Source organism: Cornus florida, unplaced genomic scaffold (genome assembly GCF_030987335.1).
Source record: "Cornus florida cultivar Cherokee Brave unplaced genomic scaffold, ASM3098733v1 CherokeeBrave_3.0.0_Hap2_Chr01, whole genome shotgun sequence".
In the NCBI taxonomy this organism is placed as follows: Eukaryota; Viridiplantae; Streptophyta; class Magnoliopsida; order Cornales; family Cornaceae; genus Cornus; species Cornus florida.
Genome location: NW_026775571.1, coordinates 47,668,750 through 47,740,838, shown reverse-complemented (window position 1 = coordinate 47,740,838; position 72,089 = coordinate 47,668,750). Strand labels below are relative to the sequence as shown.

General features: G+C 36.6%; 1 protein-coding gene across 3 annotated transcripts; it reads right to left on the bottom strand.

Annotated features, from left to right (window-relative positions):
- Nucleotides 1–20,356: 20,356 nt before the first annotated feature.
- On the bottom strand, nt 20,357–31,377 carry LOC132296085 (F-box/kelch-repeat protein At3g06240-like). 3 transcript variants are annotated; one of them, XM_059794328.1, is made up of 2 exons: nt 30,093–31,377; nt 20,357–20,775 (listed from the first exon to the last, which is right to left on the bottom strand). In XM_059794328.1, exon 1 carries the CDS (start codon nt 31,338–31,340, stop codon nt 30,093–30,095), a length of 1,248 nt encoding a protein of 415 aa, XP_059650311.1. In that variant the 5' UTR covers nt 31,341–31,377; the 3' UTR covers nt 20,357–20,775. The 3 variants fall into 3 exon arrangements, with proteins under 3 accessions (XP_059650311.1, XP_059650324.1, XP_059650316.1); XM_059794341.1 differs by lacking the exon at nt 20,357–20,775 and adding an exon at nt 22,091–22,752; XM_059794333.1 differs by lacking the exon at nt 20,357–20,775 and adding an exon at nt 22,775–22,847.
- Between the last annotated feature and the right edge of the window lie 40,712 nt (nt 31,378–72,089).

The following is a 72,089-nucleotide window of genomic DNA, read 5'->3' as shown; positions in this document are numbered from 1 at the left end:
ACTTGCATCTTCATAGTGAGAATGGAAATGAAATTGTGAAATGGGTTTAAAGGCATGTTGTATAAGAAATTTGTTAATCCATAGCTTAAGACTTCCTTTTGATGGATTAATCTTGTATCTTGACTTCATGTACTATTACCATAGTGATTGAGGGGTTTGATGGTCCCTAGCTTAGTGAGCATGTTATGGCTACACCCTAATCTAGGTAGTTCTAGCATGTGGCTCTTTGAGGGATTATACTTAAATCTTGATCCTATGATTTTCTTGAGGATAATGTAGCAATCTAGTATTGCTACATATCATTGCCATGTAGTGAAATTGTTTCCCAAGTTAATAGAAATTTAGTATGTTTATAGGATTGGTGGTGAATTCACTTCCCTAGACTTCCTTTTCTAGACTTCTTCCTCTTAAATTCCTTGCATTTATTTCTTTAAGCACATTTCAATTCTAGTGACTAAGTGACAAACCAACAAAACTCTATATACCCCCTTATCATTCTAAGAACAATTCTAGACGCTTAGGTTGCCTTAGACTAGCGCAGTCCCAGTGGTTCGACTTACCCGACCAATAGCCCTATTTTACAATGATTCGTGCTATTGCGAAGGTTGATGTATAGTTGATCAACCGATCACCACCTAGTCGCGAGATCGATTTCGTGATAGACTTAGCTCCAGGCACTGCGCCTATTGCTAAGGCACCTTATAGGATGGCACCAGTGGAGATGCGCTAGCTGAGGGATCAGATTCAGCAGCTACTCAGCCAGGGTTTCATTCACAGGAGTACTTCACCCTGGGGAGCACCAGTGTTATTTGTGAAGAAGAAGGATGGTTCGCTCCACTTGTGTATAGATTACAGGGAGTTGAACAAGGTTATGATTCGTAACAAGTATCCTTTGCCCAGGATTGATGACTTGTTTGATCAATTAAGGGGAGCCACATACTTCTCCAAGATTGATCTGTGTTCTGGGTATCATCAGCTGAGGGTTAGGGAGCAGGATGTTCCTAAGACAGCGTTTCTCACGAGATATGGTTCTTATGAGTTTTGTGTTATGCCGTTTGGGACGACTAATGCACCTGCAGTGTTCATGGACTTAATGAACAGAGTCTTCCAGGCTTGTTTGGATCAGTTTGTTATTGTCTTTATTGATGACATCTTGATCTATTCTCGGTCGGAGGACGATCATGCTAGACATCTTCGCATGGTCTTGCAGACACTTCGTGAGCACCAGTTATATGCCAAGTTCAAGAAGTGTGAATTTTGGCAGCGGGAAGTGAAGTTTCTGGGTCATGTGGTGTCAGAAGGGGGGATAGCGGTTGATCCAGCCAAGGTTTCAGCTGTGGTAGAGTAGGGTCAGTCTACTTCCCCTACCGAGATTCGGAGTTTTCTCGGTTTGGCAGGATATTATCGTCGGTTCATCCAGAGGTTCTCCAAGATAGCAGGACCACTCACTCATCTAACCAAGAAGGGTGCACAATTTGTGTGGGATGAGCACTGTCAGCGAACTTTTGATGAGCTGAAAAGGAAGTTGACTTCTGCACCGGTTCTGGCTACTCCACAGAGCGAGATAGAGTATCTTGTCTACACGGATGCTTCGTTGCAGGGTCTTGGATGTGTTTTGATGCAAGAAGAGCGATCGATTTCTTATGAATCTCGGAAGCTTAAGTCTCATGAGCTTAATTATCCAACGCATGATTTGGAGTTGGCAGCTGTGGTCTTTGCTTTACGTATTTGGATGCATTATCTGTTGGGTGAGTCCTTCAGGTTATTTAGTGATCACAAGAGTCTGCAGTACTTGTTCACTCAACGGGAGCTGAATATGAGACAGCATAGGTGGGAAGAGTTTGCGAAAGACTATCATTTTTCTATACAGTACCATCCAAGGAAAGCGAATGTGGTGGCGGATGCACTCAATCGCCGACCTGTTGGTAGTCTTTCTGCTCTGTTCGCTACGGAGTGGAATGCTTTGAGGATAGTGGATGAGTTGTTGGATGCTTTCATGGCTTGTATAGTAGTTACATCTTCTATTATTCACAAGGTTTTGAAGGCACAACTCACGGATCAGCAGTGCATTGACAAGGTTGCAGAGATAGTTTCCGAAGAGGTTCTATTATACTATGTTGGGGCTGATGGAGGTTTGAGGTACAAGGAACGGTTGGTGGTACCTTTTGCGGATGATTTGAGGAAGGATGTGATGACTGAGACTCACCACTCTGAGTTTTCTGTTCATCCAGGAGGCGATAAGATGTATCAGGATATGAAGCGACAGTTTTGGTGGGCAGGTATGAAAAGGGACATTGCTCTTTTTATCTCGCAATGTAGTACTTGTCAAATGGTCAAAATTGATCATCAGAAGCCACCAGGAGCTTTACAGCCACTACCAATACCAGAGTGGAAATAGGAGAGTATATCTATGGATTTTGTAGAGGGATTGGCCACTTCTTTCAAGGGTCACAATTCCATTTGGGTCATCGTGGATAGGTTAACCAAGCTAGCCCATTTCTTACCTATTCGCACTAATTTTACTTCAGAGCAGCTGGCAAGGCTTTACATTGCAAAGATTGTAAAGCTACATTGTATTCCGTTGTCTATCATATCGGACAGGGATTTGAGCTTTGTGTCTGGATTTTGGAAGAGTTTTCAGGAGGCCTTGGGTACAGAGTTGCACCTTAGTACTGCTTATCATCCTCAGACTGATGGACAGACTGAGCGGGTGAATCAGATTATGGAGGATATGCTTCGGTCGTGTGTTCCTGATTTCAAGGGCCACTGGGAAGATTACTTACCGCTGGTGGAGTTTGCTCATAACAATAGTTTCCAGAAGACTATTAGGAAGGCACCGTTTGAGGCATTGTATGGCCGACCGCGTCGATCGCCTGTTTGTTGGATGGAGGTTGGAGAGAGCAGATTCTTAGGTCATGAGTTCATTAAGGATAATTTTGAAAAGATTGCTCTTATTCGAGATCGCATGCGTATTGCCCAGAGTAGGCAGAAGAGCTATGCTGATCATCGCACTCGTGCTTTGGAGTTTACAGTTGGAGATCAAGTTCTACTCAAAGTGTCGCCTATGAAAGGTATTATGCGCTTTGGGAAGAAAGGGAAGTTGTCTCCACGATTTGTCGGTCCATTCATGATTACGGATCGCATTGGAGCTGTTGCTTATCGGTTGGCACTTCTGGATACTTTGGATCACATCCACAACGTGTTTCATGTTTCCATGTTGCAGAAATTTCTGCGATATGAGGATCGGTATCAGCATATCGATGTTAGGGAGACTGAGTTGCAGCCGGATGTAACTTATTTGGAGCCACCGTGTCGTATTGTCGACTGTCGGGATCAAATCCTTCGTAATAAGGTTATCCCTTTGGTTTGTGTTCAGTGGAGTCATCACAATGAGGCTGAGTCTACTTGAGAACGGGAGGATGTCATTCGTTCGCAGTTTTTTGAATTATGGGAAGAAGGTAAGAGCGAATTCTGAGGTCAGAATTCCTTTTGTTAGGGGGGAAGAATGTAATACCCCTAATTTAAAAAAATAGACCAGGAATTTATTTAATTGTTTAAGTTGAGTTTTATTTATTAAATGGTGAATTTGTTTGGCTTTAATTGTGAATTCATTGTAAATTTGTTTAGTTTGTTTTTATTGTTTTTATTATTTATTTATTTATTTGCAATTTATGGTTTAACTGTTTTATTATTTATTTGCAATTTTAATGGTTAATTGTTTAGTTGTTGGAATTATTTGAATTAATTGTTATTATTTGCTTTATTTGAATTAATTGTTAAGTTAATTATTTAATCATTTTATTTGAATTTATTTAATTCAATTTTAGTATTCATTATGCTTTAATGAGACTGTATGATTAGTTGCATACATATAATATACACAGGTAATGGCCGACATAGTTTATAACCTAGATTTCTCTATGGGCCGAGTATTAAGTTAGGGTTTAAGAGAGCCTAGAATTAGGGTAACCTAAATCCTATAAATTCAAGAATTAAGTTTTGTTTAGGGTTTTTAGAAAACCCTATTCACGTCTGTGGAGGTAGAAGGTGAACAAAGGAGAAACTTTGCAATATTTGAGTTCGTCGGAGATCGTAGAAGACGGCGTAGAGATTTTGAAGAAAAGTCTCAAAGGCAAGTTCTATCCTTACTCTCTCCCTTAGGCTTCGTGTTCTTTGCATTCCTAAACTGTTCCAGGATTAATTGTAACTTAAAAAGTTTCTCTGTTCGTGTTAAAGTTTAAAATACACCAGTATGAGTTGCATGGTTGTTAAACTGTTAAAACTTGATAATTGTGTGCATAATTCTTGTTTTAAATTCAAGATTAGTAATGGTATAAGGACTTAAACACGGACTGAGAACACATTAGGGTTTGGTTACAGGGTTTGGAAGCCATAACAGTGAGGTGTAGAGGCTGCAGAGTTCATCGGAGGAAGAAACGACGAAGCAGAGAGGGAGGGAGCCGACTCCCCTTAGAGTGGAGGCGGCTCCAAGGTCTAAAGGAGGCCGCTCCAATTTTTTGGAGACATCTCCTTGCTCCAATTTTTATTTTTATTTTTCCGTTTTCTGCTAGGTTTTGCATGCAGTGATGTTTCCTGGAGTTTTCGGATGTGTTTAGGGCTGGATGTGGAAGGTCTAATTGAAGCATATGGTTGAATTAAGGCTCCAGATGTGGTGTTAATTAATCTAATTGCCTGGAATTGCTTGGACAGTAAAGGAATTAATCAGATAGTTACACTGTGTTTAGATTTGTAAAACTAATAAAGTTTAATTCTCTGCACTAGTAATCTTTTGAGACTGTTAGTATAATTGTAACATGTTTAACTGTGTACCATGATCATGTATTTGAATTCTACATGGGTAGGATGTGTTAGTGTTGAATGGAATTAAGTTTTAAATTTAACACTAATGGAATTTTGTGAACCAACCAAAACTAAGCATGTATATATACATACTGAAATTATGTCTTGATACTTGCGTTAATACTATTAGTATTAACTGTTGGAGGATGGACTTTATTGATGGTTATTTTAAATGTCTATAATATCAACATTTGAGTATTGAATGATAATTTAGAATAATCTTATCTTTATATCAGATTGAATGAAACAACCTAAACTGAGTAAGTTTGTGTATATATAGTGACTATTGGTTCTTGATGCTTACACTATGCCTGTTAGTATTAGTGTTGGATATAAAACTGAATCTTTGTATGTATATAGATGATTATGTTTATTGATGCTTACACTATGCCTATTAGTATCAACAATGGACATATGGATTTAGTTGATGTTTACTTTAATTGTTGATATTATCAACTGTTGGATGATTGGATAGTATACACCGGTATGGGACGGTGGTATACTAGGGACAGTTTGGTTTCAAAATACCAAAACCTACCTACTCTGGATTAAGAATTGGATTAACTAAAAGTTAAGTCCTATTAACTGTAGTGTCATAACAACGACTAGTTGAGCGGCACTACTAGGGATTCTGGACGGATTTTATATATATTGTTATGGTACCTCGATATGTGCTTAAGTCTCAGGATCGATGGTTAGGGAGCATATATGCATGGGGATGCATAGCTGGCTACGATGGTTGGAGGTGTAACCTGTCTAGGTTTAGGTACACATGCCCACTTCGTGTGCGTTTTAGTATGTTACCTCTATTCAGGTTGAGACCGGCCTGTAGGCCAGTGAGAGTCCTTTAGTGTGACTATATATATATACTTACGGACTATTAGCTATTGTTGGATTGTTTAGGATGTACATGCGTATCGGGCCTCTGTTTGGATTGTAGAAGGTTAGAACTTGTTCGTGGGCCTGACCCACTTCTATTTTTCAGGTATACGACAGTTCCAGACCTAGACGTGTTCGTGCTGAGCAGAGGTTTCTATTCACTCTACCGACGATGTAGGACTTCTCATCGTAGCTTACTTCTGGATGTTTTATCATTTATTTTAGTTCAGTTTGGATTTTTATTAGGGGTCCACTAGAGATGGATTACCGAGTTGTTAACTTATGGAGTTTTGGATTACCGGATTTAAGTACTTAATTATTCAAGAATTTTATATTTTAGTTTCTTCCAGCTTTTAAAACTTAATTTTTATTTCTTTTGTAATCTGTGTTCGTTATAAAATATTAATTGTCAGATATTCCCTCGGGTTTGGGCCTGGGCCTGATCAACCCGTGTTTCAGATCCGAGGGGTATCACAAGATGGATCTGAGCCATGATGACATTTTCAGAGATCTCAAAGTTCGATCGATCCAACATTATTCTTCAATCGATCGAACTACCTTGTCCTTATCCAAATGATTGATCTTATCCAGTTGTACCACCCTACCAACCACTTTTGTCCTTTTTCCTAAAAATATCTTCGAAATATCTCAGATTTGTTTTTATCCAAAAAGGCACCGCCATTGAGGATCGATCCAACTTCAGTTCGATAGATCTCAGCCATGTTCGATCGATCCAAGTCCAAGGTTCAATCGATCGAACTTCCTCTAGTGCGAAAAAGTTTAATTTCCAACTCACAAAAGTTATCCTTTATCCAATCATTAGGGAATATTTTGTGCACGACCCCAGCTCATTTTATGTGTCACTTGACCTACCTATATATAAAATATGATACACTTTTTGAGAAAAGATACTAAGGAGACTTAGGATCCATCTATCATAATATAGGTTATTCTTAGGGAGGAAGAAAGGAGGAGAAGGCTAGAGACACAAGCTTGGGAGCTTTTCATCAACCAAGGAGTAGGTTTCTTCTATGGAGTTTGCCCTTGAGGGTTGGAAAAGCATTACCATGAGTGGCTAGACATCCTCTTGGGGCTAAAGTTAGCCCCAAACATACTTTCTACATCTTGATTTTGTGTATTATTGAGGGATTAGTGTTGTAATACATGTTTTGGCACTTATATATATATAGATCTTGTTTATTCAATGATTTATGTGGTTTAATGCTTCTAATTGATCATTTTATTGTATCCATAAGTCTATGTATGCTAGAATAGATGTTCATGTGTTTGTCTCTATTTCTTATGTTATTGATGCATGTCTATGTGTATTAATGCCATAGATCTAGAGATTGTCAAAACATAGTGCTTAATGGAATGCTCTTGTAATTTTCTTGATGGTTCATGCTCATTTCTTGATGGATTGTGCCTCTCCCTTAGTTTAATTTTATGTCTTTAGTTTAATTGTAGTGTAGTGGTAGTATAGTTGTTAGATGGAAGGACAATCCATGCTTATTTTTTGATATTCCATACTTTTGAATGCAAGTAGCATATGTCTCTAACCTTATGGTGTATTTGGCTTGTGAGCTTAATGAAAGGATCAGTGACTTGCTAGATATATTGTGCTTTTCACATGCTACTTAGACAATATATGCTTAATTGTTAGATATATTGTGCTTTTCACATGTTGCTTAGACAATATATACTTAATTGGTCATCCTTGCTAATTGAATCAACCAAACACACACACACATCAATATTGAAACACACCTTTCCCTCATTAGTCACTTGTTAAGGGTGTAGAAAAGTATAGTTTCGTGGTGACCTCTAAACCCCAAGATCTCTCTCTCTTACTTACTCTTTATTGCATTCAATTATTTAGTTTAATTTGCTCTCTAGTTTAATCAACCAACCAACTATTTGTTTGATCACTCGACCTACTAGCCCTAATTGTGATTCCACAACCAAATTCGACTCCAATTCCTTGGGACGATCCCTACTTGCCCTAATTATATTTTTAGTGAAGGTAGTAGTGGCTTTTATAAATGTAAAACTTGGCCCTCACCTTAATGCACACTCTTAAGCTTATGGTAGGACGACGACCACAGTTTTTGGCACCGTTGCCGGGGATTAGGCAACGTCGTATTTGTGGAATCAATTAGGAATTAGTACTCTTTTGATCGTGTCTTTACTTTGTTTTCAATTTTTGTTACTTATTGTGTTTATTCTTGATTGACAAGGAGCATTGAGCTAGGAAGCAAGCAAAGGAAAAATGCTAAAAATTTTAAAAAAATGCTAAGCTAAGCTATAAATTTGGAGTTGAAGTGCTAAAGGACCTTTGTGAGACTTTCTTAACTCAATCCCTTTGTTAAATCGTCGGCCCACGTGGAGGCTTGTTTTTAAATTCTTAGATAAATCGTGGGCCCGTGTGGAGGCATTCTTAATTGTTCTTTGCATCATTGTTGTTAAAGCATAGGAGTATGGTTTAAGTGTTTGTGGAGGAAGTTTCATTGAATTGTTTGTAGTCGAAGTGCTTATTTATTCATTGTGTTTGTGTGTTTTACATTGTGCATGCATGGTCGTAGATCACTAAGACTAACTCTTGTCCCTCTTGATTTGCATCTTGAATCAGTAGTTAGAAATCCTAGGCAAAAAGGAAGTTCTAGTTCTACCCAATCCATTACATCAATGGAAGGCCATAATGAAGAGCATGTAGAGGACCTTGGTTACATAGACCAACAAGGTATCCTCCATCCAAATGTGCATCATGAGAACATTCAAGTACCATTAGGAATGCCTAGGCCATTCATTCACCAACCACAACAACAACAAGGCCAAGTTCCATTAGGAATGCCAAGGCCAATCTATGCTCCACCACCTCGCATCAATTAAGGAAATCAAAATCAAGATGTCCATGTTACACCTCAAATTGCTAATCCTCCACTTGCTTTAAGAGATCACTATGTGCCTAATGAATACAATGCACCCACATGCATTCAATTGCCACCATTTAGAGCACATCACTATGAAATTAAGCCACAAACCATTCAAATGCTTCCTAATTTTCATGGACTTCCAAGTGAAGAACCTTACAAGCATTTGGATGAGTTTTTACAAATATGTTCCACCGTAAAATATATGGACATATCGGAAGAAGTATTAAGACTTAAACTTTTTCCATTCACCTTTAAAGACAAGACAAAGTATTGATTTAACAATCTTAGGCCTTTTTCAATCACTTCTTGGGCAGAAATGCAACAAGAGTTTTTGAAGAAGTACTATCCAGTTTCTAAGACCAATGCCATGAGAACTTCCATTAGAGAATTCACACATGGGGATGGAGAAACATTTCATAAGGCATGGGAACACTTTAATGAATTGCTTAGGAAGTGTCCACATCATGACATACCCAAATGGCAATTAGTTCAATATTTATTTGAGAGCTTATCGGATAATTACAAAGGCATGGCTGATGCTTCCATGGGTAGCTCTTACATTGATAGGCATGAGGATGACGTGTGGCATCTTTATGAGAGCATGAGTGAAAATTCTTTGCATGGAACATTATCATCGAAGAATGGTAGAAATTCACAAGGCAGGAAGAGTGTTGGCTTACATCAAGTCGACCATTCAAATAAAATAGCCACCGAAATGAAGTCTTTATCTCAAAGGTTTGAGCAATTTTTGATTAACCAAAACTCAGCGAACCAAGTATCTTCCTTCCCTAACCATTCTCATCGTGCATCGAATGAATCATGTATGACTTGTTCTAGTGTTCTTCATTCTACTTCTCATTGTCCTCACGGACAAGTGCAAAATGAACCTAATGAACAAGTCAATGCAGCTTTTGTGAACCAAGGGAACAATCCTTATGGTACTCATTATAATCCAAGTTGTAGAAATCATCCGAACTTCTCTTGGAAAAACCAAGGAGAAGGCTCAAACCCTTCCCAAGGCGGTTTTCAAGAGAAGTACATTCCACCACCACTTCAAAGCCAAGGATCCCAAGATTATAGACCTTATCAATCACAAGGGAATCAATTTGCTAACTCTTATTTTCCTAACCAATCTCCCAAGGAAATGCTAGAAGTCCCGCCTTTGAAGAAAAAGTTTTGAATGCTTTGGGCACTCTTGAGACAAACACACAAATGCTTCATTCCCACTCTCAATCTATTGCGAAGCTAGAAACCCAAGTAGGGCAAATAACAAGCACTCTTAATGTAAGAGAGAAGGGAAAGATGCCTATGAATGCCCCACCTAAGCAATAATGTGTTGTGGAAACCCATTCCTCATCGGAAGGCCACACCATTGAGCATGTTAATGCGGTGACTACCTTGCGGAGTGGTAGGATTGTGGACAATTAAGTTGAAATGTTCAATGAAGATAGTGAATCGGTACAACCTCAAGTTGTCACCCGTCCCGTTTCACATCCCATTCCTCCTTCATTGCATATATATGATCTTGTGAATGAGAAAGCTTCAAAATGTGATTTGAAGAACGATTTTGAAAATGATTTGAAGAAAGATTTGCCGAAAAATGAATTTAAAAATGTTTTGTTGAAAAATGATTTGAAACAAAGTGATTTAAAAAATTCTTGTGTTGAAGAGTTTTCAAAAGAAAATGCTGAAAAAGTTTTTGAGCCAAAAGCTCCATTTCCGGATGCTTTAAAAGGATCTATTTCAAAAGACAAGCAAAAGGCAAAAACCAATGAAATCATGGAAATGTTTAGGCAAGTGAAAGTCAATCTTCCACTTTTGGATGCAATCAAGCAAATTCTAGCTTATGCCAAATTCTTGAAAGACTTGTGCACCCAAAAGCGGAAGAACAAGAGCCAAGCACCAAGAAAAGTGGTTTTAACCGAGCAAGTGAGCTCAATTTTGCAACATAACACTCTACCAAAGTTTAAGGACCCCAGTTCACCTACTATATCATACGTCATTGGTGATCATATCATTAATCGGGCACTTCTTGACTTAGGAGCAAGTGTTAACCTTCTTCCATACTCGGTTTATGTCAAATTGGGCCTAGGTGAATTGAAACCGACGTCAGTAGTTTTACAACTTGCCGACTGATCCATTAAGAAGCCTAGGGGTATCATTGAGGATGTTTTGATAAAGATTGACAAATTTTTCTTCCCCGTTGATTTCGTTGTCATTGACACGGAACCGGTCCCCAATCTTAAAAGCCAAATTCCCGTTATCCTTGGCCGTCCTTTCTTGGTAACTGCTAATGCCAACATCAATTGTAGGACGGGGATAATGAAGATCTCATTTGGCTACATGAAGGTGAAGTTGAATATCTTTAATCCCACACCCAACTCATTTGACAAATATGAGGGAGAGGTTAATGTTGTAGATAAATGCTATGATCTTCAATGTCAAGGAAGTGAGCTTTTGTGTAAGACCAAAACTTCAAAGGGATCATCTTTAATCTTGCATTCTCAAAGTGTTGTTTCAAATTCTTGCTTTGAAAGGGCATGGAAGCCCAAAGATTGTGATTGTATTGACAAGGGATCAAAAGTTTCTTTTGAGCTAAATTCAACAAGTTCTTCAAAGAACCATTTGTTGGATGGAGTTCAAATCATCTATCACCCCAACAAGGAGTGGGTGCATTACAAGATCTTTGATCCGGGCTAAAAGAGCCTAATGTCTTTCTAGAAACGTAAAAGACTAGCACGACATTTCGTAAGGTGTCAAAACCCTATTCTTTCCTCATTTCTATCTTTAATTTCATTTCTTGCGAAGTCTAGATACTTTTTTTGGTTCATATGCATTGCTAGGAACTGTGATTAGGATTGCATGCACTTTTATGTTGTGATTGAGCATTTTGCATAAGTTCAATCGATCTCAAATGAGAGTTTGATTGATCGAACTTCTACCTGCACCCAACACTTAGAAAAATTTTCGACCTGCATCTACCTGCATCCAAATCACCTCTATATCCCATCGTTCGAACTTGTTCTCAGATCAATCATAACTTTTTCGATCGATCCAAACTTCAAAGTTCGATCGATCTTGAGCTCCAACACTTAGAAAAATTTTGAGTCTGCATCAATTTGTATATTTCAGCTCTCTGTCTCATCGATCAAAAACATTTCAAGATCGATCTGAAGTTCTTCGATTGATCCAACTTCATCATTGGATCAATCTGCAAGTCCCAACACTTAGAAAAATTTCTGAACCAAAAACCTGCATATTTTTGCTCTCTGTTAGATCGATCGAACATTTTGTTCAGATCGATCTCTGTTCTTCATCTCACCATCTTTGACTTTGTTTAACTTTTTAATTTTGAAAACTCCAAAAATATTTTTATTTTATATTCAAAAAAAAAAAAAAATTTAAAAAATTAAAAAGATTCACTATGGTGCCCTTATGTGTAGTTATGCATACTTTATGCTTGAGTTAGGGCTTGTTCTCATGTCTCATTTTCTTATTGTGCTATATTGTCTTAGATTGCATGCTTGATTATTCTTATTCCATTTGATATTTGATGTGAGTTTGCTAGTATGGTTATTTAAATAGGTTTTTGATTCCAAGTTTGGGGTAGACGTCTTTCGAATTGGATCATTACCGGACTTCATGTTTTCGCCACTACGATATACTCTTTCCATCTCTTCCATTGTTCTCATTGCACATTGAGGACAATGTGCGGTTTAAGTTTGGGGGTAAGGTGTCTTTGTTGCATTCTACTTAAAGTTGAGTTTTAATTGCATGATTGAGATTTGACATTGATTAGCGATAATTTTGATCTTTTGAGGACTATATTGCTTAGAATTTAAAAATTGCTTGACTTGAGAGTCCAATACTCCTTGTATACTTTGTGGATGCCATTTAAGAGTAAATTTTTTGAAAGATTGATATCTTGCTTGCACTTGTGGTCCACATCATCTTGATTTTATGATTGTTTTGAGATTCATTCTAGGATTCTACACTAGCACAGGCGCATATTAGCATTTATTTGTGGGGTACATACTTTGTTGATTATTGAATTGGTTATATCCCAATTGGGCTAGTAGTGCATTGAAAGCTTTCATTCTTGATAAAGGTGGATAACAACCCCTTTTAACTAAATAGCCGGGATTCTAGCCTTATTAAGCACTGAATTTCTCGCGCCGAAAGGTGAAAGGCCTAAACTCTAGGTTAATAATTGAATTTAAAAATAAAAAATTAAATTAAAAAAAAATAAAAAAGTTGCAAAAACAATAAAAAAAAGTGAGGACTTCTCCCAAAAAGTGAGAAGTGGGAAATGATTAGATGGAGGTTGTTTTGATTTGTAACCTAGTTGATTTGAGCTTGTAAGTTCTTAGGGGTGTTTGAACGCCTAATGCCCTAAAGCTATCTGGTTTGGGAGTCATTGACCTAACGCTCGACCTCATGAATCACTAGAAAGCTTAATAGATCAACACATTGGACCATGCTTCCATTTTTTATCCTTAGAAAAAACAAAAAATTGAGTGAAAAGAGTAAGCGCACCTAGAACAATAAAGCTTTAATAAAAGGTCCACTTTTTGTCTTGATGATCGGTACTCGATTTGTGTGCTAGTTTGAGGGTAAGGATGTGATTAATTCTTTAGTTGGCTTAGATAGCAACACATTTGATGCCAGTCCACTCAAAAAGGATTCTAAAGTTGTTTTGATTTGCATGATCATTTTCTTGATGTGTGGAGAACCATATTTGTTTGCTTGATGTTGAGATTTTGGGAGATTGCTTAGAAATGGTTGAAAATTTGCATACTTGAGGTAGTTCTCTCCCAATACTTGTTTGCAATATTGGTGCCTCTTTTGTGAGAATGAGCTTAATGTTTGTGGGTATCATTTCTGGAAACCCTCACGAGACTTCACTCGTCCACTAGGGGTAACCTAGGGGTTTAAAAGGCTTGTTGCATATGCTAAATGTAATCGTGTTCCCTACGAAAGTGGTATTATTATTTTATTGCTTTCTAGTTTATACTTGTATAGTTGTTCATTTCATTCCTTTACCTTCTAGTTCATTGCTAGGGACTAGCAATATTTAAGTTTGGGGGTGTGATGAGCGCTGAAAAGTGCGTATTTAAACCCCTTAAGCTTAAGTATTCTAGTACCTTTATCTATCTTACTTTACCATTTTAGATTGATTTCGTGTTGTTTCCATTTTCAAGCACTTATCTCGAAAATAAGCTAACTCAGCTAAATAAGAGCTTAATTGAAGCAATTTTGAGATTAATCAAAGAAAGGAGCCAAGTGGAAGCAAAAGGAAGAAAAAGGTGGAATTCAGCATCTTCGATCGATCTCAGATAAAAGTTCGATCGATCCAACATGATCGATCTCAGCACTTCAAGATGGATCTGAGCCATGATGACATTTTCAGAGATCTCAAAGTTCAATCGATCCAACATCATTCTTCGATCGATCGAACTACCTTGTCCTTATCCAAATGATTGATCTTATCCAATTGTACCACCCTACCAACCACTTTTGTCCTTTTTCCCAAAAATATCTTCGAAATATCTCAGATTTGATTTTATCCAAAAAGGCACCGCCATTGAGGATCGATCCAACTTCAGTTCGATAGATCTCAGCCATGTTCAATCGATCCAAGTCCAAGGTTCGATCGATCGAACTTCCTCCAGTGCAAAAAAGTTTAATTTCCAGCTCACAAAAGTTGTCCTTTATCCAATCATTGAGGAATATTTTGTGCACGACCCCAGCTCATTTTATGTGTCACTTGACCTACCTATATATAGAACATGATACATTTTTTGAGAAAATATACTAAGGAGACTTAGGATCCATCTATCACAATAGAGGCTATTCTTAGGGAGGAAGAAAGGAGGAGAAGGCTAGAGACATAAGCTTGGGAGCTCTTCATCAACCAAGGAGTAGATTTCTTCTATGGAGTTAGCCCTTGAGGGTTGGAGAAGCATTACCATGAGTGGTTAGACATCCTCTTAGGGCTAGAGTTATCCCCAAGCATACTTTCTACATCTTGATTTTGTGTATTATTGAGGGATTAGTGTTGTAATACATGTTTTGACACTTTTATATGTATAGATCTTGTTTATTCAATGATTTATGTGATTTAATGCTTCTAATTGATCATTTCATTGTATCCATATGTCTATGTATGCTAGAATAGATGTTCATGTGTTTGTCACTATTTCTTGTGTTATTGATGCATATCTATGTGTATTAATGTCATAAATCTAGAGATTGTCAAAACATAGTACTTAATGGCATGCTTTTGTAATTTTCTTGATGGTTCATGCTCATTTTTTTGATGGATTGTGCCCCTCCCTTAGTTTAATTAGTTTAATTTTATGTCTTTAGTTTAATTGTAGTGTAGTGGTAGTATAGTTGTTAGATGGGAGGACAATCCATGCTTATTGTTTGATATTCCATACTTTTGAATGCAAGTAACATATGTCTCTAACCTTGTGGTGTATTTGGCTTATAAGCTTAATGAAAGGATCAATGACTTGCTAGATATATTGTGCTTTTCACATGCTACTTAGACAATATATGCTTAATTGTTAGATATATTGTGCTTTTCATATGTTGCTTAGACAATATATACTTAATTGGTCATCCTTGCTAATTGAATCAACCAAACGCACACACACATCAATATTGAAACACACCTTTCCCTCATTAGTCACTTGTTAAGGATGTAGAAAAGTATTGTTTGGTAGTGACCTCTATACCCCAAGATCTCTCTCTCTTACTTACTCTTTATTGCATTCAATTATTTAGTTTAATTTGCTCTCTAGTTTAATCAACCAACTAACTATTTGTTTGATCACTCGACGTACTAGCCCTAATTGTGATTCCACAACCAAATTCGACTCCAATCCCTTAGGACGATCCCTACTTGCCCTAACTATATTTTTAGTGAAGGTAGTAGTGGCTTTTATAAATGTAAAACTTGGCCCTCGCCTTAATGCACACTCTTAAGCTTATGGTAGGACGACGACCAACATGATTTTATAAAAAAACAATTTACAGAAGAAAGAAACTCTCATTTTCAAAGAAATCTATGTAATTAAGTAAAGAAGAAAAAAGACAACTAATATGGGTATAATAGGAAAATAATATATAAAATGCACAAGTTTTGCGAGAAAGTGAATTTTCTTGTGTTTTTTACACGAAAAATAAATTTTCAAATGCAGGAATCCTACTTTCCTCAAAACTTTCACTTTCTCTCTAACCAAACTTCTAAAAAATTTAAATATTTTCCTTTTCTTTTCTTTTCTTTTCTGGTCACTTGACGCTAACCAAACGGACCCTTAATGATCAATAATATATTAAGTAAGTTTGATCAATCCAATCCAATCCAACAATGTGGTCCTCGTGATGTTGGGACTTGCCCTCTTCCTTCATCCGTCCGCCTCCTCGACCTCCAAATCCACTAAGCCATGTGGCTATGAGCTGCGTGTTGCCATAAATGGTGGTTTTCTTGCCGAAGTAGTTTTCAAATGTTTGGTAAGGTCTAGTGGCCTATTGTTGTTGGATTGGATTGGATTGATTTGTCCGGTGTGGAGGCCTTGCTAGTTTGGGCCTGCTTCTTTGGGTTAAGTTGTATTTTTCTTTTAGCTTTAGGCTTTTGTACATATTCAAATCTTCAAATATGGGGTAAGTGCAAAAAACACCCCTATTCTTTCAAAAAATTGCAAATAACACTCCTGTTAGTCAAAAGCTACCCCTGTAGTTTCAAAGTAGTGCAAATAAGGGCTTCTGACCAAGAAATTTGGCATGTGCTGTGCATGTGACATAAAATTGGCCTTTAATACCAAAATTACACTTTTGCACTACCTAAAATACCCCTTTGAAAACACATGGGTTTTTTTGCACACTTTTGAAAATACAAGGGGGTTTATTGAAAATATGAAAATAATTTTTATGTTTTGTTATTCTCTCTTATTTTGTAGATATATATTACTCATTATATTCATATTTCTCTCTCCTATTTATATTTTATCCCTCATTTCTATATATAATACTCATATTTCTATATATATATTTTCTTTCTTTCTTTACGTTTTTTTTTTCTTCTTATTTGTATTAATTAATTTTATTTCTATAAATAATCTATATATAATGCACATATTATATATGTATATAATACTCATTATATTCATAGTTCTATTATTTCTCTCCTATTTATATTATATCCCTCATTTCTATATATAATACTCATATTTATGTATTTTATTTATTTTTTCTTTCTATCTAATGTTTTTCTTTTCATATTTGTATTCTTTATTTATTTTCTTCTCTCAATATAATATAATATAATATAATTTTTCTTTTCTTATTTTTATTCTTTATTTACGAAATAATTAAGGATTGTAGCTTTCAATTATTTTCAAGAGTTAGGCATTATTCTCAAAATGATTTTTGACTGATGCCGTGATAAAATGGAATGAAAAAATAAGATTCATATAACTCTTTAAATAGTTAAAAAATAATAATAATACTAAGACCGTTCAACCTCAAAATAATGTGAGGAAAAGAGATTCACAAGTGTGGACTATAGAGAGTGGGAAGTTTCAGTGTTCAGATTCAATGTTGGTCCAAGACCGTTTAACCTCAAAATCCGCAAAGACCCACAACAGAACACTCCCAACTCTACATCCAAATCGCTTCTTTGAGGCCAAAAGCCTCGATTTCTCAACATGGGTCTCTGAAAACCTCTACAAAATTGTCCTTGGAATTGTAGTTTGGCAAAATAATATATTAGTACTTGATTTAAGCCAAATGACTTTTATCTATGCTCACCAACAACAACGGAACTAGTTCCTCAACAAAAACCTTTAAATGTAAAATTGGCAGACATCAAAAGCAGAAATAATAATAATTCGCGACCCATACTTTTCAATTAAAGACATTTGATCAACATAAGTGAATACAAAATAAAGAAATTGTGAGAAGCAAGGAGTGAAATCAATAATCTGCAACATATAGACGTGTAGATGAACAACATTCAAAATCTTTACAAGGAAAGAGAAAAGATACCACCCTTGGGGTTCAAAAATTACAAGGGAAGAATTTTCTGAGGATACGAAGGATCTTGCAGCCATATTTGTCTCTACCTTTGATCTTGATGATTTGACCGTGTCTCACTCGGCACTTCTTAATGTGGGGGTCGGCAGCGATGGTTGATGATGTAGTGGTCAACGGCAAGGAGGACGATGAGGAGAACGGCGAGGCCGAGGGACAAAGGCGTCTTGAATGAAAACCCTCATTCACCATGAACACCGATGAGTTAAGAAAAGAGCGAGAAATTCACCAAAAAAAACAATTAAATCTAAGAGAAATAAGATTTCATTACCTAATACCCAAAACGACGCCGTTTAAATGAGTGTCTATTTGGGTAATTTCAACTTATAATAATTTTTTAATATTATTGTACAAAGAATATTAGAGGGCATTTTCATATATTTATCTATCCCTCTAACAAAAAGCCCTTGTTTGCACTATTTGAAATTACAAGGGTGACGTTTGAACAATAAGGGTATTATTTGCAATTTTTTTAAAAGAACAGGGGTATTTTTTGCACTTACCCCCTTCAAATATATAAAAATTGCTTGATTTTCCGAAAATAATAATAATAATAATAATAATAATAATAATAATAAGTGAACCCTAAAAGAAACATCATTAGTAAAAATTAATTGATGAAGCAAAGTACTATTTATTCCATTCACATGTATATTAAAATTAATCAAGGTGGGAAACAATTTAAACAACACAAACCACTATAACTTTTCAAAATAAAATAAAAAAAACACAAACCACTCTAGCAACACATTTTTATTTATTTATTTATTTATTCTTAATTGATACTTACACACACATGCCTGAGGTTCGAACTCTTGATCTCCCTTTAAAAAATAAGAGCTTGCTATAATTTCAAAATATTTAATTGTATTTGTACATAAATTTGTGTTAAAAGATATGTAATATCACCGAAATGATTTTCCAAATAAATAGTTGAGCCCAATAATTTAACCAAATCATTTATAACCTTCAGGCTTTTCTAATAGAATCCACCATAATGCATCTAAAGGTGGAATATAATTCGGTTAAGTAAATAGAATTGACCATTCGAATAGAATGGCATAACCCGTGAACATGTATAGTGCAATATTCCTATAATAAAAATAAAAAATTAGTCCAAGCAGTCCTTATTCTACCACCCAAATTTTCAGTACGGTAAAGGATATAGCAACTAAAATCTCCCATTATGCTCCATTGAGATGCTGAGGTGGCATCATCTGGAGTCGCATAAAACCTCAAAAAAATCTAGTTGCCCATTCTACTGTCCCCTTGAGCTTACATTAACATGTATTAGCTCATATTCGTTGCACTTTTTTTTGTTGTCACTGTTGAACCCAAAATAAATAAATTGTTTAAAAAATAAAAATAATTATAAGGCTACATTAACATGTATTAATGCACGTGTCGCAAAACGTAAATTTGAGGATGAACAAGTCAGAAAATGAGCACGTGTTACTATTCAGACAAAGAAAACAAAGAGAAAAAAATTTAAGAGAGATGCAGAAAATGAGCACTTGTTATATAAAAACGGTTTAGAAAATTCTCTCTTCTGAAAAAGAAACCAACATAAGAGACTCAGTATTCCCTTCAGGTGTGGGGTGACAATATTTGACACAATACGCTAACACAGCACGAGATAAGAGGATTTGAATTTAGACTAATCGTGTTTGTGTCGTAATCGTGTCGATACGAATTGACCCGTTAACTATATATATCAAATACGATTATAACACGATTAACTAAACGTGTCGTATTCATGTAAAAAATAACCTATTTAGTTAAACGTATAGAATAAATGTTTCGTAATTGTGTCAAAAATGACTTAAATATGTTTTTTCATGTCATATCGTGTCGTGTCAAGTCTTAACCAATTTATTAAACGGGTTACACGTGTCGTGTTCTGTTACACGTATAAAAATCGTATCGTGTTCGTGTCGTAATCGTGTTGACACGAACACAATCCGTCAACACGAATTGCCACCCTGAATCAGATGTTACTATGCTATAACATTAAAAATAATACAAATCTGTGCCATCATCAAACAAAACTGCTATATTCACTGGATGAACATGACAACTTCAAAAAAAAAAAAAAAAAAAAACATAACACAACTTCAATATGAAAAGCAATTAATAGAACTTCAATCAAAGGAATATCTTCGAGACTGCAACTTCAATATGGTAAAACCAAAGCTACACTTTAGGCTTCCACAACCAATACATTCGAAGAGGGCAGGGGTTCGAACCCCGCATAGGCAAAAGTGTGTGTGAGTACCTGATAAAAAAAAAAAAAAAAAATCTAAAACCTTTTCCTTTTGTAACCCTCGAACATGCCTTTTTGTAAATGGGCCTTTCTAAAAGCCCAATGGACTTGAGGCAATCCAAGCAATGTGATAGGTATATAGCTGGAAACCTCCTCAATGCTATTTGAGCTTGAACTTGAATCCAGTCTATATATCTATCCTAGCTCTAAAGGCTTCAACCATTTACTAGAATTCCAAAGGCAAAAAGATTGTTTGTTTGGTCAAAGACAACCAAAGAAACATTTTGCAAATTAAACAGAGTACAAAAGAGACCCATGTAGATCCACACATGCATGCTCCTAAAATATCATCGTATGGATATCATAGTTTAGTTGTGTATAAATCGAGAAATGAAAGAAAACAAGGAATATCAAATGGCTAACAAACATAGAAACGATATCTGGATAATCCGCGCACAAAATCCGAACCTTCGTACAAAGATTATATAGTTTTTGTGTTCTTTTGGCTAGTTCACCTAATTCAAACAAGGAAGAAACAAGGATTAAATAGCATTGTTCTAAGCTTTTAGTAACATCCCATGCATGATGCCTGGCCCCCAATTCTCTAACTTCAGTTTCAATGATTGAGTTGTACCTTGGATGCTGTGTAGAAACCCACTAGAGCAAGTCAATTTACAACAATACATCTGCAAATAAGTTGAATTTTGGGCCGTTGGTAACCACCACCTATTGCAGGCATTCCTATTTCGGAAGTACAAGACATCAACAAAATTATGACAGAAATCAGTCAATAATTTGAAAAGAAACAAAAAATTAATGAAAGAAAAAGTTACAAGATAAAATATATGTATCATCTTTAAATCATCATCTTCATCACAAAAAAAGATGCTTCAAAAATTGCGGCGTCCAATTATATCATATTTGTATCAAATGGTTTGTGTGTGTGTGTGTGTGTGTATTAACTAACACTCTTTTGCTCTTAATCCTCACATAATTCTCAACTACGCTACACAAGCAATTCAAAATCTTCTCATACATTATCAAATTCTACACGGTGAAAATAATCAACTCGATGAGGAATTTTAATATGTTGTATGCATCCAAAAGGTTGGCTAGAAGTTTGCATGTGTATTGTACTATTGTTCAACACACTCGTCATCATTTTCCACCTGTTCATAGTTATCATAATACAGACAGACGGTTCTGCCATTTCACCAGGAACCAAGATGGTATGAACAGTGACATTCTACTTTCTAAAGAAATATCGGATGCAGTAGTCAAACAACAGTGCAGCTCAATTATCAGAAAAACTAATGGGTTCGAGCATGTGTCGGATTTCCGAATGCTAAATCTTAGGACATATACAAATGTGTCCAAAGTTGGATATGGGTACAGAGACGTGCTATGCATTTAAATACATTATACGTTAGACTAGAAACTTGTTCCACAAAAAACAAAAAAATTAAATAAATAAATAAAATAAAATAAGGCTTCATAAACACGTATTGCACGTGGTACAAACGTTAAATGAGAAGAAGTTTCAGGAAGAACAAGCCAGAATACTTATGCCTCTATTTGCCTCATTCCAACTAGCATAACATATTAAATCAAAGAAGACAAGGAAAACAAACGAGAGAGAGAGAGAGAGAGAGAGAGAGAGAGAGAGAGAGAGAGATGCAGCACCTCAAACCACTTTCTATACTATAACACGAAAAGCAATAGAAATCCGCTACATCATCAAACAAAACTGCTATATTCACTACATGAACATGACAGAACTTCAAATTAAAAAAATAAATGATATAACTTCAATATGAAAAACAATAGAACTTCAGTTCAAGAAATATCTAAGTGGCATGATACCACCATTGTCGAAGAAAAACAAATGGTAAGTTCAATATGGTAGAACCAAAGCAATCACTTAAGGCTCCACAACCAAGACCTTTTCCTCAAAGAAGAGAAGAGGGGAGGGGAGGGGTTCGAGCCTAGTGTAGCCAAAAGTGTGTGTGACTACAAAAATAATATACATATATATATATATATATATATATATATATATAACCAATAACTTTTCCTTTTGTCAACCCTACCGATGAATGTTTTCTTTATTGTATGGATCCGCAAAAATATTCAAGGCCTTTCAAGAATCCCAATGGACTTGGGGTAATCCAAACAATCTGATATAGTATAATCAGTGATGAAACTGGAAACCTCAATGCTCTTTGACCTTGAACTTGAATCCAGTTTATATCTTTTTGCCTTTGGCACTAATTGTTCTGTCCTGGGTCAAGATGCTCCAACCATTAAGTAAAATTCCATAACCAAAAGATTGTTTGTTTGATCAAAGACAACCACAGAAACATTTTGCAAATGAAACAGAGTTTAAAAGAGACCTATGTAGATCCACACATGCATTCTCCTAAAATATCATCATATGGATATCTTAGTTTAGTTCTCTATAAATCGAGAAATGAAAGAAAACAAGGAATATCAAATGGATAACAAACATAGAAAAGATATCCAGATAATCCGCACACGAAATCCAAACCTTTGTACAGAGATTATATAGTTTTTGGGTTCTTTGGCTAGTTCATCTAATTCAAAAAAGGAAGAAACAAGGATTAAAGGGCGTTGTTCTAAGCTTTTAGTAACATCCCATGATGGCTGGCCCCAATTGTCGAACTTCAGTTTTTCAATGATTGAGTTGTACCTTGGATGCTGTGTAGAAAACACTAGATCAAGTCAATTTGAAACAATTAATCTGCAAATAAGTTGAATTTTGGGCCGTTGGTAACCACCTATTGCAGGCATTCCTATTTCTTACAAGGCATCAACAAAATAATGACATGCATCATCTTTAAATCATCATCACCACCACGAAAAAAATAAGATGCTTCTAAAATGGCAATGTCGAATTATATCATATCTGTATCAAATGGTTAGATTTTATATTAACTAACACTCTTTTGCCCTTAATTCTCACAAAATTCTCAACTACACTGCACAAGAAGTATAGTCTCATGCATTATCAAATGCCTCATAATTGGTGAAAATAATCAACTCCATAAGGAATTTTAATATGTTAAATGTATCCAAATGGTTGGCTAGAGGTTTGCATGTGTATTGTTCAACACATTCATCATCATTTTCCACCTATTGACAGTTAAACCAATTTCGGATGTACAAGACATCAACAAAATTATGACAGAAATCAGTCAATAATTTGAAAAGAAACAAAAAAATAAAGAAAGAAAAAGATACAAGATAAAATATATATCATCTTCATCACAAAAAAAGATGCTTCTAAAATCGCAGTGTCCAATTATATCATATTTGTATCAAATGGTTCGTGTGTGTGTGCGTGTGTATATTAATTAACACTCTTTTGCTCTTAATCCTCACATAATTCTCAACTACACTACACAAGCAATTCACAATCTTCTCATACATTATCAAATTCTACAGTGAAAATAATAACTCGATGAGGAATTTTAATATGTTGTATGTATCCAAAAGGTTGGCTAGAAGTTTGCATGTGTATTGTTCAACACACTCATCATCATTTTTCACCTGTTCACAGTTATCATAATACAGACAGACGGTTCTGCAATTTCACCAGAAACCAAGGTGGTATGAACAGTTAGACATTTTACTTTCTAAAGAAATATCGAATGCAGTAGTCAAACAACAGTGTAGCTCAATTATCAGAAAAATTAACAGGTTTGGGCATGTGTCGGATTTCCGAATGCTAAATCTTAGGACATATACAAATGTGTCCAAAGTTGGATATGGGTACAGAGACGTGCTATGCATTTAAATACATTATTTGTTCTATAAATAGTCGAATGTTGATGCTACTTTTCTTAAATAATATACTCAATTACGATTTAAATAAAATGGCATGCAGTAAAAAAGGAGCTTCAAAATTCCTGTGTGTCAAATTTAGTTTTTACTTCTTCTTCATCACCCCCCTTCCACAGTAAAAGCAAAAGAAACAAATATATATATATATATATATATAAATCAAAAATTAAAAGGATATAAAAACCTATATCATGCCGGACTCGTACCCAATCAAGCCAATCATGAAAATTAAACCAATTCACACCAATCAAGAACCCACGAATTTCGTGATCTTCAAACTTCTATAAAAACAAAAGATTATTACCGCAGTTCAAAGTTTTGTTCATATAAAATTTATTAGTACTATCAACAAAGACTAATTTGCGTTAAGAAATAAAAACAAATTTCGCCTGAAAGAACAGAAGTTCAAAGAATGTATTGACTATGTTTTTCATACTTCTTTTCTCTGTTCCAGGACAACTTTCACTCTAGTGAGCAACCAACTCTCTTCTAAGTCAAATTATGATTTTCATTATGTACTTCGAGTCTTGGTAGCTTCGGACAAATCCCATAAGTAGCCATTTTCACGAAAAAATTGCAATTATTTTATTGAGTGCTTCTTTTCACACAATTTTCTTTTCATAGACTAGAACATATGACATAAGACCTCTTTCTTAATGAGTCAATTTCTATTCATGCTTAACTCAACATCTTAGGCATATCACATATATGTGTGCATCAGAGTGTGTGTGTGTGTGATTCAAAGAATTCACCACTAATAGAAAATAAATAAACTTAAACTTAAAATTATTTGACCATTTGTGACTATCTAGATACTATACGTCCAACATGGTTAAATTGATTCATAATTTCATCACGATTCTCGTAACTAAGACTAAGGCATCTAAATAAATAAATTACAAACTAAAATTAAAAAATAAATATAAAAACATAAAGTCTTAGGTTTTCTGAATTTTGCAATTTAAATTAACCTAAGTGTCACGGGCCTAGAGTTTCTCCACCACTCCAGCCACACCCAAGCGGCACCAAGACGTTGCTTCTACTCTCACAAGGCCTTGGTCAGCCTAACTCCTACACTTGCTCGTGCCAACACACTCCACTCGTGTTGTAGTGCATCATGCCCTCCACTCGGCTTGCATACTCAACACACACTTGGGCATTCACATACCCTTAGGCAATTGTTGGCAAGAGGAATAATACTTCTATTATTACTCAAGTGTTGTACAAGGCTCTCTAACTCCAAAGTTTGCTGATCATACATGACCATATCACCTATTTATAGGCCTCCTTCCTACTCTCTAGAACTTCTACATTCATGCCCTACATAATTACACCCTACAAAACTCTCTACTGTTCTAGAATCTTCTTTACTTCTCTACAACTATTTACAAGTTCTCCAACAATCTAGAATTTTCCAACCCTCTCCACAATACTTCACAACTCTCTACACAATTCCAGAAGATTCTAGAACTTTTACTATACTCTACTCTTCTCTTGCCATACAGACGCCTCATTAGCGCACATGAGTTGCCTGCGTGTCGTTAGCTCCCTGAAATTAGGTGGGGCGTGACATTTTCCCCCACCCAATTCCTGCAACACCTTTGTCACAGTCTCAATGCTTCTCGTGCAAACTTGTCTGAAACCCCTTCCACTTGACGAGGTACTACTGCCACATGTCTCCTCCGTTTTCAACTTGTCTCTGCACTTCGTTCCTCGCATGGGCGCTTCCTGCTCGCAGCATCCCTCAGCACACCACCCCCCTCGTCTTCGTTTTGTAGCTCAACCCCCACACTTGTCATGACTCCTCCCTGTGACGCTGGCCTTGCAAACCCTTTGCACGCTTTCTACTGGCAAAGGGTACAACTCCTCTGTTGACTCCATGAAGGTTAAGGTCGTTTGAATGCCGTGCATGACTCCCATGGACTCCCCCATATGTTATCCAATGCACTCCATGAGCAACTCCATGCTCATGGTCTTCTCCTCTTCAAAGTTACCCACAAACTCCTTAGCGGGCGGCAAGGACTCCTAGACTGACACAGACTCTCCTCCAATGCCTACTCCCATGTTGCCCTCCTCTAGTAGCTCTCCCATGCATTCCTGCAAGTTGGGCTCATCTATAGGAAGCTCCTCCTCCCCAAGGCCGCGAAAGTGGGTGGCAAGCTCTCCTCCTTGCTTGGCATAGTCTCACTCAACATGCCTTCCCCCACGTGGCCCTCCTCCCGCGTCTCTCTCATGCACTCTTGCATGACGGGCATAGACTCCGGAACCTCCTCCTCTTTTGGTTTTAGCAATGTGGCCCTCCCAGGGCACTCTAGCACGCTATGCGCCCCTGCACATAATAGACAGATCACTTGATGGCCCACTTGCTCTAGCAACCTCTGCCTCCTAGGGCAATCTAACCAGTCGTGATTGCCATCATGCACGAGACAACTCCATTCACAACGTCTCTGTTCTCGCCGCTCCTGTCTCATTTGGCAACCTCTCCAGCTATAATCGCCACTACAGGAGGTGCACTCCCAAACCTAGTCTTCACTCCTCTGCCACCAGCTCAACATAGGGACTCCTCTCGAGCGTGACAAATTCGTCACTATGTATTCGTGCCTTAAACGACTCCCCTCGAGTCCTAGTTTCCCAGCCTCCTGCTAGCACGGCCTCCAACACTTTCTTATGCAGCTCCCTCGTGCACTTACCCAATAGGGTCCGACCTTGGCAGCACTTTGAGTCACCTCCACACGTCGTCTCCCTCCAACGCTCACCCTTATCGCCGATGTACCCAGGCGCACTTCTCACGCGCATGTAAGCCTGCTCTAATACCAACTGTCATGGGTCTGGAGTTTTGGGTTAATTTAAAAATTGATAAGTATTGAGGGGTAAATTAAAAATATGACATGACGAAAAAAAATGAGGGTATAAAGCAATTCAACACAAAGTAATTACAAATATGAAACTTATACACAACACTTTTATATTTGACAAGCATTTATACAATTAGGACAAAATTACCCCTATCTTTTTAAGAATTCCTCATCACCTCTTTCTCTAAATATACACACCTATATATAATTACATATACACCACCATCACCAACACAGGACCACCACCACCCACTGGCTGATATATACACACCTATACATATACACCACCACCACCATCACCATACAACCCATCGACCATCACCGCCATAAAACCCATCATGACACCAACACCACCCGCCACCACCATACAACCCATCCAAAACTTTCCAATCTGAAGCCCTAATTTGCTTTCTAAACCGTTCTGGCTCTAGCCACAACAGATTCATCGGAATCAATGGAGCTTTGGACCTCACTAATGGGTCATTCTTTGCCAACGTGAAGGTACAACCACCTCTGCTATCACCTTTGAAGCCATCCACCCCGCCCACCCACCGTCCACTACTTTCTCTCTCTTCTGGGTCAAACTTGAACCAGCCATGCCCGATTCAGAAGAGCCCCATGCTGTGATGAATGAACCAAGACGCCTCCGTCAGATACATCGGCACGAAATCGATCAACTTCATTTATAACTCTGATCTGGGTTTGCTTTTGCTTTTTACTGGAGACAAATTCACTTCCATTGAGGACCCACTTCTGGTTTTATCAAATTGGAATTCCCTAGATGCAGGTCCTTGTGACTGGTCTGGCATTTCCTGTTCTCCGTCTCATGAATATGTGATAAAGCTCTAAGAAATGTTATTTGTCTATTAAATTTACATTATACATATACATTGATATATATTGTTGATCCATTACAGAAATATGATGTTATTTAGATGCCAAAAAATTGAGAACTCATCATATACAGTTTTAAGGCTTACCTGAGTTACTAGTTTGCGGTGGAACTTTGATTTTGCAGAAATATTTCTTGGTCATCTTTAAAGGGTTTTCTAGCACCAGAACTGAGTCTGCTCTCTTCCTCGCCAGAACTGTATGAATACTTGTTCTTTTTGTTAATTTTATAATTACTAATTTTTTTTAAATAATCATGGCATATATATGATATGCTAATGTTTTAATTTTGCGTGGGAACAATCAACAATAGTGATACAATCGGAAAATGGTGATAGGATCAACAATGGTGATATGATCAGCGAAAGCTTTTGGAGAAGAAAATAATTAGATCAGAGAAATGAAATCACCGGAGGTCGATCAGATTTCTCAAAATTTAGGGCTCTCTATTACAAATTTAATCTTTCATAGAAAGCGAGGTCGGCTCAATATGATCCATAAATTTCAATGCAAGCCAGCTCAATTTTATCTGTAAATTTCAATACAAGCGATGTTGTGTTTGGTATCAGATAGTAATATATATAGCCTAGATATGAATACAGAACATTGTTAATGTGAGTAATGGTATTTGAATTGGGGTGATTTCATAGGTAAAGGCAATCTTGGTGGTGGTTGTGTAGTGGGTGGTGGTGGTTCATGACGGTTTCATGGTGGCGGTGGTTTGCCGGAATGTCTTGCCAGAGAGAATGGAAGGGAGAAAGAGATCATTAGTTGTGGTGGCAATTCTGGTTCGCTGGAACTTTCCGCCAGAAAGGGTGTTGGTTGGCTGGAATTTCTTGCTAGAGAGGATGGTGGTGGTGGTGATGTTGTATATGTGTATAGAGAGAGACTGAGTATAGAGAGAGAAGGGGTGAGGTGGAGGAAGAGGAGATGGATGGAAATGTTTAAAGGGCTGAGGGGCATTTTGGACCATATTTGTATGATTCCTGTATTGGTAATTACTTTTGTGAAATTGCTTTATACAAATATTCTTTTTCGTATATGTCATATTTTTAATTAGCCCTTCAAAACATGTCAATTATTAAATTAACCCTAGAATTTTTCCACCACTCCAGCCACACCCGTGCGGCACCAAGGCGTTGCTTCTACACTCGCAAGGCCTTGGCCAACCTAACTAGTCTCCCACACTTGCTCATGCCAAAACACTCCACTTGTGTCTCCTACTAGTATTGCAGTGCCTTAAGCCCTCCACTCAGCTTGCACACTCACACACACTTAAGGAATTCACTCGTTAAGTGCTAGATTAGCAAAAAGACACTTCTTCTCGTGGTTTAATTTGCAACAAAGCAAACATTGAAGAAACTACTACCATAGGTCCATCAGGTGTGGAATTCTAACTACTAGGGCCATAATGGAATATCTTATATTATTTTCTATAACCAAACCGATAACTCATAGAGAGCCTAACAACTTTATCTAAATATTAACAATATCTTCAGAATTAGGTAGAAAGGTTTCTTACACAATTCAACTAGAAAATTGGCACAACCAAAATTAAAACTGAGAAGACCAAAAATAGTGTCTCAATTGAACTCTATATGTCTCTTTGGTACAAGAATTGAAGATTAGCATTCTCAGCATCTCAATGGTGATAATTATTCAATTTGTCACGATAACTTTGTATTTTATTTCAAGTTGAAAACTTAAGTTAAAATCTCTGTGTACCACCTTGAGGAGGAGTGTTAGAGAATATCACGATTGAAGTGATTTATGGGATTGATTTAAAAATCATTTATCAATGTATTTTCTATATTTATCACTTGTATTATTTCATCTATAATTATAAGTGATCATTGTAAACAGAATATAATTAAAGTGATGTAGCCCTTTGAGCTTTGTGAGTCGTAAATGTAGCTCCTAGTCCTTGTGTTGTTAAAACTTAATTTTCTCTTTAATCTTTTATTTTATTTAACATGGTATTAGGTAGGTCATGTATTCAAACCTCACAGTCACCTGATTTAAAATTGAAACACGTGTTGGACCAAAACTAGGTCTCTGCCACATATGAGGGATCATGTTGAATGATTTAAATATTTAAATTACACCCTCTCCAACAACTTAAACTTTTATAGTAATAAGTTGTTAACACTTACCATGTTAAATGGACCCACACCACTTGTATAGAAAAAATCCACTTTCAAAGACATTGTACCTTACAACTTGGATAGAAAAAATCCACTTTCAATGACATTGTACCTTACAATTTAGTTCAACCTCGTTCAACTAGAAACTATATCACTCAAGAAACAATAACAAGTAAATAGTCATGCCGATACCAAAAATTCTACAAAAATGGTGGCATATAGAATATGGCAAGGATGATGATGACACAGAATATGAATATACTTAACTTAATCAGCAAAACATAGAATAGAACAATATACTTACCTATAATATCAGTACTTTTTTCTCTTCATCAGTCAGGATGAGTTGGTCCAGTGGCGGCATTAACAACCTGTTGTGAGCCAAACTAGCATCAGTCATAGTTGATAACTCTTTTCTATCAATCCCACAGTGGAAATAGGGTGAGACAATGCTCTCCACATAGGTTACCGCTGACTGGTAATAGGGTGAGACAACGCTACCCGGTGGAATGCCATCCACCGTTATACACCTCAATCTTCGTTCTTTAGCATTGTATATAACAAATACATCTTCACCCATTTCCTTATCTCCCTCCATTTTCAACAGAACTTCCTTATCCGACACACACATGGGGAAAAAAGGGTACATATTATTGGGTATATAGATTGTATATTTGGTCCAAGACTCGGTCACCCCATACTCTTTCATCACCCAAATATCAGCCTGCTTAGCACCACCCCATACATGACACATGAGACATCCTCCAAGAAGCCCCAAACCACCACCACTTGTTATTTCATCCTCTTCAAGTGAGCTAGGTGGCAAAACATCCCGGAATGTCTCCTCTGCTACATCAAAAGCAGCAATCACAAGTGAATGATCCGAAGACCTGTGGGTGAGCCAATGTATAGACCCATTTACAAAAACACCTGAGGAAGGCATGGCAAGAGAAATATCATAAGGGAAATCTTGAATCCTCGTCCATGAACTAGTTTTGAGTGAATGGACAACTACAAATGTGTCTATACAATATGATTCCTCATCTTCATAATAGAAAACTGCTACTACCTTGTAATCATCCATGGAAGAATCGTACCCAAGTCCATACATGCAGCTCCAAGTAGATGGATCGACCCCAAAATCATAATCTGGTACTTTCTTGGACTCTCTAGTTGATGGATTCAACAAAAACTTGGTGTCCTCTTCCTCGCAAACTAGAAGCAAACCGTTGCAAGAAGCCAAGATTTCCTTGAAGTAGTGTGGGTCTTCGATCTTAGGGAAATCAATCTCTGTTGCAGTCACACAATCGTTATAGGATGCTTCAGTGCAGTCCACAGAGTAAAGTGAACAACCAGAAAAGAGAATGAGTCTCTCGCATTTGTTGTTGTTGCTCCGATTGAGGTGTGTTTTGGCGAAATGAGGGCTCGAGATTAGAGCAAACCATGACTTCGCTACACACTTGAATCGGCATAGAGACTTCGCCGGCAGTCGAGACAGTATGTCAATCATGAGCTCGTCGAGAACGACTGCGCAGATGGACATCTCCACCATAGTCGGCTGTTAGGGCTCACTTTGGGGTAATCACTGAATTAGTGGCAGTTTTAAATTTTGAAACAAAAATTCGAGTCTTGTTATGTATGTATATATAATGGAAGTGGGGCCCACAATATATGTATGTCATCCATGACATCACCATATACAGCTTGCATGGGAAGAGTTCATTTGTGCTTCTTTGGAAAGCCAAGTGCAACACCTATATATATGGCATACATATGTACTGCGTGGGTGTATGTTTGTGAATAAAAAAAAGCATTATGCAATCTCTCTCTCTCTCTCTCTCTATATATATATATATATATATACACTCTCACACATTTATTATACGTTATCGGCACGAGTTATCCATCTCAGAGTTGAAGAAGAAAGTTTTCTCTCCCTCTTTCTATCCCAACTATATATATCTATTTTGTGATATTAGTTTTGATAGATTGTTGGGTTGATTTGCTTTATCGGAGAAAATAATATTTCTGAACCTAAAGGGTAAGGAAATTTTAATTATGGATTATTGTTAGTAAAATAAAGTTGTTCACTTAAATGATATATATGCTTACACTATGGTCGGTTCTACCATCTTTATTATTTAATAATTTACTAATTATGGTCGGTCTTACCACCTTTATTATTTAATATTTTATGGCTGATTTTACAGCCTTTATTGTTTAATCATTTATTTACAATGACCAGATTGACCATTATTGTTGTTTAAATCATTTATATTATGTTATTATTTTATTTTAATTCCATTTTATTTATATACTAAATTATATTTTTATATTGTTGTCACATTTAGTTATTCTGAAAATGTCAAATTTGACAAAGCTGGAATTCGTGGCCCTGGATATTTCTGGCAAAAATTATTTATCTTGGATTCTAGATGCTCAGATCCATTTGAATACCATGGGCCTTGGTGACACAATTAAATAAAACAATGAGGCATCATTGCAAGATAAAACAAATGCCATGATTTTTCTCCGGCGCCATATTAGTGAGGAGCTGAAAACTGAATACCTCACTGAAAGAGATCCACTTTGTTTGTGGAATAATTTGAAAGAAAGATATGATCATCAAAAAACAGTCATCCTCCCAAAGGCCAGGGCTGATTGGCTGCAACTGAGGTTGCAAGATTTTAAAACTGTGGCTGAATATTACTCTGCTCTATTCAAAATCAGCTCTACATTGAAATTATGTGGTGATACTGTTACTAATGAACTTTTGCTAGAAAAAACATTCACCACATTTCATGCCTCGAATGTACTCTTGCAACAACAATATCGAGAGCGTAGATTTAAAAAATATTCAGAGCTGATATCATGTTTGCTTGTGGCAGAGCAAAATAATGAACTTTTATTGAGAAACCACCAGTCCCGTCCAACTGGATCGACACCGATCCCTGAAACATATGTTGCCTCATCCGGTGGTCGTGGACGTGGTCGTGGTGGTAGAAATGAATATGGTCGTGGCAAAAATAACTACCACAATAATGAATATGGTCGTGATAGAAATCATTCTTATTATCGTGAAGGATATCAATCCTCACATTTTTGCAATCAGAGATCCACACCATATCCTCAAAGGAAAGATCATAATGAAATGAGACAAGTAAAAGGGAAGGATGTGACTCAACCTTCCGAGGCACACGATAATACTTGTTATCGGTGTGGCATGACAGGACATTGGCAAAGTATATGTCGTACACCTAAGCATCTGGCTGAACTTTACCAAGCCTCAATAAAAGAAAAGGGAAAACAAAAGGAAATGAATTTCCTTGATCATGATGAGCCAATTGACACCACAAATCTGAAAATGAATTTCATTAATCATGATGAGCCAGTTAACATTACAAATCTGGATGTTTCAGATTTTTTTGAGGACCGTGATGAAAGGATAAACTTCCTGATTGGTGATGGAAATGTCCACACCAATTAATCTTATTTTCTTTTTATATTCTGTCTACTATGTTTTTATTTTCCTTGTATTTTCCTTGTATTAAAGTTTTTATCCTCTAGTTTGTATTAAAGTTTATTTTGTTATAAAAGTTTCTTCTCTAATAAAAAAATTTGCATGAATAGGAATGGATCTGACTAGTTCAAATATAAATGGAGAAGACATATGTCTTGCAGATAGTGGAACAACACATACAATCCTACGAGATCAAAAATATTTTTCCCACTTAATTCTGTCAGATGCCAGTGTCAATACCATATTAGGTCCCACCGACTTGATTGAAGGCTCTGGACGAGCCAACATCATTTTACCACATAGAACAAGATTACAAATCAATGATGCCTTATATTCTACAAGATCTCGGAGAAATCTGTTGAGTTTTAAAGACTTGCGTCGTAATGGGTATCATATTGAGACTGCAAATGAAAAAAATGTGGAATATCTCTATGTTACTTCCATTACCTCAGGTAAGAAGCTGATATTAGAAAAACTCCCTGTTTTCTCTTCTGGGTTATACTATACAACCATTAGAACAATTGAGTCAAATGTTGTAATCCATAAAAAATCTTGTGACCCAAAACTTTTTATGCTTTGGCATGATCGACTTGGTCACCCAGGGAGTACAATGATGCGTTGAATTATTGAAAATTCACATGGTCACCCACTAAAGGATCAAAAAATCATCTTACCAAATAATCATCTATGCAATGCCTGCTCACAAGGTAAGTTGATTATCAGACCATCCCCTTCAAAAGTCATTGTTGAGTCTCCTCCATTTTTACAACGAATTCATGGGGATATATGTGAGCCAATTCATCCACCCTATGGACCATTTCGTTATTTTATGGTCTTAATTGATGCATCAACACGATGGTCACATGTTTGTCTTCTTTCTACTCGTAATGTTGCATTTGCTAGACTCCTTACTCAAATTATCAAATTACGGGCACATTTTCCTGATTACCTGATTAAGACAAGTCGTCTTGATAGTGCCGCTGAATTTTCTTCTCAAGCTTTTGATGATTATTGCATGTCAGTTGGAATTAATGTTGAACATCCTGTTGCACACACTCATACTCAAAATGGTATGGCTGAATCTTTTATTAAAAGACTTCAGCTAATTGGTCGTCCTTTGCTTATGCGAACAAAATTACCTATTTCTACCTGGGGTCATGCCATATTATATGCTGCATTATTAGTTCGTATACGACCAACTGCTTATCATAAGTACTTACCATTGCAACTTGTTTTTGGTCAACAACGGAATATCTTCCACATACAAGTTTTTGGTTGTGCTGTATATGTTCCAATTGCACCACCCCAACGCACTAAAATGGGTCCTCAACGTAGACTTGGAATTTATGTTAGTTTTGATTCTCCATCTATTATTAGATATCTTGAACCCCTGACAGGTGATATCTTTAAAGCACGATTTCCTGACTGTCACTTTGATGAGACTGTTTTCCCACCATTAGGGGGAGAAAAGGCACAGCAGCAACGTGATCTTACTTGGAATGCCCTGGAATTGTCTCATTTTGATCCTCATACAAATCAATGTGAACGAGAAGTTCAAAGGATCATTCACTTGCAAAATGTTGCAAATCAATTACCTGATGCATTTACTGATACAAAGAAAGTGATAAAATCACATATACCAGCTGCAAATGTGCTAGCACAAATTGCTGTCCCTGAGGGACATTCTGTCAGTAATGCAGCAAATGCATCTAAAACACGCCTGAAGCGTGGTAGACCAATCGGTGCAAAAGATATTATTCCTTGTAAGAGGAAATCACAAAGAAAAGCTAGCACTCCTGAAGAGGCCACAAAAGGAGCAACATATATTATTGATCAATCTGAGATAATAGCTTTTGATAACGCAGAGGCTCTTGATGAGTCCAGGTACCTAAAAATGATGAAATCATAAATATTGATGAGGCAAAAGCAACAAATAATGATATGGCCCTTGATGAGGCACATGCCCTTGATGAGGCAAAGGTACCTGAAAATGATGAGATCTCATTAAATTATGAAACAAGATGGAATAGAAATGAAATTGTTGTCGACAACATATTCTCATATCTCGTTACTCTTGATATTGAAAATGAGGATCCGGAACCTCAAAACGTTGAAGAATGTCGACGAAGAAATGATTGGCCAAAATGGAAAGAAGCGATACAAGTAGAGCTAAATTCATTAGCTAAACGTGAAGTATTTGGATCAGTAGTCCAGACACCTGAGGGTGTTAATCCTGTTGGGTACAAATGGGTGTTTGTACGAAAGCGTAATGAGAAAAATGAAATCGTGAGATACAAAGCCCGACTTGTAGCTCAAGGTTTCTCACAAAGACCTAGTACTGATTTTGAGGAAACATACTCCCCTGTGATTGATGCAACTACTTTTAGATTCATAATATACTTGTCAGTCACAGAAAGATTGCATATGCATCTAATGAACGTGGTTACAGCATATTTATATGGATCACTAGATAGTGATATTTATATGAAAATCCCAGAAGGATTTAAAATGCCTGAAACAAAACCACGTAATATGCACTCAATAAAATTACAACGATCCTTATATGGATTGAAGCAATCTGGACGAATGTGGTATAATCGCCTTAGCGATTATTCACTCAAAGAAGGGTATGTGAACAGTCATATTTGTCCATGCATTTTTATTAACAAATCAGAATCTGGTTTTGTTATTGTTGTAGTAGATGTTGATGATCTAAACCTTGTGGGAATATTGGACGAGATCGAAAAGACGGCCAATTATTTAAAGAAAGAATTTGAAATGAAAGATCTCAGAAAGACAAAATTCTACCTTGGCCTGCAGGTTGAACATTTTTCGAACGGTATTCTCATCCATCAATCAACATATACAGAAAAGATTCTGAAACGTTTTCATATGGATAAAGCCTATCCATTGATCTCCCCAATGGTTGTCCGATCACTTGACATCAAGAAAGATCCTTTTCGTCCTCGAGAAGATGATGAAGAACTCCTTGGTCCTGAAGTGCCCTATCTCAGTGCGATTGGTGCTCTTTTGTATCTTGCAAATTGCACAAGACCTGATATAATTTTTCTAGTCAAATTATTAGCACGGTACAGTTCTGCACCAACTCGTAGACATTGGAATGGAATCAAGCACATACTATGATAGCTTCGTGGCACAACTGATATGGGCTTGTTTTATTCGAAGGCACCAATTTCTCCATTAGTTGGATATGCAGATGCCGGCTATCTTTCTAATCCACATAAAGCTTATTCACAAACAGGATATGTGTTTACCTGTGGCGGCACTGCTATATCATGGCGATCAATGAAACAGACAATGATTGCAACTTCTTCAAATCATTCTGAGATACTCGTAATTCATGAGGCAAGCAGGGAATGCATTTGGTTGAGATCAATGCTCCAACATATTCGAACAATATGTGGTCTAGCCCAATAGTATTATATGAAGATAATGCGGCATGCATTGCACAGATGAAAGAAGGATATATTAAAAGTGATAGGACCAAGCACATTTCACCAAAATTCTTTTTTGCACATGAACTCCAGAAAAAAGGGTGATATTGATATTCAGAAGATACGTTCATGTGAAAATCTAGCAGATCTATTAATTAAAACGCTTCCAACTATAACCTTCAAGAAGTTGGTGCACAACATTGGAATGCGTCAATTAAAGGATCTTCAGGGTTGATTTAATGAGGGGGAGCAATTGATCAAAGAGGTATTGACATGCTGTACTCTTTTTCCTTCGTCCAGGTTTTGTTCCATTAGGTTTTCCTTAGCGAGGTTTTAACAAGGCATATTCTTAATGTAATATTGTGGACCCCAAGGGGGAGTGTTATGTATATATATATAATGGAAGTGGGGCCCACAATATATGTATGTCATCCATGACATCACCATATATAGCTTACAAGGGAAGATTTCATTTGTGGCTTCTTTGGGAAGCCAAGTGCAACACCTATATATATGGCATACATATGTACTGCGTGCGTGTGTGTTTGTGAATAAAAAAAAGCATTCTGCAATCTCTCTCTCTCTTCGTCATTCTTTCTCTCTCTCTTTCTCTGTATATATATACACTCTCACACATATTTATTATAAGTCTAACTTTTTAAAATTTGTTTCAACATTAATTAAGTTCAAAAAGTAATTTTTAAAGTGGGGCAATATATATAGGATAAATTACACTTACCTCCCTGAGGTTTGATCAAATTTTACATGGTGGAGCGTTTGAGGCTTATTACTTTGACATCCCTTAAAATCATAAATCTTAAATGCTCAAACCTCAAGGTCAAAATAATAAATCTTAAACACTCTACTTGTGTGTGAGATTTCTCAAAATATTAAAGAAGGTCAATCTAATTTACCTATATATATATATATATATTTATTTTTTTAAGAAAGAAATACACTTATATCACTCACACAAGAAATTATTCATTACAACGGACGAACTACGTCATTGGTACAACGAACCAATAAAAACATTTCAATAAAGTGGTTATTGAAATGGTTGATTTTTTAACAATTTACGAAACTGTTGTGGGATCAAGTCAACCCTTGAAGTAATGAAGTTAGGGTTATTAGTGCTATTTCCTTTGAAATGGGAGTGCAAACATAAAATATATATATAAATATATTTTATATATATATATATAGTGCGAATACCGCCTCCCCTTTAAAATTTCAAGATTTTTATGCAATTGAATGATAAAATTAATCTTATTAACAAGTTATATTATGGTGAACAAAAACACTCTTGCCATTTAACTTTTTATTACAAAAAATTAATTATTAATATAACTAAATTCTAATTTATAATTTGAAATATATTGAATAGCTTACCTAATCATATGAAATAACAATTATAGTTATATGATGAGTGAATTTATTTTGCTAGATGTATAATTTCAAATTATAAATAACTAGAAATGAATATATATATATATATATATAATATTTAAATACATAGTAAAATTTTGGACAAATTTCACATCCCATCAGTGAGATTTAGTTTAATCACACTCAATTTAAAGTTTTGTAAAAATAGCTTTGGTACCCCTGATGGCATTTTTCAAAAGTCTTATTGAAGGCTTAAGATACTTAAATTGCACAAAATCAGACATATTGTTTGTTGTTGAGCTTATTAGCCATTTTGCCTCTCCTCAAATAGATTCTTGGTTGCACTGTTCTTATTGAGACTTGTAACACCCCTATATTTTAAAGGAATTATTTATTGGGATTTATTTATTTTATTTTTATTTAAAATGATTTATTTGGTTTAAATGGGAATTATTTTATTTTATTTTATTTTAAATGATTTTTTTTATTTAATTAAGTGTTATGATTAATTGTCTTATTTTTCTTAAATTATATTTCGTGATTATATTTGATGAATTAGTATATTGGTTTGCTTTATGAGAATGTCGTGGTTGAGTTGTTATTTGATTATGTGTGATTTTATGCTTGTGTAACTTTATTTTTAATTATTGGTAATTAATAGATTTAATTTAATTATTTTATTTTAATTGGATTGGGCTTAAGAGGAGTGGGACCAATGGATGTGGTTTTGGGCTTGAATGAAGCCTTGTTGGGTTAATTAATAAAAACCCATGGTTATGAAAATATTTAAATAATTATCTTTGCATAATTTTATATATATATATATATAATTATATGTATATAAATATAATTAATTAATAATCATTATGGAAGAATATATATATATATATATACATATTTATATATTTATTGATATATATAGGTATATATGATTTATTTAACTAATGATTATTTATAGAAGGAATATATATATATATATATGTGTGTGTGTGTGTGTGCGCGCGCGCGCGTGTGTGTGTATATTTATTATTTAAAAATTATTATTTTTATTATTTTATTTGGTAGTCATAATAGGAAAACGATTTGGATTTTATTGTGTTTAACTATACACATAAGACTTTAAAGTTAAAAGGTTTTCATGTTAGAAAAATAAGAGAGGCAGAAAAAGAAGGTGAAGAATGACTGACAAAGAGGAGGCCGGATTAGAGAAATAGGACATCGGATTTGGAAGAGACATGCGAGTTCTTCTTTACTTCTCCTCTTAGAACTCAAAAACCTATCACCTTGATTATCAAAATTATAGTTTATTTTTGTTTTGTTGATTAAAATAATTTATTAATTGGATTATGTAAGCATGTTTATTCTTTGCAAAATTATAAATTTAAATATGTGAATACATATATGTATTGTTATGATAATTTAGTTTTGTTGTGAGATTATGTTAATTAAATTTTATTTTTTGTAATTTTTTTTAAGGTTGACTTAATTATTTTTAGCATGATTAATTATTATAAATGGATTAAAATCAACTGTTAGGCTTGATTTATGACCCAAGACGGATAATTAGGGTTTCTAGAATTTCTGAATTTTTTTTGTAATTTTCTAGATTTGTTTTATATTTTTCTGAAATTTTTAGAAATTGTCTTATGATTAATTTGGGCTAAATTTAATTAACTAATACTTCTGGAGGCTAAATAGAAAATCGATGTCATTGTAAGAAGGGGGGAGGGGGGGGGGGGGGGGGATCCTGCGCGGCGCGGCTCATAGAGCTGCGGTGCGCCCTAAATCAGGACCATTAGATATTCCTGATGGGTAATGATCGATCCAGTGTAGGCGTGTGCTTGGGGAGCGGTACACACGCTGATCTGGACCGTTAGGTGAAATGGATGTATGGCGGATTGATTTAGTGCATCGCGACGAAGGAGATCTAGTGTGTGCATGCATCTGGACCGTAAAGATGGTCTAGTCAACATAAAAATGATCCTATGCGGCGCAACTCAACAAAACATAGAGTACCAGCCAACCAGAGGATGCCACGTCAGCTAGAGGAGTCATGAAGCGCGTGGGCAGCGTATAGGCGCGTGAAGACACGTGGCTTCTTGTAGAGGTGCGTGGAGTGGGTCTAGGCGCGTGGGGGCACGTACAGAGGTGTTTGAGGTCCCAGAAAGCTCATGTGGGGTCTAGTGAATTCCCAGAATTGATTTTTAAGCTGTTAGGGTTGAAAACAACCATTAGAGAATGCGTTCGTGGTGTTTTGAGAGCCATAGAGCATCACTACGGTATTTAATGTGCGTATATATATTTAATTAATAATTGGGGATGGAAAGAAATGTGTGTGTATATATATATATATACTTCCTTTCATACTAATCATATATTCATATATATATATATACATATATATATTTATACTTCCGTTCATACTAATCATATATTCATATATATATATATACATATATATATATAAAGTAAATATATATATATGTATTGATATATACGTATATATATATTTATTATTTTAATAATCAAGGATTATTATGGAAAGTATTATACATATATTTATATTAAATAATATATGTGTATATGTATATAGTATTTAAGATGATTAAATTATTATTCTTATTTGATATATAGTGATAGGCTGGTTGTTAAATTAATGGTATGCTTATAGTATGTATGTAATGCCTATGTATGATTTGATTTATGGTTAAATTAGTTTTAAGGTTTGGTACATGGTTAAATTGTAGGTATGGATGAGTTGCCAAAGGCTTAAATATATTGCCTTATTATTTTTATGAATAAATTTCATATATAGGAAGCATGAATGAGTTGTTAATTAAAAGCATAAATATATATACTTGAGGAGGCATGGTTGGACTGCCAATATATAAATAAATATATTTATAATGGCATGGTTGAATTGCTAATGCATAATTAAATTGTTAAGTGCTAGATGATTAAAATTCTATCTATGGTTATGGTATGTATAGGGTGGATTAGGATTAAAATTTTTAAATTAAAATAATCTAATATTTACATGTTAGTGTATTATTTTATATATATTAATAAAATAATATTGGTGGAGACATGGACGATTTGTCAAAGCCTAAATTTTGGATGTGTGATTTAAATAATTAAAAATTATTGTTGGTTTTGGATTCAATGTAAGATTCCTTTCATATTAATTTATTGCTTAAAAGATTAAATTACTATCTATGATGGAATTAAGTTTAGAGGAATTTTTTTTTTAAAAGAAAAATATATTGTAGATTGGTTTAGTTATGATTATTAATTAATCATTAGTTAATGGTTTTGACAATTTAATAAAGGGTTTAAATCTAAAAACCCACACTACTTTAAAAAAATGATCATTTAACCCCCATCAGTTTGAAAAAACCCCAACAATATTATAACGTTGTCATTTTATCCCAATTCTGTCATGATCCGTAAAGAATTTGTGAAATGACTAAATTACCCTTTTGATATTTCACTTTATTTAAAAAAATAAAAATTTATATTTTACAAATTACAATATTATCCTCTTTGACGTTTAGGTTTCTTCCTCACCATCTTAATTCTTTATTTTCTCTGTCCATCTTGTTCATTGCCTCCTCTGCCCCCACCCTCAATCCTTCCCTCTCTCTAAAACAACACACAAACACACACACACACACACACTCTCTCTCTCTCTCTCTCTATATATATATATATATATATATATATATATATAACACTATATATATAACACTATATGTATCTGACTTGGCTCAAGTCTCATCCTTTGAGAGTCCTCCCTTTCCCAGTGCAAATTGAGAACTCCATTTTCCTGACAATTCGATGGCCAATGATCACATGAGGGGGCACCATCTCTCCTTTGTTGTCGAAGGAATCAGATTGCACGCATTGAAACCATGAATCCCCGGGAACATTTTGCCTGATATTGACCGGAAGTGAACTATTCTTCTTCTTCTTGGTATTGGGTGAATTTGAAGGAGCTGGGAAGTGGTAGTCATCGTGGTTGGCTGCAGCATTTTCCGGGAAAATGACCTCGAATTCTTGGAATTCTCTTCTCCCATGGAATAATATTTAAGTTTGGAAAGTGGGTTTTGGAGATGGAGGAATTCGTAGTCATCGTGGTTGGCTGCGGTCCTGTAACGACCCACTCCACCACATGGTATGATATTATCCACTTTAGGCCTGAGCCCGTACAGTTTTGCTATTGGGCTTTACCCCAAAAAACTTCATACCAATTGGAGTGACACACCTACATAAAAGTACTTCACCTTTCCTTTACCTAGGCGATGTGGGACTGTGCACCCGTAGCTCGCTAGTATGGTAGCCTGACAGTGTCTCGTACCCGCCCACGGCACACCCGCCCACAAGGTCACACAGGTCCCTGTTTCTTCTCTCTCTTTCTTTCACTTTCTCTCTCTAAATTACTAATTAAGTTGCCTAAACAACTTATTTTCTTGTGGCTCATATATATATATATATATATATATATATATGTTTGGCTTTACAACTAAAAAGAATATACCGTTCGAAAAAAAAGAACTAAAAAGAATATGTAATATCTCACAAAAATTTCATCATATTAAAAATTAAGGCAATTAGATTAATCATAATTATATATACTTTATTATTTGAAAATTTATACTAATCTCTCCTTTATTTTTTTAGCAAATTTCTCCTTTTTTAATCGTTAACAACTTAACACCAGTTAATCTAAAATTTCAAAATATTAATTTTATTCTTTTAATACTTATTTTTATTTTAATTCTTCCTTAAAAAACAGGGCAATAAATTAAGAACAAAATAGTAAAATGACAAGTTCTTTTTTCTTTTTCTTTTTCTTTTTTAAAATTACAGAAGTGCAATTTTTAATTACCATACAAACAGGCGATAATTTCCATAAAGAACAAAGTGAAATTATGTCTTATTATTAATTAATTACTAGATATAAATTATAGTAATAGACAAAATCTAAATCCACATGCCAAAAATAACTACAATTATGGGTGGGGGTATTTTCGAAATAACGCATATAAATATATGTTATTACTGGGGTATTTTCATCACAAATTTACATTGGCAAAGCAATTGTTAAACACGCGTTGAGTTAACAGCCCCATTTGACAGAATTGGGGTAAAATGACAATGTTGAAATATTGTTGGGGTTTTTTTAAACTAGTGGGGGTTTAATGATCATTTTCTTAAAGTAGTGAGGCTTTTTAGATTTAAACCCTTTAATAAACCTATTAATGGATCGGATTATTGTATTATATATAAGTATTTATATATGTTGATCATCGTATATTAAAGTTAAAACTTTATTAGGGTTGGTTTTGGTAGAAATGATTTGTTTATTGGTTTTTTGAGGCTTGGTAGAGAGAGCTTGCTCATGGGTTTGTCCCACTTTATTTTTATCTTTCAGGTTACTAGTGGTCTAAGTTTTAAGGTTGAGGATCCGCAGCTGGAGGACTTATCTATTCTTTCGGTTTATTTCAAAGTAGGATATTATTTCTTTATTTGACATTAGTATTTATTTCTGAAATTCTGGATAGTGACTTTTGGTTAAGGGGTCATTGATTTACAGAATTCCTGAGTTGTAACCATTGGAGAGTTATCAATGGATTTATTATTTATTAGTTTTCTTCAGCGTATTATTTATTATTTATTTTATTTTGTAATCTGTATTTCTTTAAATACTTTAATTGTTTTGATATCCCCTGGTTTTGTGTGCGAACTTGATCAACCCGTGTTCCAAAATTAGGGGGTATCACAAGACTATCAAGTAGACCTGTCAATGAAGCGGATCCTGATCTGGATCCGATCCGATTAGTCAGATATGGATTGAACAAAAAATCCGATAACCCGGTTACGTTCCGAATCCGATAATCCGTTAGCTTAACAAATCAGATATGAATTATACTGATCCGATTCGATAAAAATCTGATCTGATCCGATTGAAATTATACATATAATTATTTATCAATAATTTTACATATATATATATCAATACTCTTATTAGAATTGTATTAAAGGTAACCAAAAATCCAAAATAATAATAATAATAATAATGTTATATATAAATATTGTGGTGTTCTCATCCATATGCTAATAAATCTCTTAGTACACGTACTAATAAAATCACACTCTTTATAATTATATATGTTAGTAAACATTATTTTAATTCGATTTCGATTTCGATTTCGAATCCGATCCGATCCGAGTCTGAGCTAAATATGATGTGGGTTGGGACATTCAGTCCGAGAACCCGTTAGTGATCCGAATTTGATAATCCGTTTGTTTAACAAATCAGATATGGATTTGATTGATCCGATCCGAATCCGATCCATTGACAGACCTATTATCAAGTATCGCTATACCGCCTGGGACTAAATAAATCAATGTAAAATAGAAAGAAGCTGCCATATATGGCAAATGTCGCCTATTGGGCAACTAACATAATATACTCCATTTACTATTTCAAAATATTACTACATACTACCATAAGAAAATATTCTTTGGAAACCTTGAAAGAGAGATCTGGACATTTATGGAGGTTGGTCAAGTCTATCGGCCAGCCGGTATCTCATTTTTATTCAGGCAGTAAGTGTGATATCCTGGAACCATGTTTCGACTAATCGAGAGTGGGCTTCGGTTGACCAATGCGGTAGTTTTGGCCGACTGATACTCCTACCAATCGACTAAACCTGTTCACTCAGGTCAGTAGTCAACTCGACCCACAAAGGTCTACTTCAGGGCACTCTACCATTTCATTTATGGATCGTTACATCCCTTTTGACATTATAACATGGTGGACCACGTAGGTTGACGGGTTTTTAGGTTAGTTTTCACACTGGGACTCAGGTTTCAGTCCACATTTCCTTCATATCATTTATGCACCTGGTCATTTAGATCCAGGATGTGACAACTAATGTCGTCAATCGTACAATTAACATAATATACTCTATTCATTATATTTCAAAATACTAATTAACACTTAAATAATCAATGTACCCTTGATTAATTGTCCCTTACATACTATCTCACTCCCTCTCCCTGCCACCATATTCCTCTCATTCTCCCTCTTTTTCTCTCCACCACCACTACCGATTTATAGTTTCTATCTGTAATACCTATATATTTTAAGGGATTTATTTATTTACATTAATTATTTTAAATTGAGTGATTTATTTTTAAATTTGATTTAATAGATTATTTGAATTTAATTGGTTGTTTAGATTGTTCAATTGTTAAATTGACTCATGTTTATTTAAATGTGTGGATTTATTTGATTTATATGTTTGTGTGCATTTATTATGTATTTATTGGTTAGATTAAATTAATTGTATTTGCTAATTTGAATTATGTGTCAATTGTTTTGTTTAAGTATTTTATTTATTTATTTAAATTGCAAAGGACTGGATTTAAAAGATGTTGGACTAAATTGATTTGATATTGGGCCATGAAGTAGAGGCCTTGTTGAAGTATGTAGGTATAAGGCCCATGGGTATATATATATATTAATTAATATGTTAAATATTAGTATTATGTATATACGTGTACTATCATAATAGGGTTAGGATTACGGTATATATTTATATTGTAAGTTATAGGAGAGGATTTTAGAAAGTGAGAAATAGAAGGAGAGAGATGGCTAGACAATGTGGGAGAGGGAGGAAGAGAACAAACGATGGTATTGGGGTAAGACTTGCAGCGACAATCTCCATACATGAATCAAAGGCAAGTTCATACTCTTCTATACCCATTTGAACCCATAAAAATTTCACATTAGGTATCAAAACATTAAGTTATAATTTGTTGATTAAATCATTGTTTTGGAATTTTAAAAGCATGGAAATTATTATTAATCAGAATTTATGAGCATGTATATATTCTTTACAGATTTGTAGATTTATATATGTGTGTGTGTGTGTGTATATATATATATATATATATATATATATATATATATATTGTGTTGCTATGGTATTTTAGTTTAATTTTTCTAAAATTTGGAATTTAGATTTGAACCCTAACATGATTAATCGATGTAAAATTGATGGAAGTCAGCATATATATTTAAATCACGGCCCAAGGATGTTAATCTATGTTTTTGGGATTTTTCTAGAATTTATGGAATTTTTTTAATCAATTTTATTGAATTTTCTGGGCTGGGTTCAAGCTTCTGGAAGTTTCGGTAGACTTCCGGCGGCTTTTCAGTGATGGTCACAGTGGCTGGGAATGGGATCTAGTGTGGCGCGATGTACGAAGCTATGGTCTGCGCGGATCAAAACCACTGATACGGAGTGATGATCAGGGCATTGGATCAAGTGCAGAAGTGAGCATGCTACCGCAGTGAGCTTAGCGCTCCAATCCAGTGTAAACGCGCTCACGGTAACGCATGGAGCATAGCCAATCAGCATGGGCCAACACACGCGAAAATTGGAATCTGGCGCGTGCTAAGCCTCTAGTGGTACTCCTGGCGTGTGCCAACGCATGGGACTTTTGTGGGGGTGCATGGGAAGCCTTGGAAGGTGTATATAAAGGTCTCGTGCGTGGACTTGATCAACTCGTGTTTCGGAATTGAGGGGGTATCACAATTGATATCAGAGAACTCCAGGTTCAAGTGTCTGTAGGGTTTTTGTTATAAGACTTCTGCGTTGTGTACTCTTTTATTTAGAGCTTAAGTTTAGGATTCATTGTATTCCTTTACGGTCCGTTAAAATTGTATTGACGTTTATTTTTCTATGTCAACAAAATGGTTAACGCTGGAAGAAAATGGGAAAGAGAGTAGATTAGGAGAACAAGGCAACAAAGGAGAGTGGCACGTATGCAGTAGAATCTCATACTACGTCAGCAGGTTGCAGGGGAGCAACGATTACCTTTGTTTCAGGAGGAGGACCAAGAACATCAGGAGCCTCAGGATCAGCACCATAACCATGGTAGGGATCCAAAGTATCCTCCTTAGATGACTAATATTATCACTCAGGTAGTAGCTGCAGGGGTAGCAGCTGCACTTCAGAATCAGCCACCTATCTAGCAGGCACCTGTACCTTTACCAGTGGTTTAACCTAACATTTGGGATATGGTCAGGAGTACTTTCACAAAGGGGAGTCCACTAGAGTTCTTGGGCTCCACCGATGTGAAGACAGCGTATCAGTGGAAGAAGGACATAGAGCGTCATTTTCATATGGTTGAAGGGACCGATGTCTAGAAGCAGATACTTGCTACATTTAAACTTATAGGAGATGCTATTCAGTGGTAGGAGTTTGTTACCACTACAGATAAAAGCACTTCTTTGACACATAATCAGTTCCAGACTCACTTTGACAAGAAGTATTTTTCTTATACAGTTAAAGCTACAAAGAAGATAGAGTTCCTCGATTTACAGCAGGGGGACAATACTATGGCAAAGTATAAGTATCAGTTTACCAGTTTATCTCTTTTTGCTCCAGAGAAGGTGGATACTGAAGAGAAAAAGTGAACTTTCTTTTTTAATGGGTTGATCTGGCCCATTAAGCAAGTCATCATGGGTAGTCCAACCTACACTATTTAGTCTCAGGTAATTGACACAACACTACAACAATGCCAGATAAGGAGAGAGTACAAGTAGCTCAGGGGTGAAAAGCGGGGTGACAAAGACTTTTCTAATCAGACCATTAAGAAGGGCAATAATAATGGTCATAGACATAATAACATGGGCATATTTCAAGGATAACAGTTTTGGAAGAAGCACAAGGGCAATTTAGATGCTCAGAGAGATGTGGCTTCTACTCAGATACAACAGAATGGAGCACTACCAATAGTATAATACAGCCTCAAGCTAACTAGTAGAAGAAGCAATTTGGCATTTTTAAAGGAACTTGCTAAGGTTGTGGAGAGCTTAGGCACACAACTAGGAGATGTCCCAAGGCTTTGCGGGGACAACATGTGTAGTAGGGGCTGCAACCATCCTTTCATTTACTTACTTTACAGATGCTGCGCATTCAGGGACAGACATTCCCAGCATTACCGGTGCCATCGCCACTACAGGACAAGCACAATAGCAGTTGCATTATGGCAGTGTGTATAATAACATGCCACAAGATGTTCAGACACCTTATGCTATTAAGGGTATGTTTCCTATACACGGTAGATATGGTCGTGTTTTGTTTGATACGGGTGCTACTCATTCATTCGTGTATAATTCATTTTTTGCATTATCTGAGATAACTATATAGTTATATACTTGACCATATAGCATAGCTATACCTATAGATTCTACTTCTATTTTGCATGAGAGTGATGGGCCTGTGACACTAGATATTGGTAGATATAGATTTCTAGTCAATTTATTGGTCCTGAACATCCATTCTTATGATGTGATACTTAGGATGGATTGGTTATCTAACTACCATGCCCAGGTTAATTGTTATGATAAGTCTATTGTATTTGCTATACCGGGTCAAGATATGTGTGTCATTGCTATGCCATATTCTAATAGGGGATCTATCACACATTATTGTATATAGAGGAGGAGTCTGAGGAGGAGGTTACTATAGCACTGGATAATATACCAATCGTACATGAATTTTTGGACGTATTTCAAGAAATTCCAGGGTTGCCACTAAGTCAAGAGATAAACTTTATGATTGAAGCTTTATGCACTATACCTATTGCTAAGGCACCATACAGGATGGCACCAATGGAGATGCGAGAGATGGAGGATCAAATTTAGCAATTTCTTAGTCAGGGCTTCATTCGCAGGAGTACTTCACCCCGTGGAGCGCCAGTTTTGTTCGTGAAGAAGAAGGATGTTCACTGCGCCTGTATATAGATTACTGATAAGCGCCGAATATTGCATATTGAAGAACCCTTATTTGCATTAGTTAAGTCCATTAGTTGATCAGATTGTATATATTAGCTTCATTTGCAGGTTTTTGTTAACTTTCAGGTTGGCTCCCCAAAGATAGTTAAAAGTGCAATTTTGTTGAGTTCTTAAAGAATTGAAGCATGCCATTACTGAGGACCTTCATTTTGGCCAAGCTAGTAATCCATTGAACTCCTGGTTATCCCTGCAAAAAGCACTAGCCACGATGAGCACGTCATCGGTTTGAGCCAAAAGCAGTTCAAGATGTAAAGAAGTCCTCAGGAGCATTGCGGGCTCCCGCCATACACTTGCGGGTGCCAGCCAAATCATCTAGAAACATTACAAAAATGCAGGGCCCCACCATGATCTGCGGGCCCCTGCTATATGCCGAGGCCATACACTCTTGACACTGCGCAGGCGCTCGCCAATCTACAGAGTACAGGCCACCAACTCCATGATTTTGCTCAAGTTGTCCCCTTTGACTAAATGTGTGGTTCTGCAATCTTCTAGGGATGGTGACCCACAAAATTAGAGTGGTTGGGAGGCTATCTTGGATATATAGAAGGCTTGTATGGTTGTAAAAAAGATATATCTCACATTATAAGGATTTTGTAGAGAGAGAAATATTGAGTTCTTGAGGGTTTGTGTGTATTAAAGCTCCTAGGTGCGAAAATGGAGGGTAAGATCACCTATTCTCCTTCTTCCTTTGCTTCTATGGGTAACTAACTCTTTTTTTAGGGAGGTGATGAAGCCCTATCTTGTAAGCATGCTTTAGTTTTGTTAAATTTAGGGAATGAAATTTGTATGTGGTGGTTTCACAATCTAGAACATTTTACACGTTGTAATGGATCTTAAACTCTATAAATGACTATGTTGAATCTATCATCTTATCTTAGATTATATTTTCTTATGGTTGCATGGCTTGTATTTTCATAGTGAGAATGGAAATGAGATTGTGAAATGGGTTTTATTGGCATGTTGTAGAAGAAACTTGTTAGTCCATAGCTTAGGCCCTCCTTTTGATGGATTGATCTTGATTCTTGACTCCATATGCTATCACCATAGTTATTGAGGGGTTTGATAGTCCCTAGCTTAGTGAGCATGTCATAGCTATACTCTAATTTAGGTACTCCATGCATGTGGAACTTTGAGGGATTATGCTTAATTCTTGATTCTATGAATTTCTTGAAGATAATGTAGTAATCTTGAATTGCTACTTATCATTCCCATGTATCCAGGTTGTTTCCCAAATTAATCATAAGCTAGTATGTTTATAGGATTGGGGGTGCATTCACTTCCTTAATCCTCTCTATCTAAGTTTCTTTCCTTTTAATCTCCTTCAATTTCTTGTTCTATGCACATTTTAATTCCTAATTGTAAGTGACAAACAAACCAAACTCTACACCTCTTTTTTCAAACTAAAAGTGATTTAAAGACCTTGGTTGCCAGAAACTAGCAATCCTTGTGGTTCGACTTACCCCTACAATAGCCCTATTTTACAATGATTTGTGCTATTGCAAGGGTTGATTATAATTGACGACCATCAATTTGTGGCGTCGTTATCGGGGATTGCAAATGGTTTTGTAACCAAGGTTCAAAGATTAACTTTCGTTTGATTGTGAATATTGTGTTCTTGTGGATATTTTCTTGTTTGGTTTCGGTAACATTGTGTTTTAAGCATTCTTGTGAGATTCTTGGGACTCAAGGCTTGCCGAGAGAAAACTAAAAATATCGTAAGTCTAGAGGACTCCAGGTAAGTTTTTTAAGGTTTTAGTTTCAAAATTGTGAATATCTTGCATGTGTGTAACTTAGTGATTTTTACTTGTGAAGCCCTTGTTGAGGCTATTCCTGTTTTACTATTTTACAAAGCATCGGTCCTTGTCGTGACCATTTATTGTCTGTCTTGTTGATAATTGAGGAGAAAGGGAACATTGTATGTGGATGTTATAGTAAAAAAGTGTTATGCTTGTTGTGAAGTGTGTTGTTAATGTTTGGCCGTAGGTCATTATCTTTACCAACTCTTGAATCTCCCAATGACATAAATTCGCTTAAAAGGACTCTTAGAAGAAACCTTAGGGAATCTAAAAATATAAGAGGAATTGAACTTGAATTTAATACAATGACAGGAAATAAAGAGAATGTAGGGAACGAGAAAATCAATATTGAAAGGGTAAAAGTCCAAATGTGGTACCTATGACTTTTAGGGACCATTTCATCCCTGCCACTTATGCCTCTCCTTCTTGCATTGTGATGCCAAACATCGATGCAGCCCAATATGAAATCAAATCTAACACCATTCAAATGATTCCATCCTTTCATGGCTTTGAAAATGAGGACCTTATAAGCATCTTGATGAGTTTCTTGAAATCTGTTTGACCATCAAGCTTAGGGGCTTCCTTGAAAATGCACTCCATTTGCGTCTCTTTCCATTCGCTTTAAAAGATAGGGCAAAATATTGGTTGAACTCCCTTGTTGTAAATTCCATCTCTACATGGGCACAATTACAACAAGATGCTGCAAATTCCATCTCTACATGGGCACAATTACAACAAGAATTCCTAAAAAAATATTATCCGGTGAGTAAAACCAATCAAATGAGGCGTTCCATTCTTAGCTTTTCTCAAATTGATGGGGAACAACTCTATGAGACTTGGGAAAGACTTCAAGACCTCCTTGGGAAATGTCCGCACCACCTAATTCCAAAATGGCAATTGGTGCAAGCTTTCTATGATGGTTTAACTGAACCACATAGGCTCATGGTTGACTCATCATGTGGAGGGATGTTTATGTCTAAGAATGCGGATGAGGCTTGGACCTTACTCGAGAATTTGAGTGAAAACTCATTGCAATATAATTCTCGTAGGGCTCCAACCTCAACCACTGCAAAGAACACCAATCTCTGTCAACCAAAGACAATAAGAGAAGAATCTTCTCAAGTAGATGCCATAGCTCACAAATTCTATCAATTAATGGCACCACATCTCTCTCCTTCCTTGTCTCAAAATTCAACAAATGCAGTTTGTGTATCATGCACTAGCCCATTCTGCCTCTCGAAAGATTGCCCTACACTGGAGCAATTTCCTAGTAATAATCAAAAGTAAACAAATGTTATATTTTCTAGGCCCGGAAATAATCCTTACTCCAATACCTACAATCTGGGATGGAGATCATCTAAATTTTTTGTGGAGGCAACCCACCTCACAAAATTTGAATTTTCAAAATCAAAAGCATCAAAATCAGCCCTTTTCTTAATTTCCAAATAGGCAATTTCAGGCCTCTTCAAGTTACTATCCACCTTATAATCCAAATGTTTCTACTCCACCTCCTGTGTTTCCAACTGATGAGATTTTGGCTGCAAACAAGCAAATGATGGAATCCCTTAACAAGCAAATATTGGAATCCAACAAGCAACTCTTGACATCATTGCAGCCCACTCTCCAAATGGTTTATTCACATACTCAGTCCATAGCTAAACTTAAGAATCAAGTGGGATAAATAGCTACTTCAATGAACCAACTTCTTCAAAGAGATAAGGGAAAAATTCTCGCCCAACCATTTGAAAATCCTAGAGGGATTCATGTGATTGACAAAGCCCCTCCTCCGAGTAGGCCTACTCATGAACAAGTTCAAGCAATCACCACCTTTCGGAGTGGTCGAATTGTGGACAACAAGGTTAATGGAGGAAAAGATGAACAACTTCTTACTCCCAAAAATCCAAATCCTATCTTATCTAATCCAAATTTCACTCCTGGAAATCCAAAGTCCAGCACTGAAAATTCCAAGCTTGTCACCCCAAATGTGGAGACCTCTTATGAGCCTAAGGCTTCGTTTCCTGAATGTCTCCAAGAGTCACCACACTTTGGGAACAAAATTTGTAAAATTCAGGACATATGGGAGGTCTTTAGGCAAGTAAAGATCAACCTACCTCTCTTGAACGTTATCAAGCAAATTCCTCCCTATGCAAAATTTCTCAAGGATTTGTGTACTCAAAAACGTACATCCATAAATCATTTACCGAAGAAGGTAAGACTAACTGACAATGTGAGTGCGATCATTCAGCACAGTATTCCTCTAAAGTATAAGGATCCAGGCACCCCGACAGTCTCATGTGTCATTGGTGACAACAAGATAGAGAGGGCCCTCCTCGACTTAGGAGCTAGTGTGAACCTGATTCCATATTCAGTTTGCTTATAACTTAGATTGGAAGATCTAAAGCCAACCTCCATGGTCTTGCAGCTTGCCGATAGATCGGTCAAGCACCTACGGGGCATTCTTGAAGATGTCATCATCAAAGTGGACAAATTTTACTTCCCGGTAGACTTTGTGGTTCTTGACACGGAACCGGTCCATGATTCAAAGAAACATATTCCCGTGATCCTCGGTAGGCCTTTATTAGTTACGGCTAATGCTTTAATAAATTGCCGAACCGGGGTGATGGATATTGCCTTTGAAAATATGTAAGTTAAACTCCACATTTTCCAAGCAACTCAACATCCTTTCGAAGAGGATGATTGTTTTCTCATTGATGTGGTAGATGAAGTGGTCAAAGAATCTCTCCTCTTCATTCTAAGCAAGGATCCTCTTGAAACTTGCATGTCTCACTTTGACTTCGCAAACTTTGATATCAATTAATCCATCCAAGAAGTGAATTCTTTGCTCGAAGTTAGTGCTATCATGGATTATTCTCCTTGGAAAATGCCAAGAGAACCACTTCCCCAACTTTCAACTACTTTTCCGGTCCCTTCCTTAAAATCTCCACCATAACTTGAGTTAAAGTCGCTCCTGGTCCACCTCAAGTATGTATTTCTTGGTGCAAATAAAACTCTTCCGGTCATCATTGCATCGAACCATTTAAAGGACCAAGAAAATAGCCTCTTAGCAGTGCTACAAGAGCACAAAGAAGCTATTGACTGGGCAGTGGCTGATTTGAAAGGAATCGACCCTTCTATTTGTATGCATTGCATTTATATGGAGGACGATGCAAAACCTTCTAGAGAGGTACAGCGTCGGTTGAAACCAAACATGAAAGAAGTGGTTATAAAAGAAGTGATCAAGCTACTAGATACGGGAATCATCTACCCCATATCTGATAGCAAGTGAGTTAGCCCCACTCAAGTTGTTCCCAAGAAATTCGGCCTTACCGTTGTTGAAAATTCAGCTGAAGAGCTCGTGCTACAACGTACCACCCCTGGGTGGCGTGTGTGTAATGATTACCGGAAACTCAACTCCACCACTAGGAAGGATCATTTTCCATTTCCATTCATTGATCAAATCCTAGAGAGGCTAGCTGGCCAAAACTACTACTGCTTTCTTGATGGTTATTCCGGTATAACCAAGTGGCAATTGATCTTCGAGATCAAGAGAAGACCACATTCACATATCTCTTTGGAACATTTGCCTATAGACGCATGCCCTTTGGGCTATGCAATGCACCGACAACTTTCCAAAGGTGCATGATGTCCATATTTTTTGATATGGTTGAGAAGTTTTTGGAAGTATTCATGGATGATTTTTTTGTCTTTGGGTCTTCATTTGACTCTTGTCTCCAAAATCTATCCCTTGTGCTTCAAAGATGCAAGGAGACAAATCTTATTCTAAGTTGGGAAAAGAGTCATTTCATGGTCCAAGAAAGCATTGTCTTGGGGTATGTTATTTCCAAAAGGGGATTGAGGTCGACAAGGCTAAAGTCAAATTGACCTCCCATCTTCCTCCTCCAAATTCTGTCCAACAAATCCGTTCCATCCTTGGTCATACCAGCTTTTATCGCCGCTTCATCAAAGATTTTAGCAAAATATCCCGGCCCTTGTGTAATCTTCTTGCTAAGGATATTCCCTTCAATTTTGATGAAGCTTGTTTGGAAGCTTTCAAGAGGCTCTGTACTCTCCTCTCTTCAGCCCCAATTATGAAACCGCCTAACTGGTCTCTTCCATTTAAGATCATGTGTGATGCCTCCAATTATGCATTGGGTGCGATTTTAGGCTAGCGTGTGGACAAGCTACCACATGCTATTTATTATGCTAGCAAAACTCTATTTGATGCTCAGTTGAACTACACCACCACTGAAAAAGAGTTGCTAGCCGTGGTGTATGCCTTGGATAAATTCCGTTCTTACCTTCTCGGATCCAAGGTCATTGTCTTTTTAGACCATGCCGCTCTAAGGCATTTGCTCGCTAAAAAAGAGACCAAACCCCGATTAATTCGATGGATACTCTTACTCCAAGAGTTTGACATTGAAATTTGGGATAAAAAAGGGACAGACAATGTTGTCACTGACCATTTCTCTCGCCTACTCATTAAGAAATCTTCTGAATTTGCTGCAGTTTGTGATTCTTTTCCGGATGAGTAACTGTTTTAGATTTCTCATTCAAGTCTTCCTTGGTTTGCGGATATTGTCAACTATCTTGCGGTAAGAAAAATTTCGTCCAATTGGTCCAAACAAGAGAAGGACCGGTTCTACTCCCAAGTTAAAAATTTCTTTTGGGAAGATCCAGAATTATTTAAGTATTGCCTGAACCAAATCATCTGGTGATGCATCCCCGAAACCAAATTCTTAAGTGTCCTAAATTTCTGTCACATTCTTACATGTGGAGGACACTTTAGTGCCAAGAAAACTGCTAACAAGGTTCTTTAAAGTGGATTTTATTGGCCCTCCTTATTTCGGGATGTTTACATTTTCTGCAAGTCTTGTGAGCGTTGCCAAAAGCTCGGATCTATGTTAAGAAAAGACATGATGCCCCTTACCCCCATCTTAATAATAAAAATTTTCGATGTGTGAAGAATTAACTTCATGGGACCGTTTCCATCCTCTTATGGCTATGAGCATATTCTTGTAGCGGTGGATTATGTGTCTAAATGGGTTGAGGCAAAGGCTACCAAAACCAATGATCATAAAGTTGTGGTCAAGTTTGTTCAATTGAATATCTTCAGTCAATTTAGTACGCCTAGGGCCATCATTAGTAATGGAGGTTCTCATTTCTGTAATTGTTATCTAAAATCCGTCTTTCTTAAATATTCTATTACTCATAAGGTTGCCACACCTTACCACCCTCAAACGAGCGGTCAAGTGGAAGTATCTAATCATGAGATCAAGCATATTCTGGAAAAAATGGTTCGACCGGACTGCAAAGATTGGTCATTAAGACTAAATGATGCACTCTGGGCCTACTAGACAGCGTATAAGATGCCCATTGGCATGTCACCACATCGACTTGTCTTTGGCAAAGCTTGTCATCTCTCGGTCGAGTTAGAGTACCGCGCTTTTTGGGCCATAAAACGGCTCAACTTTGATCTTAAGTAAGCCAGCTCTACTCGCAAATTACAGCTTAATGAGCTTGAAGAAATCCAAAATGATGCGTATGAGAGTGCCAAAATCTATAAGGCAAAGACTAAAGCATTTCATGGTAAGCATATTGTCAATAAGTCTTTTGCCCCTGGACAGAAAGTTTGGCTTTTCAATTCTCGCTTGAGACTCTTTCCCGGTAAACTCCGTTCACGGTGGGATGGTCCATATATTATCTCATCCGTCTTTCCTCATGGTGCAATTGAACTTCAAGATCCTACCGATGGATCTCTCTTTAAGGTTAATGACCAACGGCTTAAGCCTTATGTTGATGGCATCATTCCGATCCGAAAAGTAGAGAAAGTCCTATTGACGGACCCAATTTACGAGGACTGATGCAGCATCATGGTTCGTCTAGCTATCGACATTAAATTTAGCACTCATGGGAAGTAATTCTTTCAACTTCTAAGCTTCCCTCTTTTAAGTTGCCTTAGCAAAATTTTTCTGGAAATTAGCTAAGTGTAGCCAACATGTGAACTTTTCTGGAACTGTCTTGAATTACGTTCCAAAAGTCACTCTAGACTTATTTAGTCATTTTAAGGTCTCGGTACCATTTTTGGAATTTTTCAAGGTCATTTCGGCAATTTATTCCAAAATCCAAAAAAAAAATCATAGGAAATTCAGGCCTAAAAAATAGCGCTTTTGCAAATGAGCTCCGATTCTCGTTCCAAAGGTTTTATAAGGTGTCTAGGGTCTATAGGAGCTTAATGTTCTAATTGGGGAATTTTTTAGCCCCAGCCCGGCTTTCGTTTGGCCAAAAATCACTTCAAGAAGGAGGTTTCTGCCCAGAAGCATGGCGGACGCCCGCCATTTTAGGCAGTTAGTTTTGAATTTTGCGGGGCCCCGCCAAGCCTTGCGGGCCCCCACCATGTGTCTTCATTAGAACTATGGGGAGCGCCCTTGGCAACCTGTGGGCGCCCGCCCAGTGATGCGGGAGCCCGCCATGCTCCGAGTTTCATTAAAAGCCCCAAAGCCTAGACCCATTTCAAATGTTACAACTCTCTCTCTTCTCTCTCTTTCGACCCAGCCTCTTTATTTCCCCTATTTTTCTCACTTCCACCCTTCTTCTCCCATCTCCATTATCCTTCTATCACACCCACATCTCTCACCCTCATCAATCCATCCATCTTCCACCAATCAAAAGGAATTTTGTGGGTTTCTCCATCAAATTGGGTAAGTTTCCTCTACTCTCTCTTTATTTTATTATGTGGAGGTGTGGCATTTGTTTGGGGTTATTTAGTATCCATTGTAGGTAAATTTTTATGGGGTTTTCACCATTTTAATCAATTCTTGCCTTTTGCAATTTGTTCTTGCACACCAAGTGTTCAATAAATTGCCTAAGCCAACTTCTTCTTCCAAATGGCGCCCAAAACCTCCTCCAAGCGTGCTCGCTCCTCCGAAGGACCATTGGTTTTGTGTCCCATAGCTTATCTGGACCAGCTTCTTAAGGTCTACAATGATCTTTTTGTGACGCAGTCAGATAATGCCCTCACTTGGGCACTTTCTTTTCCGTACTTGGTCACTAAGCTACTTAAGAATAAGAAGTTTAAGGTTCCCCAAAGAGAAGAGAAGATCACTGAGGTATTCCTTTTTGACATTGGTGCATGGAAGTCAAGCACCATCCAGCTTAAGACTTCTCGTCAAGCCCGCATTGGTAGTGTATTTAATTGGGGAGGTCCCGCTGTCCTTGTTGCTCTTGCGCCAGCTGCTCTCGCGCCTGTTGCGCCGCCACCACATGCTATGTCCTGTGTAGATTACGACTCTCTCAGCACTCATCTTAATACCCTTCAACTGCGAGTTGAGACCATGGAGGGCACCCTTACAGACTTTCGTAGGGAGACTCAGGAGGGCCAGTAGATATTGCAGACCATATTGTATTCCTTGATTGACTGACCCTCAGGCGGTGCCGGTGGCTTATCCTCTACTCTGATGATAGAGTGATTTTATGCTTTTTTGTATCTATTTTGCTTTTCAGTCGTACTACTTGGATTTATTTTGGGTCGCATTTGGCATTTATTTTCAGCTCTTATTTTGAACTTCTAACTGCAACCCTTTTTGCTATTTTGCATAACTACTCAGTTTTTAGTTAAATAAAATTGCAGTTGTTTATTTTTCTTTCTGTCTGGATTTATATGATGCTTGTTGTGCATAGATGTGTTTTGATAGGTTTTTAGAATCAAGTTTGGGGGCGTTACTTTTGGAATTCGCATGGTGGTCTGTTTATACCGCCATTGATTTTTCCTCCACTTAATATTATTGCTCTTTGTACCCTCCTTTTTCAATTCCATTTCCATTATTTGTCTTCTTACATTGAGGACAATGTGACATTCAAGTTTGGGGGTACATTATTGCATTTTTGGTATTACATTTTTGACTGCATGTGCTAAATTGTTCATGTAAATTAATAAAATTATTTTTTTGGAAAGCGATGATCTTGTAACCTTGGAACTTGTTGTATAGAGGTTTTGAAAATAAAGAAAAATTTGAAATGATCATGTTGAGTCAAATTGGTTTGTATAAATGCTTCAATTAGATTTTCGTCGGATTTCATGCTTTTCTATGCTTCATACTTCACAGATGCACACCAGAAACTTAATTGTGAGGCATGTAACCTGATTTACCTTGACCATGACTTAGTTGATTTGAAGTGATAACCCTAATGAATGGATATCTTTGGCATTGATCTAACTATATATATATATATATATATATATATATATACGAATATTAATGACTAGTTTAAGTTCGTAGCCTTGCTAACTCGAGTTATTAAGCATTTGGAGTGTCTTTACACTTAGCACCCTAAAGCCATCTGGTTTGGGAGTTGCTGGCCTAACACTTGCTACATGGGTTAGTTAAAAAGCTTAAGGGACTTAGGCATTGCACGGTCATTCACGAAATAAAAATAAATAAATATGGTTTGTTGGAGTTTGCAGCCTTGCCAACTCGAGTTATTAAGCCCTTGGAGTGTCTTTACACTTAGCACCATAAAGCCATCCGGTTTGGGAGTTGCTGGCCTAACACTTGCTACATGGGTCGGTTAGAAAGCTTAATGGACTTCGACATTGCACGACCATAGTATGTATGTAAAAAAAAAAAAAAAAGCAATAAAAATGTGTACTTTGAATAAATCATGCCTTAGCTTATAAAAGGGAAATTTAATAATTTGAAGACTTGTGTTTTGAAATTGGAAAAAGAAAGTAAAAACCACATATTGGGAATCCGGTTCACTTTCATTAAAGTTAGAGTTGATTTCTATTAAAGAGATGACAATTGAAGTATTTATATAAACTATGATGTTGATGCATAAGAATTGAATTATGTTTAGCGATTGTGTTATATCAAGGCTTCATATACACAAGGTAGTTTACAAAATGATTCCGTCTCCAATATTCTGTTTGTTCCAAGTTGCAAATGAGCTGTGTGTATTTTCTTGCACCATGGTATATGTATGTGGATAGCATTTCAAATGTTGTCATTTTGTTAAGAGCTTCATTTTTTATTTTGCTATGAGACTAGCAAAATGTAAGTTTGGGGGTGTGATAAGCGTCGAATATTGCATATTCAAGCACCGTTACTTGCATTAGTTAAGTCCATTAGTTGATCAGATTGTATATATTAGTTTCATTTGCATGTTTTTGTTTACTTTCAGGTTGGCTCCCCAAAGATAGTTAAAAGTGCGATTTTGTTGAGTTCTTGAAGAATTGAAGCATGCCATTGCCGAGGACCTTCATTTTGGCCAAGCCAGTAATCCATTAAACTCCTGGTTATCCCTGCAAAAAGTACTAGCCACGATGAGCGCGTCATCGGTTTGAGTCAAAAGCAGTTAAAGATGCAAAGAAGTCCTCAGGAGCATTGTGGGCGCCCGCCACACACTTGCGGGTGCCCGCTAAATCATCCAGACACATTACAAAAATGCAGGGCCCCACCATAATCTGCGGGCCCCCGCCATGTGCCGCGGCCATACACTCTTGACACCGCGCGGGCACCCGCCAATCTACAGAGTGCAGGCCACCAACTCTATGATTTTGCTCAAGTTGTCCCCTTTGACTAAATGTATGGTTCTGTAATCTTCTAGGGATGGTGAGCCACAAAATTAGAGTGGTTGGGAGGCTATCTTAGATATATAGAAGGCTTGTATGGTTGTAAAAAAGAGATATCTCACATTGTAAGGATTTTGTAGAGAGAGAAATATTGAGTTCTTGAGGGTTTGTGTGTATTGAAGCTCCTAGGTGCAAAAATGGAGGGTAAGATCACCTATTCTGCTTCCCCCTTTGCTTTTATGGGTAACTAACTCTCTTTTTAGGGAGGTGATGAAGCCCTATCTTGTAAGCATGCTTTAGTTTTGTTAAATTTAGGGAATGAAATGTATATGTGGTGGTTTCACAATCTAGAGTATTTTACATGTTGTAATGGATCTTAAACTTTATAAATGACTATGTTGAATCTATCATCTTATCTTAGATTGTATTTTTTTATAGTTGTATGGCTTGCATTTTCATAGTGAGAATGGAAATGAGATTGTGAAATGGGTTTTATTGGCATGTTGTAGAAGAAACTTGTTAGTCCATAGGTTAGGCCCTCCTTTCGATGGATTGATCTTGATTCTTGACTCCATATGCTATCACCATAGTTATTGAGGGGTTTGATAGTCCCTAGCTTAGTGAGCATGTCATAGCTACACTCTAATTTAGGTAGTCCATGCATGTGGAACTTTGAGGGATTATGCTTAATTCTTGATTCTATGAATTTCTTGAAGATAATGTAGTAATCTTGAATTGCTACTTATCATTGCCATGTATCCAGGTTGTTTCCCAAATTAATCATAAGCTAGTATGTTTATAGGATTGGTGGTGGATTCATTTCCCTAATCCTCTCTAACTAAGTTTCTTTCCTTTTAATCTCTTTCAATTTTTTGTTCTACGCACATTTTAATTCCTAATTGTAAGTGACAAACAAACCAAACTCTACACCTCTTTCATCAAACTAAAAGTGATTTTAAAGACCTTGGTTGCCATAAACTAGTAATTCTTGTGGTTCGACTTACCCTTACGATAGCCCTATTTTACAATGATTTGTGCTATTGCAAGGGTTGATTATAATTGACGACCATCAATTACAAAGAGTTGAACAAGGTTAGTATTCGTAACAAGTATCCTTTGCGCAGGATCAACGACCTATTTGATTAGTTGAGGGGAGCTACCTACTTCTCCAAGATTAATTTGTGTTCTGGTTATCGTCAGCTAAAAGTTAGTGAGCAAGATGTTCCTAAGATAACATTTCTCACTAGATATGGATTTTATAAGTTTCAAATCATATCTTTTGGGTTGATTAATGTGCCAGCTATCTTTATGGACTTGATAAATAAGGTCTTCAGGGCTTAGTTATATCAGTTTGTCATTGTTTTCATCTATGATATCCTAGTTTATTCTAAGTCAGAGGATGGTCATGCTAGATATCTTCATACGGTGTTACAGATGCTTCATGAGCACCAGTTGTATGCCAAGTTTGAGAAGTGTGACTTTTAGCAGCGAGAAGTGAAGTTTTTAGGTCACATAGTGTCAGAGAAGGGGATAGTGGTGGATCTAGCCAAGGTCAAAATGATTTTAAAGTGGGGACAACCTACCTCACCTATAGAGATTCATAGTTTTCTAGGATTGGTAGTATATTAACGCAGATTCATTTAGGGTTTCTTGAAGATAGCAGGACCACTCACCCATCTGACGAAGAAGGGTGTACCGTTTGTGTATGATAAACATTGTCAAACTGCGTTTGACAAGTTAAAGAGCAAGTTGACTTCTGCACCTGTTCTAGCTATACTAGAGAGCGGGATAGAGTATGTTGTCTACACAGATGCTTCTTTGTAGGTCTAGGTTGCGTTTTGATGTAGGAGAAGCGACCAGTTTCTTATGGGTCTCGTAAGCTTAAGCCTCATAAGCTTAACTATCCGGTTTATGATTTGGAGTTAACAGCTGTGGTCTTTGCCTTACGTATTTGGAGGCATTATCTGTTGGAAGAGTCCTTTAGACTATTTAGTGACCACAACAGTTTGCAGTATTTCTTCACGTAGAGGGAGCTGAATATGAGACAGCGCGGGTGTTGGAGTTTGCGAAAGATTACCATTTTTCTATACAGTATCACCCAGGGAAAGCAAATGTAGTGGCATATGCACTTAGTTGTCGACCTTGTGTTGGTCTTTCTGCGATGTTTGCTATAGAATGGAACGCTTTGAAGACTATTGATGAGTTGTCTGATGCTCTTATGGTGTGAAGAGTAATTTCACCTATTACTAACCACAAAATAATTAAGGCATAACTTATAGATCAACAGTGCACTGATAGAGTCACAGAGTTAGCTTCTAGTGATGTTTCATTTTACTCTGTTGGGATAAATGGAGGCTTGAGGTACAAGGGGCGCTTGGTAGTACCTTTTGCTGATGATTTGATAATGGATGTGATGATAGAAGTTCACAAATCTGACTTCTCCATTTCATCTAGGTGAAGATAAGATGTATCAGGACATGAAGAGATAGTTTTGGTGGGCAGGCATGAAGAGGGACAGTTATTTTTGTTTCCCAGTGTAGTACATGCCAGATAGTCAAGATTGATCATCGTAGACAGCTTGGTTCTTTGCAGCCACTTCCTATATCAGAGTGAAAATGGGAGAGTATTTCTATGGACTTTATAGATTGATTTCCAAATTCCAATTTGAGTCACAATTCTATTTGGGCCATTCTTGATAGGTCAACTAAATTAGCTCATTTCTTGCATATTCGCATTGATTTCACCTCAGAACAGTTGGCGAGACTTTACATTGCAGAGATTATGAAGTTATATAACATACTATTATCCATCATTTCGGATAGGGATTCGAGCTTTATGGTGTGTCGACCAAATTGCATGCAAAAGTGTGTAGTGTGGCCAAGTGTAAATTTAGAAAATGCCACTACCACTTCCAACTAAAAATATAGCTAGAGTGAGTAGGGATCGTCCCAAGGGAAATGAGGTGTATTTGTGATGGAAACTAATGTCAGATTATGTGATACCCCTCGTTTCTAGAGCCACAGGTGATCAAGTCCGAGCACAGATCCGAGGGATACCAAACAATCAATATATAAACAAGCAAGAATAAAAACTGAATTAAGAATAACATAATAATACGTTGAAAGAAATCTAAAATAAAAACCCTTAAACTTTAAATAATAAATCAATATCATTTAAATCCTTCGAATCTGTCCAACTCGGGAATCCATCTAGTGGACCCCTAATAATCCCAAACGATAATTAATATTACAGAATTAAAATCCAAAACTAAAAAAGAAAAAGAAAATCCTATGTAGTCAGAAGAGTGAGTGTCTATATCTGCATCAACACGATCAAGCTCTGAGCCTGGTACCGGCGAACACCTGAAAAATAGGAGTGGGTCAGGCCCACATGCAAGTTCCAATCTACTACAATCCGTATATAAACCCGATACGCAGATACATCCTAGATAGCTCGGCAATATCTACAATAGTCTATATATATATATATATACACACACTATAGGATGCTCACTAGCCTATAACATAGTTTAGCCTGGGTAGAAGGTGACATACAAAACACGCTTTTCAGCGGCCAAGTACCTAGACTTACCAGGGAACTTTAGCTATATCTAGCTACTCAACCTTTGCAATATACGCACCCTAACCATGATCAGGAGACTCAAGCTCATACCACGGTACCATAAATATATATATAAATTCCTTCCTAGTGCAGAAAGATAAAACAAATATCCATTATGTTGTTCAACTGTTTTAGTTGACAGGACATGTATCCATGTAGGATTTAACTGTTTTAGTTAATCTATTCCTTATGTATGAATGGGTAGGGATTAGCATTGTGACCTAATCCGTCCCTCTGTATGCCACCGTCCCATACCGGTGCATACATGCAAATGATGCAACATTTTATACAGTACATCAAATAAAGTCCATATTATCCATATAGTTGATAAACACAGAATTTAAACAAGTTATCAACAAAAAATCCAGCATCAAACGAGACAAAGCTTACTAATTCGTCAAGTTAAATTCCAGCATCCATCCAAATAATTGATAGAAAATATACATTTAATTCTTCAATTAATTCCAGGCCAACGTCTAATTAGACTGACAGAACCTAAGTACTAGTTCAGCAACTTAAATCCAAACACTAACCCAAATAATTGCAGCGAAATGCTTAATGTTACAGCAATTAAGATTCCAAGCTTAAATCTATGTATTGCAGAAAAGTAATTAGTATTTCAACAATTAACATCCAGGATATGCATAGATCAAACTTGTTAATTAAATGATCCTAGCGTGCAACCAAAACAAGATTTACAAATGCATACATACTCCGTTAAATTGCTAAACCTGAATTAGGCAATTAAACTTCTTCCAACCGTTAACTGCCTGCACCGTTGTATACATTCCTACGATAAAATTCATAAGTTCAGAGACATTGATTTATCAAGTGTGGCTCTAATGTAGCATGGTACAATGATTAGAATCCATGTTCTAACACTTTTAAATTTTTAGACACCGTTTACACAATTAAATCCTTCCGGTCCGTCAAGTCCGTAAACAGCCTGTGACTTGCATCCTAGAGCTTTAATATTCCATGAATTAACATTTAAAACCATCACAATAACCCAACCATAGTGGAAAAAAACCCCAGTTAACCAAACAAGGCGTAATTTAAGCTACTGTAATCCACAAAGCCACAGAGCCTTCTCTAAAAAAACTGGAGAAGGCTCTAAACACCTAGAGACGTCTCCAACCAAGGGAGAGCCTTCTCCAAGTTTTTAAGAGCCTTCTCTAAGTGGATTGAGCCTTCTTTAAAAAACTGGAGCCTTCTCTAAGTAGATTGAGCCTTCTCTAAAAACTGGAGCCTTCTCTAAGTTTAAGCTTCTGTAACACACGCTGTAACACCCAACCACAGAACCTGCTCTGTTGTTTACTTTCTTACCGTTGCATCCATTACGTCTATAGATATAATTTATGCCATATGAGGATTTAAAGGTTCATGAAAACCATATTTAGAAACCCTTGCAAACTTCCAAACCCTTCTGAAAAATGAAACTTCTCCAAACAATGCATAAAGAATTTCAGAACGCACACACACAAGTGAGCCTGCTCTAAAAAAACAAGAGTAGGCTCTTTACCACCTAGAGCCAGCTCCCTAGCCCCTTGGAGCTAGCTCTTTGAAGGGGGAGACGGCTCCCACAATTTGGAGCCTTCTCCTTTCCTACTTTGAGCCTTCTCTACTCCTCTGTACGTCTTCTTCTTCCACGGCGAACTTCAACCTTCTGTTCTCAGTTTTTTTTCTAAAGTTTTCAGAGTTCAAACAAGGTCTAAACAGCCCTAGAAATTCTTTGAATTCCATTATAAATTGATTTACAGAGGTTTAAATCCGAATCGAAGCAGTCTATACAAGAAAGCAAACACAGTTATACACAAAACATAGAGCAGATTTCAATTTAATTCCTTATGCATAAACACTTGTTTTAAAGTTTTATTACATCCCTGGAGTCTATTTAGAATGCACAGAACACAAGTTTATAGGAAAGGAATAGACTGAAACTTGCCTTAAGATTCCGATTTGAAACCTTTCAATGCCGTTGCTAAATTCCAGAATTCACCAAGAGCGTTTCTCTTCTGATCACAGTTTCATTACACTGTTGCTTCTTAATTCCATCCCGAAGCAACCCCTTTAATTAATCTCTCAAGACACTTGTGATTCTCTTTCTGTGTTTTCCTCTCCTGACCACTCTCTGGTTTTTCCTCTCAAGACTCTATCATGTGAATAGGGTTTTCCCACAACCTTAGCAGCCGTCTAAGAATATATATATATGCATCCAACATCCTAAGTCAGCTTAAACTTATATCTACAAGTTTTTAATTAAAACCTAATATAAGTCGGTGTCCCAAAACTATATGAAACTAAAACCCTAGCATACATATTTAAAACAAATAACCCACCTAAGCTTCTAGATAAAACACGTCACTTAAAACCAATAAATCAAATAAGTAAATTTAATCACAATTAAACGACTAACTAAAACCAACAAATAATCACACATAACCAATTAAATAAAACAAATACATAATTACAATTAACCAATTAAATAAAACAAATAAAAAAATAACAATTAACCAATTAAATAAAAAAGATAACAATTAACCAATTAAATAAAAAAAAATAACAATTAACCAATTAATTTAAAAGAAAGTCACACTAAATCAACTAAGCAAATAAACCACATAAGTCACATAATTAAATCAAAATGCTATAAAAACAAAATTAAATTCCCATTTTATCCCTTTTGAAAATTAGGGTTATTACATTCTTCCCTCCTAACAAAAGGAATTCCGTCCTCAAAATTCACAAAACTCTGAATTATAGTATTTACAAAATTCATTTCCGTTAGCATGTGGCACAGCTCCGTTAGATGAGCTCCACCCAATTCCAACATATCCAACAATATACAAAGTTTCCATATATAAGACATACCACAATTAGACTACTCCTAGATTGTATCTATCAACGATCCAATCTTACTCACTATGTAAAGAAGGGTACAATCCTTATTCCTCCAAGTTCCATAGAACAAATGCATAAAATTCTTATGCATCCAGGGCTTAACAAGTTGGTAACACTATAGTATAGGCAACTGCCTATCTGGATTAACAAAATCTGTGAAAAGTCGGTGTAATACATAAAACTGACCTTTCTCCAAAACAACCATTTCCTGATAGAAAACTCCTATGTACGAGTTCAACTATCTATAAAATCCGACTGTCGCCTCCAAACCGTGCGCAATCATTACCAAAAGAGAGTATGTTTCTCCGATGTATCCTTACATAAAGTCAAGGTCTTATCAGATAACCTCGCTTCCATGCCGGACCAACCACTGAGAGATCGGCACAACTCGACTATCTAAAACCCCAAACACTGTCGTACGAACCTCCCTGTGCCAACAATAGCACAGATAATACTGAAAAGCTAAGGAACGCTGTCAATTATCCTTGCCATCCTAAGATATATATCCTAAGCATATTGGCCATGATCAAAGGTATGAATGTGACACCTTAGTCACTCCGACCTTCCTAGAATCAGAACGACAACTATTAATCCTCCTTCAGTACCCAAAATGCATCGGAGTAAAGTACAACCTCCCGTGGGGTCAGCTCAAACATTCTAAGTTGACCGCCTCCATTTCCCCGGTAATAGCAAGTGTTATTATTTCCACACGCTAAACCCTAATTACCTTATTAGCTGATAAGATCAGCCTCCTCCCAAACATCTGCTTCCTATTGTGAAGTATCATGTTTCCTTCGAGACCAATTAAAGAACAAAGAGTTGTGAACCTCAGTCCTTATATCCTCCTTCCAATTTGTCTAACGACAATATCATTAGTCTTGTAACACCAGCTTCCATATTTAAATGTTTAATCTTACCGTCAAGGCTTTGACATCCTACTTTCCTAACCCAAGTAAGTGTCTGTTAAACTTACTGTCGCACCGCACAAGGGTATGGAATCCTTCCATCCCCCAAACAGTTAACAATTCCCGAGCAACAACTATTTGTTACGAACTGTGACCTAAAAAAAAAAAAATTCATATTATTTGTGCAAATGAAATGACTTGCTTCCTCCTCGAGATGTAATTCCGGCAACTCCTTCTAATGACACACCCTCGTGAATCAACTTCCTGATTAAAGATAGTCTGGTGAATAGTTAATTCGTCTATTATCCTCAGTCGTTGTCGTTCAAACCAGTACTTAAAGCAGTACAAAATTCTTTTACTGACTTGGGAACACCTGTTTAAAATTTTTGAGAAAATATTCAGCCAAGTCAGTTCCTCCGATAAACCATCGTGACGCTACAGTTTATCAAATGAATCTATATCATTTGACTCGAATTGTTGGTTTACTTACCCCATCCTGAAAGCGTACTATAACCCCACATGTCTAGGTTCATCAGGTTAGCTAAAAGTTGGTATATCTACCAAATCTCATGACCAAATGCCCAAAATCCTAGCGTAATTAATGCTATCCCTCCAAGACGGTAGTTGATTGTGCACTCCCTTGTGTCCCCAACTAAATCGTATTCCCGATCCTGAATAATTGACAAAAATGGAACACATAATACACACACAAATAATAAAAACACATTTTAATCCTACGTAGCACATCGTTCCTCCTAGACAAGTAAAATCTCTTTTAGAAATCAACTTTACCTGATTGGTTCACAATCTTCTTTTCCAGTTTCCCAGGGGTAATCATCCAACCTCAAAATATAAGCTCAAACCATAGCTTAAAACAAAATCCATTTGCCTTAGCAAAGTCCAAAGGCTTTATCTTCATCCTCTTTATACGCAGAATGCCAACCGTCTAATGTAGCTATATAAAGCAACTTAGACCGCCACAACCTAATCCCCATACTCCTCAGAATGTAATTTATAATCATTGCTTCGTCCTAAGAAGAACTCCATCCAATTCCTAAACCCCTGAAGAGTTCCTTTATCTACCTCTTTGAAAGGTAAACAGGAAAAGTTAACTATCCATCCAACCCTACAAGTATCGTTCACTATTCCATTAGCGAACACGATCACTTTCGCGTGATCTTGAATTTCCAAGATTCAATACCCTCCTTCTTGGGTATGTTGAAATCTCCTCCACTAGAAACCTCTTCGGACTCCTATTCCTCGGTTACCTCCTTTACGAGAACAACTGAAACCGTGTTGGTCCTGTTATGCGGTAACCTAAACACACTCCTATCTCCCTCCTTGGCTTATACTTCTAAAAGTAGCGCCAACCGGAACTAAACCTTCTATCCCAAATTTTGCTTCTGATAGAGAACTCGATAACGTACTCCTCCACTCTATCGGGTTTGATTCGCTGTCGCCTTAGACCCCATCCTCCTTCTAGTGTCAACCATTCCATAAGGATGAAATATAATTGACATCAGCTCCTCCTAACGGACCGCAAAAGAGTACAACGAATCCTAATATGGCTCTAAGTTTTTAAGAGACACAACGCGGAAGACTTTTAACGAAAGACACTCCGAAGGACATTAGAACCTGGAGTGCTCTGATACCAACTGTGATACCCCTCGTTTCTAGAGCCACGGGTGATCAAGTCCGAGCACAGATCCGAGGGATACCAAACAATCAATATATAAACAAGCAAGAATAAAAACTGAATTAAGAATAAAATAACAATACGCTGAAAGAAATCTAAAATAAAAACCTTTAAACTTTAAATAATAAATCAATATCATTTAAATCCTTCCAATCCGTACAACTCGGGAATCCATCTAGTAAACCCCTAATAATCCCAAACGATAATTAATATTACAGAATTAAAATCAAAAACTAAAAAAGAAAAAGAAAATCCTATGTAGTCGGAAGAGTGAGTATCTGTATCTGCATCAACACGATCAAGCTCTAAGCCTGGTACTGGCGAACACCTGAAAAATAGGAGTGGGTCAGGCCCACATGCAAGTTCCAATCTACTACAATCCGTATATAAACCCGATATGCAGACACATCCTAGATAGCTCGACAATAGCTACAATAGTCCATATATATATATATATACACACTATAGGATGCTCACTAGCCTACAACATAGTTCAGCCTGGGTAGAAGGTGACATATAAAACACGCTTTTCAGCGATCAAGTACCTAGACTTACCAGGGAACTTTTGCTATATCTAGCTACTCAACCTTTGCAATATACGCACCCTAACCATGATCAAGAGACTCAAGCTCGTACCACGGTACCATAAGTATATATATAAATTCCTTCCTAGTGCAGAAAGATAAAACAAATATCCATTATGTGTTCAACTGTTTTAGTTGACAGGACATGTATCCATGTAGGATTTAACTGTTTTAATTAATCCATTCCTTATGTATGAATGGGTAGGGATTAGCGTTGTGACCTAATCCGTCCTTCCATATGCCATCGTCCCATACCGGTGCATACATGCAAATAATGCAACATTTTATACAGTACATCAAATAAAGTTCACATTATCCATATAGTTGATAAACACAGAATTTAAACAAGTTATCAACTAAAAATCTAGCATCAAACGAGACAAAGCTTACTAATTCGTCAAGTTAAATTCCAGCATCCATCCAAATAATTGACAGAAAATATACATTTAATTCTTCAATTAATTCCAGGCCAACGTCCAATTAGACTAACAGAACCTAAGTACTAGTTCAGCAACTTAAATCCAAACCCTAACCCAAATAATTGCAGCGAAATGCTTAATGTTACAGCAATTAAGATTCCAAGCTTAAATCTATGTATTGCAGAAAAGTAATTAGTATTTCAACAATTAACATCCAGGATATGCATAGATCAAACTTGTTAATTAAATGATCCTAGCATGCAACCAAAACAAGATTTGCAAATGCATACATACTCCGTTAAATTGCTAAACCTGAATTAGGCAATTAAACTTCTTCCAACCGTTAACTGCCTGTACCGTTGTATACATTCCTACGATTAAACCCATAAGTTCAGAGACATTGATTTGTCAAGTGTGGCTCTAATGTAGCATGGTACAATGATTAGAATCCATGTTCTAACACTTTTAAATTTTTAGACACCGTTTACACAATTAAATCCTTCCGGTCCGTCAAGTCCGTAAATAGCCTGTGACTTGCATCCTAGGGCTTTAATATTCCATGAATTAATATTTAAAACCATCACAATAACCCAACCATAGTGGAAAAAAACACCAGTTAACCAAACAAGGCGTAATTTAAGCTACTGTAATCCACAAAGCCACAGAGCCTTCTCTAAAAAAACTGGAGAAGGCTCTAAACACCTAGAGACGTCTCCAACTAAGGGAGAGCCTTCTCCAAGTTTTCAAGAGCCTTCTTTAAGTGGATTGAGCCTTCTCTAAAAATCTGGAGCCTTCTCTAAGTAGATTGAGCCTTCTCTAAAAACTGGAGCCTTCTCTAAGTTTAAGCTTCTGTAACACATGCTGTAACACCCAACCACAGAACTTGCTCTGTTGTTTACTTTCTTACCGTTGCATCCATTACATCTGCAGATATAATTTATGCCATATGAGGATTTAAAGGTTCATGAAAACCATATTTAGAAACCCTTGCAAACTTCCAAACCCTTCTGAAAAATGAAACTTCTCCAAATAGTGCACAAAGAATTTCAGAACGCATACACACAAGTGAGCCTGCTCTAAAAAAACTGGAGCAGGCTCTTTGCCACCTAGAGCTGGCTCCATAGCCCCTTGGAACCGGCTCTTTGAAGGGGGAGACGGCTCCTACAATCTGGAGCCTTCTCCTCTCCTACTTTGAGCCTTCTCTACTCCTCTGTTCATCTTCTTCTTCCACTGCGAACTTCAACCTTCTGTTCTCAGTTTTTTTTCTAAAATTTTCAGAGTTCAAACAATGTCTAAACAGCCTTAGAAATTCTTTGAATTCCATTATAAATTGATTTACAGAGGTTTAAATCCAAATCGAAGTAGTCTATACAAGAAAGCAAACACAGTTATACACAAAACATAGAACAGATTTCAATTTAATTCCTTATGCATAAACACTTGTTTTAAAGTTTTATTACATCCCTGGAGTCTATTTAGAATGCACAGAACACAAGTTTATAGGAAAGGAATAGACTGAAACTTGCCTTAAGATTCCGGTTTGAAACCTTTCAATGCCATTGCTAAATTCC

What these genes read in the sequence shown, in the direction of transcription:
- LOC132296085 (XM_059794328.1), bottom strand. Translation starts at nt 31,340, where the DNA reads ATGGTGGAGATGTCCATCTGCGCAGTCGTTCTCGACGAGCTCATGATT.